At 37.1% G+C, this 72,089-nt stretch overlaps 3 protein-coding genes across 3 annotated transcripts in view; 1 reads left to right on the top strand and 2 right to left on the bottom strand.

The window, feature by feature from the left end:
* LOC135197826 (uncharacterized) overlaps positions 1 to 12,042 on the top strand; it is a 51,933-nt gene extending 39,891 nt beyond the window's left edge. The window contains exon 9 of the mRNA XM_064224971.1: positions 11,969 to 12,042. Coding sequence (XP_064081041.1) covers positions 11,969 to 12,020 — 52 coding nt within the window. The 3' untranslated portion in view covers positions 12,021 to 12,042. The remainder of the gene's footprint in view (positions 1 to 11,968) is intronic.
* A 27,563-nt stretch (positions 12,043 to 39,605) lies between these two features.
* On the bottom strand, positions 39,606 to 41,303 carry LOC135197426 (trichohyalin-like). The gene has a single exon (XM_064224496.1). It carries the CDS (start codon positions 41,301 to 41,303, stop codon positions 39,606 to 39,608), a length of 1,698 nt encoding a protein of 565 aa, XP_064080566.1.
* A 107-nt stretch (positions 41,304 to 41,410) lies between these two features.
* On the bottom strand, positions 41,411 to 52,028 carry LOC135197425 (variable charge X-linked protein 3B-like). Its single transcript, XM_064224495.1, has 2 exons — positions 51,890 to 52,028; positions 41,411 to 41,877 (listed from the first exon to the last, which is right to left on the bottom strand). Exons 1-2 carry the CDS (start codon positions 52,026 to 52,028, stop codon positions 41,411 to 41,413), a joined length of 606 nt encoding a protein of 201 aa, XP_064080565.1.
* Positions 52,029 to 72,089: the final 20,061 nt, after the last annotated feature.

The following is a 72,089-nucleotide window of genomic DNA, read 5'->3' as shown; positions in this document are numbered from 1 at the left end:
AACCAATACATAATGTAGCACTTTTTTCCTTCCATTTTGTATTTATGAAGTGCTGGTGTTTAAACCTTTCTATAGGAATCATGTAGTTTCACAATCAAGCTCTTTCTAAATACACATCCACAAGACTATTAAATTTTGAACAGTATAGGAACTCCATATGTGCCTACAATGCCGTCACTTTCTCTTTCATCTGCTTTTGCATTTCAGGGTCCTGTCACAACCACTTTATTGTGTTCCCCAAACCCAGACACTCTCTCCCCAGAAAACCCATATCAGGAAGTAAATGCAGAGAGAACGTTAATGAGGTAAAAGATGTAAAAGAGAAAAGTGAATGGGCGTTGACTCACTGCTATTAGTATTTGAAGAGTTGTTGAATGTGGGCAGTACAAGAGAGGTAGAGCTGAATGATGCAAAAGCAAAAATTTATCTTTCAGTGTGGTCGGGTATGTTTTGTGTCACTCGGTAAGTTCTGAAGGGCAATATCTACAGTAATATTTTAATGAGCAATCAGGAGATCTGACAAGTTGAGGTATGTTTAGGTTAGAAGTTTGGCCTTTAGTGGATAATAAGACAGTAAACCTTTGATATTACCGGATCTGGAAGTCTCTGGTTATCGTCACAGGATTGAAGAACACTTTTCAATACGAAGACATATTAGTCCCATGGCATCGTATTTCGTTTGCCTCATTAGAAAAATGCATCGCTCAGGGTTCCCTAAGCGTAAGAATAGCTTCCAAAGGGAAATAAAAAGAAAGGTGGCGCGTGAAGAATAAGCCCCCTTGTATATTTGGGTGACAAGGACCAGAGGATTTTGAGGAATGTCCTTCAAGAGAGGAGGGAAAATGTGGAAAGAACAGGTTCCTGGAAGATCACACCACATACAAGAGAGTGGATGACCGTCAATGAATACCAACGGGTAGTAACTTGGGGCTATGGCGAACACAGTTTATTAGCAAACATCCAAGGTCAAAAACTCAGTTTAGGTAAAGTATCAGAGAAGTGGGCAGTCAGTTACACTCATTAATCATACTATAATGGGCGTAATGTCTGTCTGTCATTCAATCACGGCCAAACGGCTGGTCAGATGGGCATGAAACTTGGCAGGGTTTGTAATGGAGTTTCATCCAACCTATCCCCCTCCTTTGTAGGGGGTGGAGGTGAGAAGGGATTCCCTGAAACGGAGCTGTTTCTGACCGTGAAACGAGGCTGGTTATTCCCGTAGACTTGGTTACTTTACGATTTTTCATACATAATTTCTGTACAACTTCCCCGAAGAAAGTCGCGAATATTTCAGCTCGGACACAATAGAAGATGAAAATTATCATCAATATCCGCAAGATTTTTTGAGTAACTTAAATCCATCGGGACTGCCAGTGCACAAAATAACGTTGAAGAAGTACTGCCCGGTAATGTTGCTTCGGAATTTCGATCCTGCCAATGGACATAATAAAAAGGAAACTGACAAGTTCCTACTTTCTACTCTTTTTTGGAAGACACAGGATCATAAGAGCATTTATCAGTAGCCATAACGCACTGACATACAAGTTGCGTCTTTGCAGTAACATAATGAAAAGAAAGAGACTTTATTATTCGTATCACCGTGCAAAGTAATTGACAAGAAACGAACCAATCAAGATCCCTGTTCCGTTAAATGAAAGTCACCACAAAGAGGAGAGAAGACAGAGAGAGAGAGAGAAGAGGAGAGAGAGAGAGAGAGAGAGAGAGAGAGAGAGAGAGAGAGAGCCATTTAACGACATTAATGCACTACAATTTTATAATTTTATCTTGCTATCGAAAAATGAGATAGAGAAAGAGAGAGGAGATAATTTGTGATTTGAGAGCTAAGTAATCCGATAATCCCATCACCGTCTTCGTTACTTGACTTACATTGAGAGAGAGAGAGAGAGAGAGAGAATCATTTAAAGAGGGTAAACAATAATGAATACGAACTTCTTTGCGTTCATTGATCGTCCTTTCACTTACTTTAAGAGAGAGAGAGAGAGAGAGAGAGAGAGAGAGAGAGAGAGAGAGAGAGAGAGAGAATATCATTAAGAGAGGGGAAACAACAATGAATAAGAATTTCTCTCTGTTCAGTGATCGTCCCTTGAATTACATTACGAGAGAGAGAGAGAGAGAGAGAGAGAGAGACTGACTATTCGTGTAAACGCCCTTATTTTAATATTGCTGAACAAATAGTACGTATAAATTTTTCACTTCTTCACCCGTATTTTATCACCCATCGTAGATGGGTAAGTTTGCTTGTATACGCAATGGTGATAATTTAATTTACAGTAATTTTTGGTCAGAAGCACATTTCTTTCTTAAAAGATCAGGGACAAAGGTTTAGCCGTCTGGGATCTTTTGCAGAAGTGACCAATTTATTAACAGATGTCAGACTTGATTTTGGGAAGTGTTAGAGCAGTCACCCTTCGTGCAAACATACGGTAAAAGAGCGAGCCTCCAAATGAAAGATAAATAACGTTGATGAAAATGAAGTGAAAAAATTGACACAATACGAGCGCGAGAAAATGCATTGGATTCCCTTCTCACAGGCTCCATTGAAATTTTGCGCACCGTTATTTTCAACCTCTTTTCCCGCTATTTAAGTCACATTAAGCTGATGCAGAGCGGTTACAAATTAAGACTAAGTGTGAAACGCCCGTGCAATTTATATAACAAGTTGGTTAAAATTACAACGCGTTAATTATGCCATTAACCTATAAATCCAAATCATATTTCTCTCTCTCTCTCTCTCTCTCTCTCTCTCTCTCTCTCTCTCTCTCTCTCTCTCTCTCTCTCTCTCTCTCTCTCTCTCTCTCTCTCTCTCTCTCTCTCTCTCAATACATTTTCGTCACTCGTTTAAATGCTCCAAGAAACCTTGTTACGAATATCATGCTAGGAATCTGACTAAGAAACATGAAATTGTCACTCACACCCTAGAAATATAACTGAGAATATTGATCGAAAAGTTTGTTAATCTTTATAAGTGATTTACAGCTAGATATCAAATATTTCAGAAATGTTTTTCGTCTCGAACTCATGAAACCAACCTGAAGCAAACGAACTTACGCAAGTAAGTGTTCTGTGACGCAAAATCTCTAAGGGTTTCAGTTGATTACCCCACCGGGGCATCAAAGGCGGTTGCATTAAGCAACCTCTCGAGACGACGGCTGGTCTAAATGAAGTAGAAGCGACCGCTGAGTCTCTGTAAGTTAGTCGTTAATTATGCATCTTAGATGCCGATCTTCCAAGTGAATATAGTGTTCAGAAATTTTTGGGAACTGCATTCTTTTTTAACATCACCATGAAATAGCTATGTATAATTGACATACAGATGCATTTATTGTGCACAAGTAAATTATGTAACATTCATGAGTATTTTAATCTGTATTTCTACGAAATCAATTCGGGCTGATCATCCCTCGGGGTTGAATTCCATTAGGGGCTGGGCTTCTTATGGGTGAATTAGCATATTTTGGTGTCTGTAACAGAAACAGTTTATTGATTTTTTGTACTTAAGTATTTATGTCAGATTCTTACTGACTGCAAATGCACAAGCGTGTCCAAACACGCATGTAAAAGCACATACAGATCCAGAGTATTCCCTCATGACGGGGACAGAATACGAATAATGAAGGATATGTACCGTAGTCGTAATTCGAAGACCCTTGTGAGAGTTTTAGACGGATCTTTTCCGAACGGGGCAAGAGAACCCATCTCTGGATAGGGTCGCTTTGTCAACAACGTAGGGTCGTACGTTATTGTTTTGTTTGCTCCATACTCAGTGCTGTTTGCCATTCCTCTACAGCCCGTTTCAATAGATTGCAACTCCATACATTTTAGCTGGAATTATTGGTATCACAAATTCCTAACGGAAATTCGTTGAACGAAGGGATGTATGATGTAATCTGTAACATCCGTCATGAAATGAGTCTAGTTTTTTACTTATTGGAGCAAGGGACCCTACGAAGATTTTGGAATAGAAATAATACTCTCTCTCTCTCTCTCTCTCTCTCTCTCTCTCTCTCTCTCTCTCTCTCTCCTCCCCCACCCCCCCCTTTTCTCCCCTCTACCGCTCTCATCCCTCCTCTCTCTCTCTCTCTCTCTCTCTCTCTCTCTCTCTCATATTTTACGTGTCTATGAAAATTGCAAAAATATCCAATTAGCTCTGAAAGTAACTGATTAGTAACTAATATATGACCACGTTTACCTCGTCCTTTGTTCAGGTCATGGTTTTTTAAAGATCTTATATAGCATTTTATTTTCCTATTGTCTACGCTGAGGTTATAAATATATCTGTATTTGTTAGGTTGATTTTATTTGACGAAGTATCATATAAATTTTCCCTTTTTTCTAGTACTGTGTTATGATTTGCCTCTGCTTGTAGTTCCCGTGTTATGAGGGTATATTGCATCTCTCTCTCTCTCTCTCTCTCTCTCTCTCTCTCTCTCTCTCTCTCTCTCTCTCTCTCTCAATGCTAGCTCTGACATTAAGGATCAGTTACAAATATGTATCTTCAAGTTCCTTTAAAAAGTCTGTCATCGTCAACAGCTGAAAAGGAAAATAATCCTTCTTCTCGTCCTGAGTTGAGTCTCTTGGGTTCAAAGTCTGAAAAACGTTCACTCGATATTTTTAGGCGGCTATTTTTTTTTCTATTTCCTCTATTTTATTATTCACTGTAATGAAAGAACTGAAGCAGATTTTATTTATAATCGATTTTTAAAAGTTACAGATGATCAAGTTTTGAGAGGTAAATTATCTTTCCTTCGAATATTTGATGAATATTATTTGCATATTCTTTTCCACGTGGCTGCTGTCTCTCTCTCTCTCTCTTTCCTTGGAGGGGATGTTTTCTTGACGTAAAAATCTGTTGTATTTAATTTGATGCCTCCTTTTCTCTCCATTTTCATGGACAGCATAAAATCCTCTTGCATCAAGATGAATGTTTATCTTGTACTTGGGTAATCAGAGGCCATCAACCATTTTTCCAGCACAGGGTTTATTCAGTATATATACATTATGCACAACCCTAAACACACACACACACACACACACACACACACACATATATATATATCAAGGTAGCAGGTGTGTGAAACTGGAGACTTTGAACAAGTACTGTCATAGTTTATTTGTGCATTTTCAAGTTCACACGTGCATAAAAAATTTACGCTGTAACTCTGTTTGTCAGGAAATGATAATTATATATAATTTATACAACCACAAAAGTAACAGTTACAATGTTGTACATTTTAGTAATAGTCAGTTCGTGGCAGTGATGCAGTTGGCGTAGACGAGGACGCTTTATCAGATAGAGGCCCTTTTGATGCAATTAGGGAATTTTTAGCAAATGAGAGGAATAGTTTATTAAAAAAAACTCGTAGTTGCATGAGTCTTGAAGTAGAAAGTAGAGAAACACATCCACAGTTAGGTATTTGTACATATCTTTAAGGGTAAATCTGTACAGAAAACTTCCGGGAAGCTTTCTGTTCATATTTGAATATATGTACTGTATATACAGAGCTGTGGATTTATTTCTCCAATAGTTTATTCATCAACGCAGTTTGAAACCGACGTAGACACATTACTCGGCCACGTTTGCTGCGTTGGTACAGGATTCCACACTCCGATATTTTTTAAAATTTCTTTTCTAATCCGAACGTATTGGTGAAAATATTTGTCGGGGATCATTTATCTATGTAGAGCCAGCTATCGCTATGAGCATTTTTCGCATATTTTCGTATCTAAAACTTTCATAGCATTTTAGATATTTTGCTACAGAAAACAGCATTTATTATTTTATTATTTTTTTTTTTTTTTTTGCCAACCAGTTCCTATTGTAAATTTGATGTTAGTTTACGTTTTGCTTACTAATCCTGATTGATGTTACAAGTGTCTTACAAGACTAGGTCAACACTTCACCATGCAATCCTTCATTCTTTACAAACTCATTATTTTGTTGATGATGAACTCAAACGTTATTCTTGTTAATAACCGAGACCCTTCTCTCATCGTTGCTCACGGAAGAAAAACGTAAAAAATAGCTTTTCATTATTTGGCTGCCATGGAGGGCGGGAGTAGAGAGAACGAGGAAACTCTTCGATATCTGCGGCAGTAAAATAGATTCCTGTAAATTGAGTTGTCAAAACTTTAATACTACATAAAAAGCGTTCGGCCATTTTTTCCCGTTTTTTCAGGCGTGGTGATTTATTTTCAACATGAATCTCTTTCCCCTGAGAGTTCGTGGCTCCTAAAAAGAAACGAAAGACGCTCATTGCAACACTCACAATTTAGGATGTGAATCATAGGTACGTCTGCACAGAAGGCTTAGCAGCAGTCCGTCAAACGCCCTGACCTACTTACATTGCCTCATTCACTTCTATACAGTGCTTGCTCTTTCGTTTTCTCGATAAAAGGGGCTTTCAGCTCTATCAGTCCAGTCAGGTATAAGCAGCAGTGTAAATTATATATATATATATATATATATATTATATATAATATATATATATATATATATATATATATATATATATATATATATATATATATATATATATATATATATATATATATATATATATATATATATATATATATATATATATATATCGAACTACAAATGTCCTTTAATATCTAATTCGCTCTACCTCGGAATTAATATATTTTCATATATGCTTAACCGAGGGGGAATTTATTAAGCGATAATAGAATTGGCGATCGACTGGCGCGAACCAGCGACCTCCCAATTCCAGGACTGGCAGTGGTTTAAGGCTTCACTGCCAGTCCTGGAATTGGGAGGTCGCTGGTTCGCGCCTGTCGATCGCCAATTCTATTATCGCTTAATAAATTCCCCCTCGGTCAAGCATATATGAATATATATTAATTCCGAGGTAGAGCGAATTAGATATTAAAGGACATTTGTAGTTCGATATATGTATATGAATCACGGTAATGTGATAGACTTATATATATATATATATATATATATATATATATATATATATATATATATATATATATATATTGTGTGTGTGTGTATGCGGCGCCTTTACTAAATTGATATATATTTATATTAAAGCATGTCTCTTAGGGTTGTATTAACATATATCCCTTATTTTATCTCGCATTAGTAACGTTTTTGGGTACAGATTTAATCTGCCGAAATATTGCATCTTGATGTGGCTGTAACTAGATCAAGTTACGTAATGTTTGCGAGTGTAATTATACTACAGATTACCCCTTGGATTCTCGGAATCTCCTTATTCGACTTGGAATGTCTTCATTTCCCTTGGAATCTCACAGAGGAGATAGGTCTACGGTGTCACTACATATCTAATATACGGGGTCTTTGGGGAAGGCAAAATGTCCAGGTACTCTGCCAGCTGACTGATAATTAAATATTATTTACAAGTTTTTTTAAAGACTTCGTGAAACTAGTTTACAACTCATTCGTATGATGACGTTTTGGAGTCATGTAGAACACAGAAGAAATGGAGGATGAAAGTTCAAACTCTGTGGCCTCAAGTCTCGGATGATTTTCTCCTGACTTTTGTGGAATCTTCCAACATTAACAAACATGAAGACATTCTTGAACGCAGTGGTAAATTACATAACGTGAATTCAATTTTTATTGTATTTTATAGACGTGAGATGGAGAAAAGTATGTGTACACACATATATATGTATATATATACATATATGTATATACTCGTTTATATATAAACATACTTTTCTCCATCTCCCGTTTATATAATACAAAACAATTTTAATTCAAGTAAATTTATCAGTGCTGTCAAAATTTTTATAAATTTACTTTTGTTGTTGTTGGACAATACGTTATGTATTATATATATGTATATATATATATATATATATATATATACTACATATTATATATGTTATATATAATATATATATATATATATATATATAGACTGGTTAAAAATGTTCTGTAACAACAGAATTCCATCTAATAAAAGGAGCCCATAAAAACACCAAAATATAGAGAAAAAGTACTATATTTCAGAGACTGCTGTCTCCCTCTTCAGGTAGATGAAGAGGGAGACAGCAGTCTCTGAATTATAGTACTTTTTTCTCTATATTTTGGTGTTTTTATGGGGTCCTTTTTATTAAGATATTGATATATATATATAATAATTATATATATATATATTATATGATGTTATAATGTACAATACCGATGTATATATCTTTACATATATGTAAAATAATATATATCTATATATATATCATATATAATATATATATTGATATATATATATATATATATATATATAGGAATTCATTAAAATTGCCCCACCTATTATCCCAAAATGTTAGGATATCATCCACATATCTCATCCACAGCATGTTTTTGGGTTTTATTGCATTTATTACTGTAGTTTCAAAGTATTCCATGTACAGATTGGCTAAAACAGGACTTAAAGGACTACCCATACTATCCCTAACATTTTGGGATAATAGGTGGGGCAATTTTAATGAATTCCTCTCAAAATTAAACGTATTAGTGCCCAGCATCAAATTTAAAGTTGAATGGGAAACAGACAACAAAATTCCTTTTCTTGATGTTTTAATAATCAGAGACACGACAGAATACAAATTTACCATATACAGAAAACCAACGTTCTCGCTTTCATACTTTCACTACTTTAGCTATCACGACATTACTATCAAGATAGGTGTAGCTAGCAACCTGTTCTTAAGAGCCTTACGAATTTGTTCCCCAGAATTCCTGGAAAAAGAATTTGAACTAATTCGCAAGCAACTTTTGTCTTTAAAGTATCCTGACCATATAATTGAGAAAGCAATTCACAAAGCAAACTTAATTTTCTACCGACCCCCTAAAGACAAGACCAGAGATACACCCAACAATAAAATAAAAATTCCTCACCTGGACACGATTAAGAGAGTAACCCACACCCTCGGAAAATCTAACACCTTAGCCAAATCTAACACCTTACCCAAACACCTTAGCCAAATCCCTGATTAACGTCCAACAAAAGACATCTCCCAAGGACACTGGGGCTTACGAAATCCCATGCCAGAACTATGACCAATCTTACATCGGATTTACAGGTAAATCACTTCCCCAGAGATTAATACAACACAAACGGTCAGTTAGGTATGGACAACAGAACTCGGCTATTTTCAACCATATAAATGAACATAACCATAGAATAAACTGGAATTTGTCACGTGTAATTTATAGCAGCAACTGCCGGTACAAGAGTCAAATGATGGAATCGGCCTTAATAAAAGAGAGGCAGGTAATCAACATCTCAAAAGGAGCATGGATTTCAGATACAATTGACAAGGTTTTCATTCAACCAACACTTAAGAAGATTAAAGGAAGATTATCAGCGGGGGTGACCTAAATTGGCTTGCCTGTGGATGGACCTCTTGGTATAAATACCACCTTTTCTGTAAACTTTTCTCATTCATCTACCTGAAAAGGGAGACAGTAATCTCTGAAATATAGTACTTTTCTCTCTATATTTTGGTGTTTTTATGGGCTCCTTTTATTAGATGGAATTCTGTTGTTACAGAACATTTTTACCAGTCACACACACACACACACACACACACACACACATATATATAATATTAGAATATATATATATATATATATATATCTATATTTATATATATATATGATATATATATCTATATATTATATATATATATATAATGCTATCGGACTGAAAACAACTCCACGCCCAGGCCATTCGGTGATTTAGTGTTGTTGCAACTGACTATGAGATGAGTTTTATCTGTCAATTAGGGGACATCTCCCACAATGGAATCCACAACCCTACACTAGGCACTCCCAAGCATTGAGGCACATATTATGTTCCTCAAACTACTAGTTTTTGGTAGGGTACCTTATAGCTCACCACCAGCGCATCAGCAATTCTTACAAAGTGGAATTATCTGACGTGTGTGTGGTTGGTGTTGGCATTAGGAGTTAGACCAATTTGACGTCCGCGGCGACTCCCCCTCCAAAGGTGTTCACATCCTTGCACTAGGTACTCCTTTACCATCGTCGGTTCTTCGGCAGCAGTGTGTAGGTCTTTCTGATTACTACCACTGATTTAGCACTGCGTTTTGACTGACACCTAACAAATTGAAGTATGAATGTGGTAGTGACCCTTGTCTTATTTTCCTCTAGAGCCACCCCATGCCGAGACCCAGTATGTTGGTTAAAATACTATATATTATAAGTTAAAACGTTTCACAGCTGCTTTTGTGTTAAATATGAACTGCTCTTGTATTAATACTTGGTTCAATATCAGAAACAAATGTAATATTTTTACCTATACGATTTATGAGAGCTTTTTAATTAAATACCAGCTACAAAAAGCTTGTTTAAGCTGGCAGAATGGGACTATTTTTCATTTTTTTTGCTATTTCAGTGGAAAAATTAATTGTGTTGTTTAAAATATTGCAGAATGAATAAAGTGATTATGAAGTAATTATAACTAATAAATTAAGGTTTTGCGACGGATTCTTTAATCTTATTTGCTATGTAGCAACGATACTACACATTAAAGTGTATAAAATCATTTTGAAAGGTAAGCAAAAAAAAAAGGTGTACAGTGTGTACGCATAACTGCTTGCAGCTAGTAAAGCCAGGTGTCATGTAACTCATGCATAGTAATCTTAAGACCAATTTATATGAGCCATATTTTCATGTTTTAATATATATATATATATATATATATATATATATATATATATATATATATATATATATATGTATGTATGTATGTATGTATTTAAAGTTAACTTAAAAATTTATGACAATAAGAACAATGTGAACATAACACACTATATGCAAACTTTAGTTCTATCCCGAATACTGTATTCTGTTTTTAGATTTATACTGACTACTTGAAACAACAATGACCTGAACACTGGCAAATTGATGTCAAATACTTTGAAGTGTCAAAGGGTTTCAAGATGAAAAGATAAAAGAGGCCATATTGAGAGTAGTCTGGCTACTGCTGGTGTTTCCACACTCATTAATTCTTGAAACTGTTACTTTTACACTCCTGTAATCATCATCTTTATCACCAACCAGAATGGTTTACTACCATTATTCTTGAATATACTGCCAAGAACTCATGTATGCGTCAGATATACTATATGTATGTCTGTATGTATGTATATGCAATTCAGGAATAATGGTAGCAAACCATTCTGGTTGGTGATAAAGATGATGATTACAGGAGTTTAAAGCAACACTTTCAAGAATTAATGAGTGTGGAAACACCAGCAGTAGCCAGACTACTCTCAATATGGCCTCGTTTATCTTTTCATCTTCAAACCCTTTGCCACTTTAAAGTATTTGACATCAATTTGCCAGTGTTCGGTCATTGTTGTTTCAAGTAGTCAGTATAAATCTAAAAACAGAATACAGTATTGGGATGGGACTGATGTCTATATTGTATTATATATATAAAAGGCAATTTCTGTCTGTCTGTTCGTTATGCACGTCCGAACTATGATAGCTAGGGCTACCAAATTTTTACCATAGACTCCCCCACCCCGGAGGTTTTAGGCAAAATCGGAAATTCGATGGCTGTTTCTAAGGGGGCCTTAACCCCTCTTTTTCATACCCCCTCATATTTTACAACTTCCGGGGTTGACAGCAAACTCATCGGATTGTTCACAACTTTTTCGGCTTGACAAGATCGTAAGTGATCACTTATTCTGAAAGTGATTGCGTAATCCGCCCTGTAGTGGTTTTCATCACGGACGGCACGCCCCTTTTTATCCCGAGCATCGCCGGGTGCAGCAGCGAGTTTGTATATAAAGCGTATTTTATTTATATTAGTCTTATTGTCGTCAATTTTTAAAGTCACCTCATTTTTGTAAGCCAATATGAACAATAATATTTTATGTATATATATCTATAACCAGACTACATCCTTTTTTTTTATTCCAGTGTCCGTGGGCTCCACAAACACATGGAAGGTGAGAAAAAACATCCCGTCTAGAAGAAATAAATGTGAATCACTCCTCCGTCTCTTATTCAACCACCATTTCTGTTTTTTTTTTTTTTTTTTTTTTTTTTTGGAGGGAGTAGTACAGTGGCAAAAAAATAACCCAGCGGAACTCATCAAACTTATCCGAATTCCAGTCGGTCTCTGGTACGGGGTCGTCTGAATTTTGATGAGCAACCAGCATTGATTCCTCAGATAAGCCATTGGGTGCCGAGCTGTCAAAAATTTATTTATTTCTTTTTACCTAAAGTAGAAGTCGTTCTGTCTCGGATTTATTTTGCACTTGGTATATTTTGAGTATGACTCGCGTACACATGTTTGTTCTTTATATATACGTATACATACATACCTACATACATACACACACATAATATATATATATATATAATATATATATATATATATATATATATAATATATATAGAGGAGAGAGAGAGAGAGAGAGAGAGAGAGAGAGAGAGAGAGAGAGAGAGAGAGAGAGAGAGAATCTTCTGGTTCCTTTTTTCACCAGATACGTATTTGTAGTAGCCACAATAACCTCTTAGCTTCTCGATTTGCTCAAACTTTTTGGATACGCTTGTCATTACAAACCCCGAGAAATGAAGAACCAATGAAGAGATTCTGACGCGCACGGCAAAATTCAAACCCACAGGTATAACGTTGGGTGGTTTGACATGTGCAGATTACCGTTGTGTGTACCAGCACTCCTCTTTAAACAAGTGATTTGCTTCTTTAAAGATAGCTGGTATTTTTAACTTAAGTCCTCTGGTAAGAGTAACTAATTTATTGAGTCAAGGAGTTGCAACGCTAGTTTACATGCATCAACCAATGAGTCGTCTCGAAGAACAGTTTCGACTAGAGTTTGCGATAATCAAGAATTGTTGTACCATTAAGTTGAATAACAAACAATCACACTTTTTTTTTTTTTTTTTTCTTTTTTTTTTTTTTTTTTTTTTTTTTTAAACAGCTTCGAAATCAAGTTCTGAAATGACGGTGCCCGTCTCTTTATTTTATCTTTTAGTCTCGTTTAGATTTTACCCTAAAAATGTTATTGGCCTCAATCTACAGGTAAGTTCTTGAGGTTACCCAGAACAGTTGCGCTAATCAGATTCTAATGGAAATAAACCTTAAAACTTAGTGGATGTCAGTTATTATCCGCGTGTCCAGAGTATTCCAAAACGTTGAGCATAAGAATGACTAGAGTACGAGTAAAAAGAGCGACAATACGAGGAACATTTACTGAATTTTTGTTGTTAAGTACCATGTAGTCTCCTGAAAGGCCTCTTGGACAGGTTTCGTTAGCGTTGTCAACTACACAATTATAGATTACTATTTTTTTTCTCTGCCAGCAGCGTCTTTTACTCGTTCGAGCAGCCAGTAAATCCTTTCAAACGTCAGAAATCCAAGGACAACTTTAGTATATACTACTGATGGGATTGCTCTGCACACGCTAAAACTGAACAGTGTTATTCAATAGCCAAATTATTCATGGAATCGCAAATTATTTAAATTTCCGTTATGAATAGTGGTGGCATTTGTTAACACCCTGCGGCAACACGTCCTGACATTTGCGCCATAAGAGGTTTGTGCAAGTGTTGATTGAAGATGTGGTAGGTGTAACATGGAAATTGGAGGCCTGTTGTTGACTCTGGACACAAACCTTCCCACCGAACCTCAATGCTCCTTCCCACAGTACTGAATCAGTTATGGGAAAGACATTTAACTAGCCAATGGTCCTATGACAAGTCAGTGTGGCAACAGCAACAGACTAGACAATTTGGATGTTCTCGGAGAATTGAAGTGATTCTGTTAAAAAAAAGAAAAAAAAAAAAAAGCGAAATTGGTATTGTGCGAAGTGGAAGATCCCATAAAAAGGAATGTAACAAGAACCCTGTAAAAGATCTTGGAGAGCTTCACACACATCAGCACTTTTGTAAAAGTCGTAGGTGAGTATTAGTGGTTAGCAACGTTCATTTTCCATTTCGTCGCAGGCTTACCTTCTGAAAAGACATGGCGTATTTTAGTGGTAATTGAGACGTGTTTGGGAAAACATTTAGTTCGGCTTTCCTAGATGGTGACGCCAAGGGTTTTACACTGGTATGTATCCAGTACAAGCCCCTTAGGGATTACCGTAAAACATGTACAAATGGCTGTACATATTATAAAGATAATGACCCCCAAGAAATGTTAGTCCTAGATAACGACCTGAAAACCCTTGGGGTTGCTATATAGGAAAGATCCCAGCGTCTGTAGTCTAGAATGAAAAATTAATTGTTTTGTTTTGTTTTACTAGAGTTTTTGTTGTAGTTTAATCATTCATATGACGTCAAGGAAGCTCATAAGAAGCAATATGAAAGGTAACGTAAACAAAGTAGCACAAATTGAATATTATAATGTCAACTGCAGTTACTCAAGCATTAGTTGAAACGAAAACTATTGATGGTGAAGTCCTGATCTCAATTCAGTAAGAAACAAGACCCCAAGGATAAAAGCATGGGGGTCCATGTCTGCCTTCTCTGAAGAACTTTGGTGATTTTATGCCGTTGTAATTTTTTAACGCAAGCGTTATGATTTTTTGCAATCCTGTACATCCTTCTAGCTGTAATTTCTTTGTTCAGATGTAAGGTCAAAATTGTTTTACTTTGATAAATTAGTAACTTTGAAGGTGCTATGAAGATCGTGGACTTCTTGCTTCCTCTTTTCTCTCGAATATATAATATGAATAGGTTTGGATAATACTGTGAGACTAATTTCTCTTCAAATACACGGATCGTATATTTTTTCTGGTTGTTTATACTGTGCTATGCATGCTGGCCATTATTGATGATGCTAACCACTAGTTTTTGTTTTCCACAGCTCCTGTGTATAACAACTATGATTGAACTTTGTAGGAAACCGGGCTTTTTAAAACGAGTACAATGCCTGAACCACAATAGTAACAATTGAAAAAATACACGGCTCTATAGTGTCTATTATCAACATCAGTCACATAAAACGTTATAAACGATAAATATGTCACAAGCCTCGTTGGGCATCACATCCTATTCTTACCTTTACCTTCCCTAAACTAGTCTAACCTAACCTAACCCAACCCAGGTTGTCTACGGTGCTGGGTCGTTACCTGATAATGAGCCTTTGCTATGGGGGCCCCTCCTAACCTAACCTAGATTGCCATAAATCTTGCAAGTCTAATACAGTTATTCGTCTCTACCCAACACTGTATACCAGACCTATCTCCTTTAGCATTGTATACTGCATCTCCCTTACTTTAATGTTTGAAGATACAGGTGTATGACACATTTGTTCCTCTTGTCTCTATTCCCCATAATGGGGAAGTGCCGTCAGTGTACCTCACGCAGTGCACTGTAGGCATTACTTAAGGTGTTATGTAGTGTCCCTTCGGCCCCCAGCTGCAACCTCTTATATTCCCTTTACTGTATTTCTGTTCATATTATCTTCCATCTTACTTTCCAGCCTCTTATAACAATTGTTTCAACATTATTCTCAGCGCTCAGTGATCTCTTAGTGGGTCTCGGCGCTTGGCCTTTCCCCAAAATTTTACGTTTCAGTTTCAATTCCTGGCGTCGATTCGAGTAGTTCAATTAAGTTATGAGAGGTAATTATTTCTGGAATTGGTTCGGCACTCCCAGGTGGACAAAGAGTTATTTTCCTGTTAAATACATATAAACTAATAAAGTTAGTGTCATTGCCACCGGCAATTCTTACAGATAAGGCAGCCGCTACCACATTGAATGCATCGTTGTCTGATTAGATTAAGCTGGTTTATGCCAGCACGGGCTCTTGCTCGGGCGTTAAGAAACTGAGATGAGTCAGAAAAACAACCATGAAGTTCATCTGAGTAGCTTTAAAGTCTTGAATTGGTTAAAAAGTTACCCAGCTATTACGGTGTCCTACAAGCGGCCAACACTTCCCAGATATTAACCATGAAATATTAGAACACTTTCAGTTAACTTGTAGGATAATAGCTTCATAATACGGTGCAAATCTTCATATTTTTATCTATAAATGCGGGACTCACTTTTCACTCGTCCCGCACATCCCAGTGGAAAAAAACAACAAAATAACAATCATTCGACCGTTTCTGATATTAATTGCCGTGTTGGGGAGGAATTTACTAACTAGCATTGCGGAAGGTGAATTAAGGAATCCGGCGGCTGTTCCAACTCCAAGCACTGGAATTCCATTTGTCGTTCAGTGATAGGCTATTGCCAGACTGTACTCTGTCTCGGTTTCATTCTTATGGAATGTAATGTTTGCTTTTTATGCCCTTCCTGTACTATATGTAATAAACTGTGCGGTTCATCAATCATGTAATGACAGTGAAGTATGTATGTCTACACCATACACATATTTCCCGTAAGGGGTTAAAAGTTTAGTATATCTTAGTTTTACCAGACCACTGAAGTGATTAACAGCTTTCCTAGAGCTGGCCCCCGAAGGATTAGATATTTTAACGTGACTAGGAACCAATTGGTCACCTAGCAATGGAACCTATAACTTATTGTGGGATCCGAGCCACATTATATCGAGAAAGGAATTTCCATCTCCAGAAATAAATTCCTCTAATTCGGCGTTGGCCGAGCCGAGATCGAACTAAGCACCACCGGATTGGTAGCCGAGCGCGAAAACCACTCGTTCGAGGAACTCGTAGGGGGTTAGTTACATCAGTGCGCCTCATGGGGTGCACTGTAGGCACTATGTAAGGTTCATTCCAAACGTCCCTTCGATCCCCATTGGCAACATCTTTTATTCCTTTTACTGTATTCCTATTCATATTACCTTTCTTCTGTCTCACTTTCCACCCTCTCCTGACAATTGTTCCATAGTACAACTACGAGGTTTTCCTCCTGTTACACCTACAAGTCCTCCTTTACTCTTAGTTTCCCTTTCAGCCCCGAATAACCTTATAGGTCCCACCACTTGGCCTTTGGTCTAAATTTTATGTTCCAATGTAGTCATACTTGTATGTTCTTTGTGACTAAATCACTTCATCCCTTAAGCTGAATACAGCTCTCTGTACTTAAAGATTTTAAGATAAACTTTTTCGAGTCTACCATGTAATCAACATTTCTCAGTGAGTGGCCAGTTACAAGCTACTGTTCAAGTATACATTAGTTTGCTTATGAATGGTGTTTGGAACTAAAAATACTTTGGTTTTTATGTAATATTTTTTATGAGCTTGATGGCGCGGGCTACACTGCGCTGGAACCTGGCTCTGCCTGTCATGTCTCCCTTACCCTCCCGATCCCCTACCTACCCTGCTCCCACAAGGGCGGACAAACAGACTTGCAGGAGGAGGGTGGATGTGTCATGTCTCCTCTACCCTCCCGTTCCCCTACCCAACCCGCCCTGGACAAACAAGATCCACTCGGATTTTATTATTATAGATGATGCATCCACCTCAGAATAGAAAATCTATCTGGATTACAAAGAAAATAATTTTCACTCTTGAAGTTTATGCGATTCAAGTTACTCGAAAGCTTGAAAAATTGGTTTAACGTGAAAAGCTACTCTGTGTGAAAAAATGCAAACTTAAACATTTATTTATTCTCTTGTAGCTTAATCGGCGTTTCATTTACTCTGGAAAGCAAACGAAAATGTTTTGGCTGCGTGCACTGAATGCCATTGAAACAGTCGCCCTTCGACCTTGTATTCAATTGGAAGCGCCTCGCTGGGTGTTGGAATTTGCAGGAAGAAGGGGTCGGCCTGAAAGTGAAGCACTTATTTGTAAGTGACTTTATTCCCCCCCCCCCCATTCAGTCCACATTGATATCAAATACACACACAAAAGGTAATTACGTTAGGAATTACAAAACCGAAGTTTGAATGAAATTATCGTGATAAGAAAGAAAAGATATTTCCTGTTAGTATGTCGTAAACATTTTTTTGGAGGATCGAGACTAGTCCAGAAACCTTTGAGTTTTGCGGTATCCGTACTATATTCATATTGTGTGACCCTCATTTTATTGTCGTCATGCATTGTGTGCAAGCATTTACACGGAAAGAACTTAAATTTCTCGTGTGTTTGCCTAGCAAATTTCTGTAGAACATAATGGTCTTTTGTGCAAAAAAGCACAAGCAGAACCAGGAGAAGAGAAACAAAATAAAGATATACTGAATAAACAGTCCCGGGGAATAGTTGAAAAATTGAAGGAAACTTTGCAAGGGGCTTCTGAATAACATCTAACCCCTCATAAGCAAGATGTCTACAGCCACAACAGAAACAGGATTGATTGAATATATTATCTGTCGAAACTGCGTGGTAAGTAGCTAGGAGGACTGCTTTTCATTTTTACAGTTAAGGGAGTGAGGGTCATTAGCACTTGGTAGTGTGATATTGTGGAACATTGATATGGTATGGACGCTTGCGCAGAGTAAAAAAGACTAGAAAGCACAAGTGTCATTTATTTTCATCAGCGCTGTGGACAAATATTGCCTCACTTGTTGCTGTGCTTTATCTTCCACGAAGTTCCTCTTACCATTTCATTGTTGTTATCTATGTGGGCCTGGGTCCTTCAACTCTACTGGTGCCCACTGGAACCAGCTCCCACTATGGCAAAATGTTCTTCCCAGGTTTCTCATTAATTCCACTCAAAAACTGTGAATGATCATGGCCACATTCAGGTCTTCGTCACCTTCTGGTAAATTATTCAAATGATTCCCCTTGTATCTCTTATTCGTGACTTCAAAAATTGTTCTGCTCAGCGTTGTCTTTCTTCTTTTTCTGATGTTATTTACCCATCTTTCCTTTTGACAGGTATTTCCCATGGGTATTTCATAGTTATTTCTGCGGATTACTTTAACATTAATGCCCCGCCCTGAATACGTGGCTTGGTCTGCATCATTCGTTTGTCTTTCTAGATATTCTCTCTTAACTCCTTGCGCTTCACCCCGTAGTTGGGTATGCCATCAGTGCACCTCACGCAGTGCGCTATAGGCAGTACTTGGAGTTCTCTGCGGTGTACCTCTTGCATTCCTTTTACTGTACCTCTGTTCATATTCTCTTTCTTCCATCTAACTTTCCACCCTCTTACAACAATTGATTCATGGTGCAACTGCGAGGTTTTCCTCCTGTTACACCTTTCAAACCTTCTACTCTTAACTTCCCTTTCAGCGCTGAATGACCTCATATGTCCCAGTACTTGGTCTTTTGGCTTGAATTTTACATCACAGTTCCAATTCCTTGCGCTTCGTATGATTTAAAGGATTTTGTTTTTGACAGATCACCTGAATTACTTTCATAATTTAAGGGCTTCAGGAAAAAAGAATGCTCTAATCCTCGAAGTTATACATTTGTCGTCATGAACATGTTGTTGCGGTTTAGAGCAGCTGATTTTTGTCAGCCACACGTGAAGCTCATTTGGAGTCAAAAAGAGAGAGTAGGTATTTGAGTGTGAAAATAAAACATCCCTCCAGGAAAAATGTTACCTTTTCTCTCTCTCTCTATCTCAAAAAAAAAAAAAAGGAAAAAGTGCAGTTGATAAACCCACTTCCCTCAAATATCTCTGCGAAGAGCAGAAAAGTGCACCTGAAAACGGTTTCCATTTTGTGGCTCCATTTATCCAACAAAAGATTGGAACGAACCTATTTGGAATTTCAGATTCTCAGTCGCCGCAGTAATGTGGTTTATTCATAAACCACGACGTTACGACGGTGTTTATATTATTAATGCTCTTATTTCCATCATGTGAAGGATTACTGGTTCTTGTATGATGCTGCGCAGAAATTATAAAAGAAGAAGCGAATGCAAAAAAATTCAAGGTGATAGTTTGTGCATAACTCAATTGCGTGATTATTCTGTCAACGGCCACTGTTAACGCACCAATTCGGAAACCGTTCCGCATGCACTGCACCATCAGGCAGCCATGTAGGCAACATTTTATTGACATTTTGGCCGCTGATCAATTTTGCTTCAAACAGAACTGCACAAATACACAGCTAATTTGGAAACAGCCGGAAGCCTCTTGGAAAGAATCCCTCGCTGTCTTTATTTTGTGTCATTTGCCTACATATTATAGTTGTCATATAAATATTTATTCTCCTGATGTGAAGAAACACGCTCTTCATAGTTCATCGCATCATTTTTATGTAATGATGATTTGTCACAACTTTCACAATACCTCAGCATATTCTCTGCTTCTGTCACATATTTGTGATCCTGTGTAAAATCTATTGTAACGTTTCAATTTACTTATTGCTCTGAACGTGGCTATTTATTTATTTTAGGGATTAAAAAAAGTATGGGAATACTTCAAAGCAATAAAAAATAAAAAATTTTCTCATAGCTGTACTCTGGTAATGACCGAAAACGACGTAAGGTGGAATTAACAATAAGCTTCAGTACCATTTTTATTAGAATAATTTACGAAAGTTTCCGCGTGTGAGAGTTTGTGTCCCTGTCATTTTACGCCTTCCATGACGCTCAAGGGACGCCTAAGTGGCGTGATCGGTATGGTCTTGACCTGCCACCTCGGTGGGCGCGAGTTCGATTCTCGGGCATCCCATTGAGGTGTTAGAGATGTGTATTTCTGGTGATAGAAGTTCATTCTCGACGTGGTTCGGAAGTCACGTAAAGCCGTTGGTCCCGTAGCTGAATAACCATACTGGTTCCATGCAACGTAAAAACACCATACAAACAAACCAAGGGTCGCATGCTTTCACGGACTGCATGTTTAAAGCATACAATACCTGTATATTGGTTTTCTTTTCACACTCCGTTCTACTTAGAGTACTGCAGTGTACAAGCAATAAATTAAGATAATTTTTCTTTAACAAAGAAACTAGTTTAACCCCTCATGAATATTACAGACATTTCTGTTAAACAATTTTTCTGTATATACATATTGTGAGGACATTTTCTGCTGATTTATCTCTGCCGAAGGGGCTAAGCTAACTGTACCATAATATGTCATTTACGTATACGTATGCGGAAACTTTAGTAGAATGGCTCGATTTTCTCAAATTAATTGCCAAATCCGCGGTACCATAACAGTACAAGCGCCTCAGTGGCGTGGTCGGTATGGTGTTGGCCTGCCACCTCGGTGGCCGCGAGTTCGATTTTCGGGCATTCCATTGAGGGGTTAGAGAGATGTGTATTTCTGGTGATAGAAGTTCAATCTCGACGTGGTTCGGAAGTCACATAAAGCCGTTGGTCCCGTTGCTGGATAACCAATGGTTCCATGAAACGTAAAAACACCACACAAACAAACATAATCAAATTTGATCTGGAAAGACTTGTTATTTTTTAATCTTCCTAATATCGATTAGAAGCCTGTTGTATAATCTAGCAGTACATATTCATATACAATGTCGGTTTTTTTAGCTGTGCCAAATTTGTAAAAGTTTAATAATGAAAAAACCACAACGTTAATTTCTTGATATTACTAACAAGCACGTCACCAGTTGTAACTTCTGGCCTAAGAGGAACGATATTACGCGTAATTGTTCGTATTGTTATATGTCCATATTAAATCTTACTGGGTTTGGTAATAATTTTAGATTGATATTGACCAAAAAGATTGTTAGGTCGATAAATGAATAAATATTATGATGAAAAACACACGTAGTAGTGTCAGGAAATGTCACATAATAACACCAATTTAGTGTATACCAGAAGCGACGATACCGTCCAGCATTCATGAACTCTATTGTCGATGGCAGCACCACCTACAAAAAAGTGTCATACATGATCTGACATCGAAATATTGTCTTCAATAAACGGGCTATTGCAACGCTATAGATGATATCAGCTGCTAATCGAATTATTCGAATGTTCTCAAATAAATTTTGAATTCCTACCAAAGCACTTCTGTATATGCAAAACACGGGATTATACGTAAGAAATACTAAAGAATAACTTTGATTATAAATGTTTTGTTTTACTGCAGATATAGCAGTGCTGTTAATTATATAAAAATTAAGTACCATAAAGAAACACTGGTGAATGTATACGAACAACCAGAGAAGGAGGCGGGTTGCGGGAAATTATCCAACTTGACGTCGGGATTCAGAGCGACAGCTGAAACTGAACTGCTATCGCTTTTGGGAGCCTGCATTCTTTTAATTCTAAAATGGCCTGTTTTTAATAGGCAATATATATTACACAAGCATCCTTTAGACTGTATGAAACTATTGTCAATAGGTCAAAAGGCTTGACAGCCTAATGTATTTTTTTAGTAGTGAATGTTATCGACCTGAGCATTTTATATTTTAAGAAACTGTACTACAGACTCGAGTCTTGTATTGGTTTGTCAAATTTATTATAAGTATAAAACATTTCATGCCACCCGTGTCTAACATATATACGTTTCAATTAGTCTTTACTTAATAAATTTTTCTTCATCTAATAAAATTCGGAAATATAATGAAAAAATAAAAGGTACGACGGTCGCGGTCATAATCACAAAATTCCTTTCTACTCTGAATGCTGCATACTTTTCATTGTCTTTTATACATGCTGGTCTCAGTAAAAACTTCCCTTATTTTGCCCTATATTGAATGAAGTTAGTTGCTTGTTTTGCGAAAGTAATAGAAATACATCAATGATCACGTTCTCCCACCGGTAGTCTTAAAAGAGATACAGTAGCTTCCCTCCTATGCTGCAGTAGCACTTAAAATTCCGGCGGGAAAACGTTAAAGCACGCGCTATTAAAAAAAAGAATAAGACAAATAAATAAAAGAAATAGAAAAAGATGTGGACATCGATTTATAAAATGTTGCAAAAAACTTTATTGAAAATAAAAAGAAAAATGATGTGTAATCAATCCACTTGTAAGTGGGCCTAATGAAGCTCAGCATTCGAAATGCAGTCTCATGATTCTAGTTGCCCTGGTGAGGCTAAAAGGAGCACCTCATTTCTTACTTTTTTTTTTTATACTTTGCATTTTATCCACATTCAGCAATTTATTGACTACAAATGGAAAACGTACATCCATCGTTCGGCTCAGACTTCAAGTATATCGGCCTGTTATTTTGTTAACATTGATAGACATTATGAATGAACAAGGCTGGTATAAGGTAAAATCGGCCTTGGCCTACGCACAAGAATTAATTATTCCTTCTCAGTTACTAAACAGAAAAAAACCTAAATGGAAATTAATTTGTTGGCACAAATAAAGAAAGTAATAAAATCTATTTATGTAAAGTAGCCTACAATTAGAGATGCGCTTTTCTACGTTGAGACGGTTTTACCTCAAACTAGGTAACAATAATGGCTGGAAGTTGATAAGCGATTAGGAGAGCTCAGCCTAACTGAAAAGTTTACGCGTTCGTTTTAGGAAAAGTGCTGAGTTTCGTCAAATAAAAAGGATAAAAAAGGCAAAGCCTAGTCTTAAAATACGATGCTTTGAGGCAATGAGATCACCATGAATGCTCTCTCTCTCTCGTTTTTCTGTCGTCTCTACTTTGACTCTGTCTCTACCATGAGCATTTGTTTGTTTTCTGTTCGTGTCCTTTCCCCAACATATTGATCTCATCTTATGTCTGCCGGAGAGTGCTTCCCATAGTGTTGTTATGACTATGTGTCAACGAATGTTTTTTCGGTGATATTTTTTGAAACAATACTGTATGAGAACTGAAGAAGAGGAGAATCAGGTGCTTCTTGGCTTGATGACGAGACGTCAGTCACATCACGTCAGTCTGTCAGACATTCCGTGATCATTGTTCCCGTCGGTTGACGTGACTACGTCAAGAGTAATTTTCTGTGATTATGTATAATTATTATTTGTGCAGTGAAAAATGGATGCTAACAGATATTTGTCCTTGCTCTATGATGCATAAAGATATTATAGCCATGCCATTTATGTGAGAATATTGATGCAAGATACTTTCTACGAAACCTGGGGTTTCCACTACCTACCAGGTGGCCATGAACGATTTTCTGCAGCTGTCGTGTTAAGGTAAGAGGTTGGATGAATCACTTTTAGCTTTGGATGAATAACCTTAGTCGTGAGATGAGGTAGAGATGTTTGATGATTAGGAAGTGAACATGTGGAACAGCATGAAGTATTTTATTAAACTTAGGGATATGCAAATCAAACTTGACTTCAACAACCGAATACCTAGGCCTTCACATTATCCTAGTAGGTACTCTCAAGCAGCAAAGTAGATGACTTACGTTTATACATAACCTTTTGCCTGTTCATACATAACATTTTGCCTGTTTCCACAGGAAGCTCTTGTCTTCCATACAAACAAAGGCGGAGTTACCTATAGCAGTGTGTTTGACCCAATTTCATTAGTAGGCTATGCCTACAATAGTAGATTCACATCAAACGTACATTTGATGTATAGGCCAGTCCCTTACGACGCTCTTGATTGGCTGTTGATAAGCCAATCACAGGGCTGGACACTGTCTCTCTCGAGAGTTCACATGGGTATGAACTATGTTCCACCTCTCCAGAGGGATAAGTCTCAAAAGTATCCTTCTGGAGAGGTGAAGCATACATCCTGCCAATGTGAACTCTCTCGAGAGACAGAGTTTCCAGCCCTGTGATTGGCTTATCAACAGCCAATCAGGAGCGTCGTAAGGGACTGGCCTAGACATCAAATGCACGGTTGATGTGATTCTACTATACCTGTGTCTTTCCCAGTAGGCATAGGTAATTTTTTTTTCTGTCGTTGCAGTGGTTTGATCGAATATCGTCGTCGTCTTCCTGGCTTATTTTAGGAGAATTATTTGGTCCTTTGCCTGACTGTTCAGTTGCTTATAATAGGTAGTTTACTATATAGCTTTCCAGAATAGTAATCATCTAGCCTAATAGTATAATTTATTTAAAATGCCCCTTAATTTCCAGTATAGATCTACCCATTGTTTAGTATAGTTTTCAATTTCTTTGATATTATAGTATATAGAATAGGCTAAACTTGTGCTCCATAGCCAGTTTTCAAATACAGGTGGCAGTTTGTCTTGATGTATAGCTATTAGTTGATGGTGTGTTTATGTAATTAACTTTTTGTTCGTAGACTTCCTCATACATACTTAGCCTAATGTTAAAATGTGAATTAATTTTGTCATTTTTTAACCAAGTTATAATTATTACAATTTTGACATTTTTGTTGGTAAATTTTTATTTTAAATCGTTATTATATTTTTGCTTTGAAACATTTTCTTATGTTTTAATGGTTCCTTGGCAGAGGAGTACTACTTATAAGGATAGTGGACACTGCCATCATATCTTACATTGTGTGGGGCCACAGTGAGAAAGCGTGATATTTTGGTGAAGGAAAGCAACCCTGGATCCCCCTTTTAACTGCGTTGTTCTTTCCAGGAATATTAGATTTCAGCTGAACAGTATATGGAACTATTGAAAAAAGTCAATATAACATTATCTTTTCTTTATCGTATCTTGCTTCACTTTAATTATTAGCATCGCAGTTCCACTGCATAATATATATATATATATACATATATATATCATATATATATATATATATATATATATATATAAAATTTGCCCCCTCTTGGAAAATATGCAGGGGCTTCACTACTGTGGGACCTTCCACCTAACCTAACCTAACCAAGGATGGCAGGTCCTTTTTTAGGCCTAGATCCTACTTAACCTAGCCTACCTAGGGCGCTTTCAAATAGATAATAAGGTTGCAACTAAACCAACCACACCTTAAGTAACTTAGGACAACAGTTTGAAAAATTTGTATAAACTTACCTAATTTGAATGAGAACCATTAACGGAATTATCATCCTTGTATTTCACCCTATTTGGGTCGTCTTCCCTCTCTCCATTCAAAAAAAAAAGAAAAATAAAAAAATTAAAAAAAAACTTGCTGTCACACTGTAGTCCCCCAGATTGTAGGATATAAGAATGGGGTCCATTACCTTCTAAATGTACTCATAAGCTAACAAAATGAGTCAGAAGGATTTTAAACATGCATTAAAGCATGGACAAATTATATTTGCAAGTTCAAAATGTTATAACAGTTTAAAAGTAAAATAATTCCTTTTAATAACCACAATAGGATATTGGTTTTGATAATATAGTTTTCTATTTTGCAGCGTGTGGTTTAAATGTTTCTGCCTTTTGTTTTGGTAGCAAAGTATTAGTTTTGGAGATACTTGATCCCCACCTCCAATTCTATGCTACCACTATGGAGGACCACAGTGGGAAAGCACAATTTTTGCATAGGGAAAAAGAAAATGTGTAAAGTATAAGGATGTATTTTAACCTGGGGCACCAAGGCCTTTACCTGTCCCTGAGGCCTTCACTCATTCTGGAATGACTCTGGAATGCCTGCCTAATCCAACCAGAACACTGTAAATTAAACATTAGGGTTGTGACCTTACTTAACCTAAGGCACTAGGTTCTTACCATTACGGGGAAGTTTTTGACCCCCGCCCCTCCTAACCTAGGGTTCAGTAAATTGAAATCAATAGAGTTTGGACCTAGCGCAACCACATCTACCTTGCTGGTGGGGGATTTGGCCAGAGAAAACACCCTCCCCACCTCCCACTAACAATCTAGGTCACCAGGTCCTTATCTAGTGCATGGTGTCACTTTAATAATGCTCTGCAAACCTTACCTTAATCAAAATCGGAACTTATAGAAGGAATCATGGGAGCCTTAGAATATGGCCATGTATTCCACTCTTGTTTGTTCCCTTACCCAAAAACCTTTGTTCCCACAATTGTAGGATATAAGAAGTTCCAGTATTTCCAAACTAATAGTTTGTTACCAAAATAAATGTCAGAAGTACACTAAGATCTGTACATAGTATTATTTAATTAATAATACCAACAAAGTTAACAGAAAATAAATCCAACCATAGTTTTCTCTCTCTCTTATCATATCTAATTACTGAATTTATCAGTGTTCAACCATATCTACCACAGATATAAAGACCATCAGTGTGGTTAGGTGTATTGTTACTCGGATGACTCTAGTTCAATTAATGTTTAGAGAAATTTCTATCTAGGCAACTCTGGTGAGACGTGGCTCAATTAAAAAAAAATTGAAAAAATTATATATTGGTTCGTTTATACATCAGGTGGTTTATTAATTTTTCCCCAAGCCTTCCATATCATAACCTGTCAATGGCTTTCATAATTGCCTTTATGAAATTACATTTATAGGTCCTGAAATTTGCGGTTTGATGGATTATGTCGGAAGTGTATTTCCATTAAAATAATTATGTTTGGGAATTGACGCCAAATATCTAATACGAAGTAAAGTTGGATTTCAGCAGACGTTTGCCACACCTGAATGTAATGAAGGTTGATGATGTATGATTAATCAGGACTTAATATAATTTATACCATTGCTATTTTTATTACTCTGTTACTAGACTATTTTTCTATTCAACAACAAATCATTTCACTCTTAATTTGGACTATTATTCGTATATCATTAACATATGGTCTACAATATTAAAAAAAATATGAGCATCAGCATACCAATAGATCATTCACGTCCATCATTACAAGTTAAATAGGGTTTCATGCACAGAATTGCAGTGTTACCATACCATTTTCAGAAAACGTAAGGGTAGGGGGTAAAGGAATATTTGAGGCAACGGTACCTTCATCCCTTCCATTATTTTGTAGGTAGAGTTCCCTTGTGTAATACTTATCTTCCTTTCACTTTTAGCAGAGTAGCTGATGTAAAGGAGGTTTTATTGTTTGGAGGGCTTGATCCTCAGATCATATGTGGTTGGATGGTTCATGATACATTCATTTGGGACAGACCAGTTCCAGGATTGCATGACAATGCATATTCATACACCTATTCACCTAATGTTCATTGTGTTACACCTAGGTCTGCTGGTGGTTGGTTAAAGACCTGGAGAGTTTGTGATACAACTTTTCCCCACACTCTTCAACAGCTATTATCAGCCAGCACTCTCTTCAAAGCTTGTGTAGCTGTTACTACCCTTTCGTGTGTTGTGTACACAGGGTTTATTGATCATATACCAACAGGATTTATATATGTACACAATAAGCCCTACAGTTCTAAGTGTTATTACATGCACGAGAGATGCTCTATAGAGTTCATTTACTAGGGTTCATGTGCAGATATGTGCACAGGTTTGCAGTAGTAACTTCAGTTTTAGTGAATCATACAAGTCTACAAATTATCTAACAAGGTTTCAGGAGGTTATGGGTTAGCCTAAAATCATTGTTGTGAGATAATCTGGTTGGTGGACCACAATTTTGAGAGGAAAAGGAGACCTCCCACAGGAACAGGTAATGTGGAGTTAGAGCGCTGTAACTCCCCCAGTGTGGGTGAGGACTCCTCTTACCAAACCTTAAGGATGTAGCTAGGCTTCCAGTTGAGAGATCTGCTCCTCTATCCTTCAGTAAAGAGAGGGAAGCCTTCCTCCTACTCCGGCTAATGCTAGGGACAAAGGGAAGGGGAAGAAGAAAGGAGGGATAGCTTAGTTGCTGGGATCAGGTTTTAGGGATTGAATGGTCCATACTTCCTTGAACAGTGGAGAGGCAGTTTGAGTTTGGGATTTCTCCTGTGCTCGATTTGTTTGCTCCAAGACTGAACAGAAAGTTTTCAGTATTTTGTCCTCACATTCTATTCCCTTGTGGATGGAACCAGTATCCCTGGCACAATCTGGAAGCTTAGGCTTTTGCTATGCAATCTTATTTTTGAGTGATCAGCAGAGTTTTTGATCACTGGGTTTCAAGATAACCCTGGCCACTTCTTGTTGGCCTTGAGTTGAGTGGCATCCAGATCTGCGACTCTCCCATCAGTGTCTGTTCAGCCTATTGCAGAATTCTTCACTTACCTTTGTTGAGTCAAGCTTCTATAAGCTGGGTTTCAAACTGAAGAGCTTGGAGTTTTGAACAATTTTGTCCTGCCCCTTCATTGGTGGCTGTCTGGACAAGATGCTTTTTATGCCAGATGTGAGCCAAGAGAAGCTACCTGAAAGGGCTGGTGCTTTAGTCCAAGGTGTTGAAAGTGACCCACTACATTTATGACTCCTTTGAGAACGATGTCGCTCACCTTACTTGTGTAAGAGGCCATGAAGTCAAAGTTTAGGACTATCCAGTTTGCAGACAATTTGTAAACAGTTTACAAGCTGTTTGCAAACACTTTTTACCATATGTTTGTTTCCCATCCAGAATGTTATACATTTAGTGTTTGTGTATACATATATTACACACGTGTATAATGTATCTGTTTATATACACATGTACAGTGTACACACACACACACATATATATATATATATATATATATATTATATATACTATATATTTAAAATATGAATATATATATATATATATATATATACATATATATATATATATATACATATATATATATATATATGTATATATATATGAAATGTGTATGTATGTATGCATGTATACATGTCTATATGTATCTATTTCCAATTCCGCCAGAAGCAAATCAGCATGACACGCTCCTTTTTCTATAAAGGAAACATTGTTTGCTAACAGTTTCCAAACTGTTTGCAAACAATGTTCCTTGGTATTTACAGGCCCAAAGTGCAAACAATGTTCTTAGTATTTACAGGCCCTAAGTGTATATATGTATGCATATGTATTTATATATACGCATTTACGTATAAATGTATTTGTGTGTGTGTGTGTATATATATATATATATATATATATATATATATATATATATATATATATATATTGTATAAACATATACATAAAAAAAACACTAAATATTTTCCATCGTGGATGGGAAACAAATATGTGGTAAAAAGTGTTTGCAGACATTTTGTAAACTTTGTTTGCAAACATTTTGTTAACTTTGTTTCGAAACTGTTTGCAAACTTTGTTTCCAAACAATGTTTCCTAATATGAACAGGCTTAAGATGCATGCCGTCCAATCTCCTTTTAGAAAGGATGAGGGCCCATGGGTTGAGCTACATTCTGGACACATCACTTGATATTAACCAGAATTGGCTGCTGGCCACCTTTAATATCCCTTATGGGGATTTGTTGTTCTCCAAGGTTTGCTATACTTGAGTGCCTTCTCTGAGGCAGAGTCTCGCTCTACAAGGACTCGACACACTGTCATCCCATATGTCAGACAAGTAGTAGGTTACAGGAGTTAAAGCATCCCTTGTTTGCATATGTGACCAGGGGCATGGCATATCTGGGTTAGGATCCACCTCTAGTCAGAGACAACCTCCTATCCAAGGAGTAGGTATCCTGTGGAAAAGGCTATAGTTTGTATTTCCATAGGTACAAATAAACTTTTGAGACAATTTGTATTTTTTCATAGGTTTACAAACCAGTCTTTTAAGAACGCTATCCCACCTCAACCATCTTGCTTTGCCTCTATGACTGAAGGAAAAAATGACTAATGATGGAAGGTGAGTAAGGAACATTCCCCTACTCATCACCATACCCACCTGTTAATGACTTTGTGACCACATCCAACAACTGTTTTGCTTGCAATGAGGATACTCCTTTAAAAAAGGCTCTAGTTTGCTTACCCAGGTGTAATACAAATTACTTTTAAAAATTTGATGTATTTGGAGGTGTTCAATTCCTGAAAACATTGATTAGCAAGGCTATTTGGGAAGTCATTTACTCGATGGCAGAGCACAACTATCTGGATTCTCATTATATTATGCTTCCTTCTAAGCTGATTTTCTCTACTCGAGAGCCTTTTTTCCCCCTGGAGTGGGGTTAAACATGCCACACTGGCACAGGGCCTGGTCAACACATGCCAGAATGGACAAGGCATTACAGGAGTTATCCTTCCCCTGCTGACATTTCTGGGTGGTAGATTAACACTCGTTATGATCTTGAGAAAATTGCTCCTGCCTAAGGAGTAAGGCTATGAAAAGACGAATGCCTATCCTCTGTCAGATGTTACATCATTAGGAACACCTGAAAGGTGTGCCATCACTCTGACACTGATACTGCTTCCAGGCTTCCTGGAGAACATTCTGTCACCTTGAAGATGTAACTGAATTCATTGGGTGGGGTGAGTAGAGGTAAATCGTCAATGATGGACTGTGTGAGTCTGGTTATTTCACTTGTTTGGCACTTAAGGCAGTGTTTGGTCGGCGATTTAGTTTTTTTGCTCGGTGCCAGATAAATTTGTCAACAACCTTGCTGGGTTTCTCTTAGAGGGGTGAGCGAGGCCATGGATGATACAGAATACAAGGTTTGCAGGTGGCCTGTGCTGGTGTTGAGGAGGATTGTTCATCCCTTGATGCTGTATGAGATGTCCTATCATAATTTCGTTATGGCCATGCATGAGTAATTGGTTGATGTGTGTTAGAGTAGAGCTGGCAAGTTCGTCTTAATTGATGCCCAGTTGAACTGTGTAGTCTTTTGTACCATTGTATGTAGTTTGCTTGAAAATACCTTAAAGGCGAAAGATCCTGCCCTGCGTTGTTTTACTTTCCTAATGGAAATATACCCTGTTGATATTTTCTATCTCGTTGATATTCCATTCATAGAAGTTACACTAATATATATATATATATATATATATATATATATATATATATATATATATATATATATACATATGTGTGTGTGTGTGTATGTATGTATCTATGTATATGCTTAAAAAAAATCACAGTAGATGCACGTGACTTCATGATATAAGCGATAACTACGGGAAAATAATAGGCAGAAATTCGTAGCCGAGCGCATTCGTCTTTTAATAAGACATTGTCGTGGTATGTGTGCTTCTTATTATTTTTCCTGTGGTATTTGTATATATATATTATATATATATATGTATATATATATTAATATATATATATATACACATAGATATGTTATATACATACTTATACAAAATGCATATACATTATATACGTAATACTATATATATATATATACATATATATATATATGAATATATATGTGTGTGTATATATATATATATATATATATATATATATATATATATCTATATTACGTATATATAATGTATATGCATTTGTGTATAAGTATGTATATAACAATTATGATATATATATATATATATATAATATCTATATATATATATATATATATCATATTTATAATATATATAAATATAATAATATATATATACAAATACCACGGAGGAAAAATAATAAGAAGCACACATACCACGACAATGTTTTATAAAAAGACGAATGCGCTCGGCTACGATTTTCTGCCTATTATTTTCCCGTGGTTATCGCTTATATCATGAAGTCACGTGCATCTACTGTGATTTTTTTAAGCATATACATAGATACATACATACATACACACACACATATGTATATATATATATATATATATATATATATATATATATATATATATATTAGTGTAACTTCTATGAATGGAATATCAACGAGATAGAAAATATCAACAGGGTATATTTCCATTAGGAAAGTAAAACAACGCAGGGCAGGATCTTTCGCCTTTAAGGTATTTTCAAGCAAACTACATACAATGGTACAAAAGACTACACAGTTCAACTGGGCATCAATTAAGACGAACTTGTATGTATATATATATATATATATATATATATATATATATATATATTATATATTATATATACATACATACATACTCTTGTAAGGCATCCTATGTCCACATTTTTCCAGTGATCAGGAACACAGAAGGAAGTGCTCGAAATATATGATTAAGACGTTCAAAGAGTGTTTTATGGGCCTTTTATCTTCATATTATACTGTTGTATTGAAGTAAAAGACATTTATTTTTTCCCCTTATGGAAAATCAAAGTTTACGTCAGAATTTTGGCTTCAACCCAGCCATCAAGCACACCTCGAGACGGTATATATATATATATATATATATATATATATATATATATATATATATATATATATATATATATATATATATATATATACCGTCTCGAGGTGTGCTTGATGGCTGGGTTGAAGCCAAAATTCTGACGTAAACTTTGATTTTCCATAAGGGGAAAAAATAAATGTCTTTTACTTCAATACAACAGTATAATATGAAGATAAAAGGCCCATAAAACACTCTTTGAACGTCTTAATCATATATTTCGAGCACTTCCTTCTGTGTTCCTGATCACTGGAAAAATGTGGACATAGGATGCCTTACAAGAGTATGTATATATATATATATATATATATATATATATATATATATATATATATACATATGCATACATACATATATATATATATATATATATATAGATATATATATATATATATATATATATATACATATACACGAAGCATATGTAGGTGTGGCAGTAAGCCTCTATTGGTAACACAGGAAGGATGGGAATTATACTATTCCCTGGTGTCTTCTGGCCTCACTAACCCGTCTGCGACTCGTCCGGTGGTGGGATGTTCTCGTGCACCTGCTCGAGAAGAGGCCTAAGGATTAACTCGTCGATGTCATCTGATTTCCAGTGTCCTCCTGACAGGTTCATATTGTTGGCTTGATTGATAACAGCAGATTCCAGCATCTCCCTTTTGTACGAACAGCTACTTTTGAAAACTGCTCTGCCCCCCTCCAGTTCAAAGTATGGCCTTTGTTCCTGATATGTAGGAAAATCCCCGAGTTCTCTGATACATATCGCACTGATCTTTTGTGCTCTGCTAATCTTTGCGAGATGGATCTACCAGGATCTACCATTTTCCCCAACGTAAATCTCATTACAAATGGTACAAGGCATCCTGTAAACTCCGGCTTTTTCTCCTCTTTTGTTTATGTAATACGTTAATGAGCGAACTCCCGATGGATTTGGGAAAATTAAAAATGAAAGGAATGTTTGACCTGAGGTGTTCTATATCTTTTTGATTGTTTTCATCGTACGGAAGTTTTATTTTATTGTTGAAATCTATTTGTTGTAAGTGGGGTTTTTATGGTATATTGTATTCGCCTTATTAATAGCCTTCTCGATAATGTACGGTAGCTAAAGCAGTTGCATTAGGTGTTGGCAGGTCCTGTTGAATTCTTTATCTACGCGTTCACAGTATACAGGAAACCCACTTTCGCTGTTTCATATATTAATTTCTTAAGCTACCACGTGGTAGCTTAAGAAATTAATATATGAAACCGCGAAAGTGGGTTTCCTGTATACTGTGAACGCGTATCTGTTCTATTCTCTTATGATTAGTACGTCTATAAGAACGACAATTTTCCGTCCTTTTTCCATTCTAAATTTTATGGTCGGAACTAGGGAATTCAGTTGATTGAAAAATTCATTGAAATCTCCCCAGCTATCATCCTAGTAAGTAGAAATATCATCTACGTATCTACGTAAGCCAGATCATATTGCAGGGTTTGATAGACGACAAAATTTCTGTTTAGAAAAATTCCACGTAGCCTATAAGGGCTGCTCATACTACAGCCAAATTTTTGTTTGTAAAAATTGCCATTGAAAGAAAACACGTAAGTTACACAGAGGTTGATTAGTTTTGTTGTTTTGTCAGTGCCAAGAGGAAAATGTTCTTCATATGGTTGTAACTTTATTTTTAGAAAGGGCAACACGTCGGCGATCAGGCCTTTGGTAAATAATGATTCGACGTCAACGCAGAGCAATTTGATGTTATGAGGGGATATTTAAACTTAAATTTTTGTATAAAATCCTCTGCATGTTCAGCGTGGGAGGATGAGAATGTTCCTAGAAAGGATGATAACAGGTCTGCAAGTCATTGGGATATTTTATACATGAAAGAGCCCATGCTATATATTATGGGGTGCAGAGGAACCCCATCTTTGTGTTTTTGGGAGGCCATAAAAACAGTGGATAGAAGGTTGATTATCTTGACTAGTAATTCTAATTCTATGTCCTTATTACCCCCTATGGTTCTGACTGATTTGTTGAATTTGGCAGCAATATTTGTAGTGGGATATTTCGTTAATTTATCGTAGGTCTCCGTATCATTTAGAAGTTCATGAACTTTATTGACGTAAGTCTCCTTATCCAAGAGAACTATTTTCCCGTCTTTGCCCGATTTTATGATTATGACATCTTCCCCCTTTTTTTTTAGATATAACTAACGAATTTTGGAATCTCTTTGGGAGAGATTTTTCTTTTTGCTCCAAGTCATTTAGCAAAATACCTTTGAGACATGCGTCTTTTTTGTCATAATTGTTTTTTTGCAAAGTGTTTATCAAATGCAACCAAGAAATTAAGGTTACTCTCGGGAACTGGTTTTAGAGCGAATGAAATGTCAACATTTATGGCTATCTGGTCTTCTGCTGATTAATTTTGGCTTACCCAATAATGTGCTGAACCTCTCTAACCATCCACTCACCGTCATAATTCTTGGCATTTCATTCGCTCTAAAACCAGATCCCGAGAGTAACCTTTATTTTATGGTTGCATTTGATAAACGTGTGTGTGTGTGTGATTTAATACTAAACTTTATTACAGGAATAACAATGATGTATAAACAGAGTACACTATAGCCACGAGGCAAGTGAAACAATTGAGTACATTTGTCCTTAAGTTATTTCGCAAATTATGATGGTTCACAATAATTTTGGTCTCAAACAGCACTTCAGGATCCCTCTTCTGAAGTCCAGCTGAATGTCATTGTTAGATTCGGTTCGAAACGCCAATATTCATTGCTACAATTGTCAAGACTGTAATGAGCTGTATCAAGCCATCCTGTAATACAAAGTAAGCATCATAGAACTATTGACCATTTCAAGCCCTGCGATGCATAGGTTTTCTTAAATATCTTTTTAAATATCAACTGTATCTTCCTGAAAATTTGGCACAGCATGCTTTACACCTTCCGCTAATATATGGCAATATAATTAAGTACCCTGAATTAATAATTAAGGCACTTTACTTAGAAAATTGTCAATTTCCTCAGTATTAGTTGTAAATATACGAACACCTGTCGTTGGCTTAGCCAAAGAGTTATGAAAGAAGCCCCTCCCACTCCTCTCTTTCTTACTCTGTCTGATACTTATGAATGGAATAGTGTACTACCATATGTTTTTTTACGTCATAAAATGTACACGAACTACCATTTATTACTAATTACTTTTCATAAAGCCATTTGTATGTTTTTATTTATCATGCACCTTTCTTATCTATTTCCATGAGAATGGTGTGGTATTGGCAACTTTAGATTATTATTGGAGATATAAATATGGAAGGAAAAAAACTGATCATAGTTGATTTAAAAGTAAGATCACTATATACATTATTTTATTATATAGATCCAATAAAGTATGTACAATATATACAGAAATTTTACAGATTTTGAAGTAAATTTTTGCAGTAACCATGAAAACAGCATAGACATACAAAATGAAAAACTGGTGGATAAATATATCAAAACTTATTAATTACAGGACTATATATACACACGTATAAGGATATTTCAGCTCACTCCCCATCACTGTCTAAAAACAGATCGTTCTCGTCATCACTGGCGACGTTGACAACGATTGGATCTATGCAATCCCGGACGTTGTCAGTAAGCCAGTATTCGTTCTCGAAAGCTTGACTTCGTTGGACAGCTCCTTCCCACACCTGTTTAGTGACAGCAAGCCTTGCTTCCTCTAGTCTGGCCTTTAGGTCTGCCCTTGTGAAATGCCGTAACGATGAACGTACATTTAGCTTCATATGCGCCCATACCTGCTCGATGGCATCGAGTTCAGGATGGGCGGGTGGAACCCGGACGACAATATAAACACAACTGAACAGCTTGTAACTACTGCCCCTGTAATTTTCAGCGAGTATATTTTCCAGTATATATATACTCTAAATAAACCAAGAGGTCATAATAATCTCCCAAAATAATGAAACAAATAAACTTTATTGCATAAACTAATTTGGATATATAAAACAATAATCCATAAAGTAATTTAAAAATGTAAAATGCTATACGTCATAATCGTAGTACAGAACACTTTCATTCATATTTTGTTAACAGGGAGAGAAAGAAGTGGGCGGGCCATCTTTCCTAATGGTGTCCGAAAGTCTCAGTCAAAGGCAAAGAAAATTGGAAATGTTCAAGAGTAAAGTGCCATTATTAATAATTTTAGATACTTAGTTATATTGCCATACATTAGCGGAAGGTCTAAAACATGTTGGGCCAAAATTTCAAGAAGATACAGTTGATATTTAAAAAGATATTTAAGAAAACCTATGCATCGCAGGCCTTGAAATGGTCAGTAGAGTGCACTGGTATTGGCAGCTAAACATAGTTGCTAAAGCAAGTTGAGGCTGTGAAAAGCAGGTGGCACAAGGGATGGGACCCTGTGAGGCATGTACTCTGCAGCAACACCTTAGCTCAGCCTGAAGGGTTGGCAGCCACACATGGTACAAGTGGAACTAGTGAGGCACAAGCACCCGGTAGTGAGGGGTCCCTGGTATTGGCAGTTGACCTTACTTGCTAAAACAAGGTGAGGCTGTGAGGCGCAGGCCACACAAGGCGTGGGACCCTGTGAGGCATGCACTCTGCAGCTACACCTTAACTCAACCGTAAAGGTTGGCAGCCACACAAGGTACAGGTGGAACTACTGTGGCCAACAAGCACCTGAGGTGAGGTTGTGAAGTGCAGGCCACACAAGGGGTGGGACCCTGTGAGGCAAGCACTCTGCAGCTCCACCTTAGCTCAGCCTGAAAGGTTGGCAGCCAGCATATGGTACAGGTGGCACTGGTGAGGCACAAGCACCTGATAGTGAGGTGCCCTGGTATTGGCAGCTGACCTTACATGCTAAACCAAGGTGAGGCTGTGAAGCACAGGCCACATAAGGCTTGGGACCCTGTGAGGCATGCACTCCACAGTTACATACACCTTAACTCAGCCTGAAAGTGGTACAGGTGGCACTAGTGAGGCACAAGCACCTGATAAGTGAAAGGTGCCCACCTTATTTGGTCAGTTGAATTTTACTTTGCTAAACCAAGGTGAGGCTGCAAAGCACAGGCCACATAAGGGGTGGGACCCTGTGAGGCATGCACTCTGTAGCTGCCAACTTAGCTCAGCCTGCACGGTTGGCAGTCATCAATTTGTACTTGTGGCATCAATGAGGCTCAGGCACCTGATAATGAGGGTGCTGGATGGACAAGCAATCTTGATCAGGAGGAGACCTTGTCTGTATTCCAGGTGACATGATTCCTTCCAGCTCCTGAGGCATGACTTAGATAGAAGAGTGCTCCTGATATGGAGGCAAGCAGGTGCAAGGTCAGCAGCCAATAGCAGGGTACCCTCATTATCAGGTGCTTGTGCCTTACCAGTGCCACCTGTACCATTTGGTAGCTGCTGATCTTGGACAGGTACTCCTGATCTGGAAGAGACCAGGACTTTGTGGTACAAGTGATGAGGTTCCTGCTTTTGAGGCCCCATGTGGATGGACAGGCAATCTTGATCAGGAGGAAACCTTGACTGTGGTCCAGGTGACATGATTCCTTCCAGCTCCTGAGGCAGTACCTAGATAGAGGAGTGCTCCTGATATGGAGGCAAGCAGAATATTACAGTACATGTGACACCATTGATGCACATGCAGTAGGCCGTATGAGTGTTCCATGATTGGCTGCTGATATTGCAGGCCAAACCAGGGTGCAGCAGCGGAGCTCACTTTGTACAGGGTTTGCAGAGGATCACCACAGGGTCCCCCCACCCTGTGTCCTGTGTTTCCCCCCACTCTGTGCAAAGTGAGCTCCGCTGCTGCACCCTGGTTTGGCCTGCAAGGTCAGCAACCAATTATGGAACACCCATACAGCCTACTGCATGTGCATCAATGGTGTCACATGTACTGCATATTCTGCTTGCCTCCATATCAGGAGCACTCCTCTATCTAGGTACTGCCTCAGGAGCTGGAAGGAATCATGTCACCTGGACCACAGTCAAGGTTTCCTCCTGATCAAGATTGCCTGTCCATCCACATGGGGCCTCAAAAGCAGGAACCTCATCACTTGTACCACAAAGTCCTGGTCTCTTTCAGATCAGGAGTACCTGTCCAAGATCAGCAGCTACCAAATGGTTCAGGTGGCACTGGTAAGGCACAAGCACCTGATAATGAGGTACCCTGCTTTTGGCTGCTGACCTTGCTAAACCAAGCTGCACCTTGGCTCAGCCTGAAGGGTCGGCAGGCATTAGGTGGTACAGGTGGTACCAATGAGGCCCATGCACCTGATAGTGAGGGTGCTCAGTAGTTGGCTGCTGACTTTGCAGGTCAGACCAAGGTAAGGCAAAGAAGTGCATGTTGCACAGGGTTGGGGGAAAGCACAGGACACCGGGTGGGGGGACCCGGCCACAGGGTGGGGGGACCCTGTGGGGACCGTGTGCAAACCCTGTACAACATGCACTCCTCTGCTGCACCTAGGTTTGGCTTGCAAGGTCAGCAGTCAATCACAGAACACCCATACTGCCAAGTGCATGTGCATCACTGGTGTCAAGTGAACCACATAATTCTGCTCGCCTCCAGATCAGGAGCACTTTTCTATCCACGGCTGCCTCAGAAGCAGGAACCTCTTTTGGTCTCCTCCAGATCAGAAGCACTCCATCCACATGGTGCCTCAAAAGCACGAACCTCGTCACCTGCATCACAAAGTCCTGATCTCCTCTAAATCCTGATTACCCATCCATTAAATGTGGCCATAGTTCCACTTTGGTGTGTTACATTTTCTTCTAATGGTTCGGCTCTACATCTCTTTCTTCCTCTGGAGGCCTTTGATCCCTATACAGAATGTCTTCTACGATGCTGGTTACATCCAACCATTGCCTCCTTAAGTATCCTCTATTCTCATCCTGGGCATTGCTAAACTCCTGATTATTTTCATGCACAAGATCTTCACTTTCAGTTTCTGGCTTCTCTCCTTCAGCCTCTGTAATCTCATGCTCCTCCCCTGCAATGCGTTCTAACTCAAAATCCCTTTGAGCAATCCTGTGGAGAAGGCCCATCAACATGTATTTATCTTGCATTCTTAATGCTTCTTCCTGCATTCTTTGTTGTTCTCTGGCACATTTTTCTGCCTTTGCCTTACTTCCCTCTAGTGTCCTACATTTCTCCTTCAATAGTTCACATTCTTTTGTAAGCTTTTCAATTGTATGCAGGTTCTGTTTCTCAGCCATCAGGAAATTTAGGACTTTTTCCTCTGCGAATTTCAACTCACCCTTCAATTTCTCCTCGTTGCTCATAGCAACTACCTGGCCAACTTGCAAGCTTGCTACCTCTTTTTGCAAGCAGTCATTCTCTTCTAGCAAGCTTTTTTCTTGTTGCTCCTTCTCTAGTAATATCTGCTGATATCTCATTTTCAAGTCAGTTATTTCCCTTTCCCTTTCTCTCAACAGCTCTTTCTCTGTATTTAAGAGAGTTTCCAGCTCATTTCTTTGAACTGATAAACTTTCATAATCTACCTCCTTCTTCTGAAGTTTTCCTTGTAGATGTATACCCTGTTGTCGAAGCCTCTCAAGCCCCGTGTCCTGTTCCTCACACCGACTTCTTACTTTAACAAGAGCTTCTTCTTTCTCCTTCACCAACCAACATGTCTCCGTAAGTGAGTCTTCTGCTTTTTTCAGTGAGAGCCCTAATTTCTGCATTTCGTTTAAATCTTCTCCCAATTTTTCCTCTAGATTTCTCTGTCTCTCATCATATTCCTCACATAATTTCCTCAACATATCGAGCTCTCTATTTTTTTCCCTCATCTCCAGTAGCCATCGCCTTTCAATTTCTATTTTGAAATCTTGCCTCCTTTTGAGACAAGAGAGGGCTTTGCCTAATTTTTCTTGTAATGTCTCTTGTTCCTCCTTCAGTTTATCTTCTTTAGCTAACAAATCTTTGATCTGCTGCTCTCTGGTTGCAATAATTTTGTCATAGAGACTTGTCATCTCTGTTTTTTCCTCCTCTTTTTCCTTTAAGAGGCTTTCCAAATCCTGCATACGATTAGCCAACTCTTCTAGTTTTTCTTGCGAGAGTTCTTTGGCTGCCTTCAGTTTATCTTCTTTAGCCAATATATCTCTAATCTGATGGTCCTTGTTCTCGACCATTTTGTTATAAAGATTTGTCAGCTCTCTTTTTTCCTTTCCTTCTTCCTTCAAGAGCCTTTCCATATCTTGTATGCTATTATGTGCCTCTTCTAATTCCTTCTCCCTCTTACTAAGAGCGTCTTCTAATTTCTCTTCCAAAATCCGGTGATCGTTTTTGAGTTTTTCCTGCTCAGCCATCAAATCGTGGATCTGAAAATCCTTTTCCTTCTTCAGATTGTCATAGAGGATCATCATATTTCTTACCATATCGTCTTTTTCTTTCACAATTGCGATCATCCTCTCAGTTATGTTGGTGGCCTCTCTTAATTGCTCTTCTTTTTCTTTCACAATTGTGAACATCCAGTTCATTCATGTTGATGGCCTCCCTTATTTGCGTTTGCAAAAGTGTGTTCTCCTTCAAGACTTCTGCAACCAATAAATCTTGTTCCTGACACATCTCCTCAAATTCAACGTCTGATTCCACAAAATCTGGTTCCTCGAAAGTCTGATTCCTCAAAATTTGATTCTTCAGACTCAGGTTCGTCAAATTCTGATTCCTCGAAGTCTGATTCCTCAAAATTTGATTCTTCAGACTCTGGTTCGTCAAACTCTGATTCATCGAAGTCTGATTCCTCAACGTATGATTCCTCATAGTCCGATTCCTCAACGTCTGATTCTTCAGACTCTGATTCCTGGAAGTCTGATTCCTCAACGTCTGATTCATCAGACTGTGCTTCATCGATGTCTGATTCTTCAGACTCTGATTCCTCGAAGTCTGATTCCTCGAAGTCTGATTCCTCGAAGTCTGATTCATCAGACTCTGCTTCATCGACGTCTGATTCTTCAGACTCTGATTCCTCGAAGTTTGATTCCTCAAAGTCAGATTCTTCAAGTTCTCTTAATGGTGGTTCCTCCTCCTCAGATCTCTGGTCCTCTTATGATGTACATCCTCCAGGCAGCAAAGACTGCAAGAGACGTCAGAACAACAACACCAACGGCGACCAAAGCAAAAGGACATAATGTCCTCCAGCCACCAACAATGGTGGGGACGACGACTCTCCCGCAATCGGATTCCTGTGCAGACGCACCGATTTCCATCATCGGACCAGCAGTTGCAATATTTGCACTTGAAACATTCATATTAAATCGCATCGCTACCAGAGCGGTCAGTACACTGTCCACTAGTAGCACCACTGCGAAAGCGAATAGAAATTCAAAACAGCATATAAGATCAAAGTAAGTCACTGACATGATTACTGTATGCAGTTCGAGGCACTCGACACAAGCTTAGTTCTAGGATATGACACACGAAGGTCTTGGAGAACCAGGCAGGCTTCAGGATCCAAGAGGAGCTGCAGAACCCTCGAGTCTTCTCTCTCTCTCTCTCTCTCTATCTTCGTTCCAAATTACGAGGAGACTTCTCCCGGAGGAGAGGAAGGAAAAGGCTCCGTAGATCCTGAGGACTTAATGAAGACAGATCCTAAGGACTTCGTTCCGCTCTCTTTCTTCGTTCCAAAATTGCGAGGAGACTTCTCTCGGAGGAGAGGAAGGAAAGAGCTCCGTAGATCCTGAGAACTTAATGAAGACAGATCCTTCAACTGTAGTACATACTGCAGTACACAGTAACCATGATTTTTGTTTGAAAAATATCGAATTTTTTATTTCCACCACAGATTTTTTTCTTGTAACTCTCAAGATTTTTCTTTTACTTATTATACTAAAATTAACTCCAGATATGAAAGAAAAATTTTATGAAAATGAACGCTATTTACTCTAGAGCTTTGAAATGACAATCGTGACTTATATAAATGAAGAATTTGAAAGTTTTTGAAATGACTCTCTCTCTCTCTCTCTCTCTCTCTCTCTCTCTCTCTCTCTCTCTCTCTCTCTCTCTCTCTCTCAATAAATAAATAAATAATAAATAAATAAATATATATATATATATATATATATATATATATATATATATATATAATATGTGTGTGTGCTCGTGTGTACAAAAGAATCCACAGTAATATACTTGATCAAGACAAAATACATTTGTAAAAATAAATACAAAGCGTTTATATATATGTTTCGTCTTCCTAATCAAGTATATTACTGTGGATTATTCTATAAACACATACTCGCCTAAGAAGCCACTACGTTTTATATATATATATATATAATTACATAATTTATACTATATATATATATAATACTTATATATACATGATTATATATAAATAAGAGATAGTATGTGAAACTGATCGACAATCTTATCATTATGAAACATTTCACGTAAGACAATCTCCAAGCAGATGTTTATCTTTACAGTTTATTTACCAAAAAACTAATGTTATGTCCTTCGACAGCGCATGCATAATTATATATATATATATATATATATATATATATATCATATATATCATATATAGTATATATATATATATATATATATATATATATATGTGTGTGTGTGTGTGTAATACATATTCAGTTCCTTGATCCTTCCATTTACTCGACAGCTGTTCCTCTGGTAGGTACTATACTACACTCATGTGAATGGCATTTGATTCCTTTGCTCCGCCTACAAGTATACTACTAGATCCAAAATGCAATGACGACATAATTCTTACGAACGTGAATTTGGTACAACGGCGGAAATTGTGTGGCATGGAATTCTTTTGTTTTTAAGTATCATTGTTACTCTTGTATATATACACACACCCATATGTATATATATATATATATATATATATTTATATATATATATATATATATATATAATATATATATATATCGCGCGCGCGCGCCGCCATTACCCACCCAAAACCAAAGCCATTGTGATTGCCAGACCACAACCAACATTAAATATATACAGGGGCACAAATACGACATTCCCATCTACAAAACAAGAGCGAGAGATACGATCAAGGCAGATTAGAACCACTGCACTTAACTCCAAATACAGATGTGACTTACTCTATAACAATTACAACTTGCTATAGAGTTAGTATCCAAAGCCAACGTCAAAAAAAGGCACCAAAGTTTCTTTGGCGCAATCGAGTTTTCTGTACATCGTATAATCAAGGCCACCGTAAAGAGATCTATCTTTCAGCAGTCTCGGTATAATGCTGATGAGCCGCGGCCCGTGAAACTTTAACCTCGATCCGGTGGTGGCCTGTCCTGTGTCGTTGCCAGACTCACGATTATGGCTAACTTTAACCTTGAAATAGAATCAAAACTACGGAGGCTAGAGGGCTGCAATTTGGTATGCTTGATGGATTGGAGGGCGGATGAGCAACATACCAATATGCAGCCCTCTATTAGACCATTTCAAGCCCTGCGATGCATAGGTTTTCTTAAATATCTTTTTAAATATCAACTGTATCTTCCTGAAAATTTGGCACAACATGTGTTACACCTTCCGCTAACATAGGGCAATATAATTATTAAGTACACTGAATTAATAATTAAGGCACTTTACTTAGAAAATGTCAATTTCCTCAGTATTATTGTAAATATACGAACAACGCCTGTCGTTGGCTTAGCCAAAGTTATGAAAGAATCCCCTCCCACTCCTCTCTTTCTTACTCTGTCTGATACTTAAGAATGGAATAGTGTACTACCATATGTTTTTTTACGTCATAAAATGTACACGAACTACCATTTATTACTGATGACTTTTCATAAAGCCATTTGTATGTTTTTATTTATCATGTACCTTTCTTATCTATTTCCATGAGAATGGTGTGGTATTGGCAACTTTAGATTATTATTGGAGATATAAATATGGAAGGAAAAAAACTGATCATAGTTTATTTAAAAGTAAGATCACTATATACATTATTTTATTATATAGATCCAATAAAGTATGTACAATATATACAGAAATTTTACAGATTTTGAAGTAAATTTTTGCAGTAACCATGAAAACAGCATAGACATACAAAATGAAAAACTGGTGGATAAATATATCAAAACTTATTAATTACAGGACTATATATACACACGTATAAGGATACTTCAGCTCACTCCCCATCACTGTCTAAAAACAGATCGTTCTCGTCATCACTGGCGACGTTGACAACGATTGGATCTATGCAATCCCGGACGTTGTCAGTAAGCCAGTATTCGTTCTCGAAAGCTTGACTTCGTTGGACAGCTCCTTCCCACACCTGTTTAGTGACAGCAAGCCTTGCTTCCTCTAGTCTGGTCTTTAGGTCTGCCCTGGTGAAATGCCGTAACGATGAACGTACATTTAACTTCATATGCGCCCATACCTGCTCGATGGCATCGAGTTCAGGATGGGTGGGTGGAACCCGGACGACAATATAAACACACCTGAACAGCTTGTAACTACTGCCCCTCTAATTTTCAGCGAGTATATTTTCCAGTATCTATATACTCTAAATAAACCAAGAGGTCATAATAATCTCCCAAAATAATGAAACACAAATAAACTTTATTGCATAAACTAATTTGGATATATAAAACAATAATCCATAAAGTAATTTAAAAATGTAAAACGCTATACGTCATAATCGTAGTACGGTACACTTTCATTCATATTTTGTTAACAGGGAGAGAAAGAAGTGGGCGGGCCATCTTTCCTAACGGTGTCCGAAAGTCTCAGTCAAAGGCAAAGAAAATTGGAAATGTTCAAGAGTAAAGTGCCATTATTAATAATTTTAGATACTTAGTTATATTGCCATACATTAGCGGAAGGTCTAAAACATGTTGGGCCAAAATTTCAAGAAGATACAGTTGATATTTAAAAAGATATTTAAGAAAACCTATGCATCGCAGGCCTTGAAATGGTCAGTAGGACTCGTACATGTTTGTAAAGTGAAATTTTATTTTTATCAACTGTTTCCTTGGATAAATTTTCATTTTTCAAAAGTAATTTAACTTCCTTTTCGTCTGTATCAGATTTAACTTTTCCTGCTCATTCCATTGGTTGAATGTTGATACTTTTAAGTAGAGATACGTGACTGAGGGCCTGTCAACTTTCCAACATCTTAAGTATCACTTCAATCTTTCTAGTAGTACTCTTAAATCCATGCCTGCCTTTTTTCTTCTGAGGCCTATATGTCGTTCAAATTTTTCTTTTCTTTTTTTATTCTCCCTCGTGCGTTAGGTATATATGTGTACGTGTATACACATGGGTATGCATGCTTTGCCATACTTGTGGCATCCATATTTGCTGTTTATTGTAGTTGGCAGTAGAACCGTCAGATTTATGATTGTTATCGAGCCAATTGTAGATGTGCTTTGTAAAGTTTAATCTCATTAGGACTGCCTTCGCTCCAAGCCTCGTGTATTAACCAATAACGGAGTGTTCGTGGTGTGGCAAAGGGATATAAGACAAAGGCTGAAGACGTTACCTAAAAGCAAATGTTGTAAGACGTAAACTGCCATAAATGGTCATTGCTGTATGCTTACGTTTTCTGTAAAATCAGTTCGATTTATTTCTCAGTGTTTTGATTAAATTCTTTACGTTCGTTTTTATCACTGATAACAAATAAAGTGTCTAAATGTCCCATTGTTTCCTTTTTCATTAACAAGTAAATGTCGCAAGAAGACTGCATTACAACTGTGGTCTTTTAGGGGGAATTTGCGGTCGTAGACGTTTGAATTTTTTTTCGTAAACGTAAAGAAGTCGGTTTATAATTAAGATTTATAGATTGGTAGTAACCGACAGTAAAATCAGCAAAACTGCAGTTATTTACGAGACCTTGATTATGGGGAAATTCTTATTTTTTGTGACGCGCTCTAAAGATGAGTAAGCAGTTTTTCTTTAATGCACAGAAGTAAGAAGCTCAATTCACTCTAAATGTGGAAACTGCAAAGGAAATATTTAAAAACGTGATGTGAGTAATTACCTCTGTAAACAAGCGACTGCTACCTTGCAGAGTCCGCCAGCAGATTTGAGAAGAAAGATGAATCTTGTGCAAATATGGATTTTATAAGTTTTTATCTGTTATTCACTTTTAAGTCGTTTGCGCAAATAATGACAGCCAATAGTCTTCTGCATACAGGGTACCAGAGAGATAGATGATGGTTTTAAGCTTTATTGTTGTGGATCACATATAGGAAGAAACAGAATAATAGATATAGCCGGCAGTGAGGAGAAAAGTAAGTAGAGGAAATGGACAGAAGGGGAAAGGGTTAGTGATCCGATTTTGATACTACTATGAGATTCACAGACGGTGTCCCAATGTTTTTCCGGAATAAAATTTTATCAATGTACCTGACAAAGATGCCACTTAGTGACAGGGTATCTTACATCCTTACCTAATTTTTGAATATATTCTGTATTACGAAAGATGCATAATTCTGGTAATTATGAGAGTAACACCACTTCTTGTAGACATCGCCAGCAAACTCGGAGGAATGGCTTACGAAGATATAATGACGTAACTAATGACGTCATTAACTTGCCTCCTTCTCGATGGATAATTGGCTATTCGTGAAAAAGTCTCCACCTCTGTCAACAACGAAATACAACCAATACTCCTTGTTTACACTTTGTAGGAGTGGTAGTAGTATTAGTAGTTTATAGGGTTTATGCCATGAAGTCGAGTGCTACAGTCTTTGAAGAAAAGGGTTTCCACAAGTAATCCGAGAAATTACTTTCTATCCATATTTCTCCATTGAAAAATTATGTAATTAAAAATCAATTAACAAAGTGAAGAAAACTTTGGCATTCGTCGTAACACCTTTGATATTTTTCCTAATGTGACAGTGACGATCATTGTTATAAATAGGCAATTGCATAGGATTAGATTGGATTATAGAATTTAGACTTCAAGCTAAGCACTGGGACCTATAGAGGTCATTCAGTGATGTATTATAAGCCATGACATTTTTTTGGCAAAGCAAGTTTAAATGTTGTTCCGCAAGTCATTTTACTAAGAAATCAACAACTAATGCTTTATAGAGCATATATAATTATCTTTCTGCACCTCATGGAAGTCAACAAATGACGAAAACTTGGTAGCATTGGATGTCCGGGTACTCCTTTACTTAAAAAAAGGGCCCTATTATTCATTTGCCTGTTCAAGCTACGTAGGGTTTGCCACGGGCCTCCTTCTTCTAAACAATTGTGCAAGTCGAATCACAAAAGCTGCCTGCAACCACGATGACAATGACTTATCATAGCCGCCATTCTTGAAGCCTTGACAAGGTGCGAATCTTCATTCAGAATTCCAGAGACAGCTGTTTATCATTATCACCTTGTGGGAGGAATCGGGACTTCATATGTTTACGTCACGTATAACTTTGAACCCATACATTAGAGTGTTCCGCCACTGGCTTCGGCTGCTTTATTTTACTCTTATGAATATACTTTTTTTTCTAATATGAGAATAAAGAATCCTGCAGAAAATAGGTAGGGATGTAAAGTATATTATGGCTAAGTAATATCTTTGTTAAATGCACGGAAAAAAAGTTATTCCGGAAAAACACAGGGACAAAGGCTCTGAATCTCATAGTAGTGTTACAGTATTATATGTATTGTCTACATACCTCAAATGGGCTGCCAGGAGCAGGAGAACATAGTATTTAGGGAAGGACTGGGAACAGCAGGTAGAATGATAAAGAATAGAGAGAAAAGAATCATAGGTCCAGATATGGATGGTACAGATGGAGAGTGTAAATGGATATGAGGAGGTTTATGGGGTCATGGATTTGGATCAAGGAATGAAGATGTTATGTATGTACTGGAAAAGGCCCCGTGTTTGGAATTAAGTCTGTATAAACACCTGGTCTGTGGAGGCAGATCGTCATGTTGCAATGTGCGAGTGTGGTAGAGAAACAGACCAATTAATTGCCTAACGGTTAGGAGAGAAAACAAAAGCAGTTTAGTAAATTTTAGGGTAATTTGGAGATGCATTTGTTTGAAACGTGGCTAGCTAGTGATGGATATTAAGATGAGAGGTAGAAAACCCAAGAGGTGGTTGAAGATGGAGAGTGGAAATGGACGTGAGTCGGTTCGTGGGGCCCATGGTGGGGCCCACGGGTTTGGATTACGGATTGAAGATGGAGAGCATGTACAGGACATGGCCCTCTGTTTCGAATTAGTCTATGTGAACTTCTGGTCTTTGAAGGTAGATCGTCATGTAATGTATGGGAGTGGTAGAGTACAGACTCAAACTGCTTTATAGTTACGAGAGAAGACACAAACAGTGTTAAATTGTAGGTAATTCCTGGTGAGGCATTTGGGTGAAACGACATCATTTGCTAGTGATGGATATGAAGGTGAGACGTAGAAACCCTGGGAGAGGTTGAAGAAATCAAGAATCAAAGTATGGGATTCCAAACAACAGTGTGAGCCATATAAGAAGCATGTGAGAGGAAGACATCGAGTAGGAGTGAATTTAAGAGGAGGGAGTTGGTAAAGTAGAATGTCTACCCTGTGGTAGGGGTTTAAGAATACTACCACCGTAGGTCCTGCGTGTCGTAAAAGGCGACTAAAAGGACAGCTGCTGCCTTGCAGTCTTACATTATTAGTAAAAGCATAGGCCCGCCGCCAATAACTGTGGAAACTGCTGCCTTGCAGGTGGACTTTTTAGTAAAAGGCGAGGTCCACCGCCAATAACTGTGGTTGATGACAACAAGGGTATGCGGTTGTAAAAAACCCTTTGCCAAATAAAAAACCGTGCATGATATTGTAAGAAAAGGCGTATCAGTGCAGGGATAACGGTGGGAAAGAAGTTGGTAGAGTAGAATGTTTTTGGAACGATAAGAAAACGACGTGGGAAATGTGCAGAGAAAACACTTGGACAAAAAATTGCCAATGGAGTGTCAAAAGGTCTTGGATTAAAGATTTTGTATATTTTTGTGAACATTTTACCAAATTTGCCGTTGTGGCTGGTAACGAGTTTTTATAATTTGAGAGAGACAGAAACGTACTTATGGGCAGGGAGGACGTTATAAGGGTGGGGCGTTCATCCTTGATGAAAGTTTGCAGTCTCCATATGCCCAAATGTTCTTCTTTCGTCAAATGCTATCGTATTTTTAGCTTTGTTCGCCATTGATCGATCGTTCGAAATGAAGTAGTTCAATGAACATAGGATCTATTGCTCTAGTTTATTCTTTCTGCTTTCTACTTCTCCACTGATTTGTGATCTTTCATGTCTGGCTTTTACGAAGTATAGAGCTTATTTAATGTGCATTAAAGCCCTTCAATCTTCGGTCTTTCCCACACTAAGGCAGTAAAATTTCTCGTACACTGAATAAGGGATTCAGTTGCATATTGGTATCCGTATGTGACAGACTTCACTTAAAATTTTAAGCAGTAGCCTGTATGTTACGTATAGATCGAATCAGGCCTTTCATAAATGATAGTGTATGTTCAAATCGTTTGTAAAATTTAAAAATCAGTTTTTTGCCTCAAGTAATATATATATTAAATGAGGATTATGTTTTGGGCTTCCTCGAACTCAGGTTCCAACATATCTTTGAACTTTTATATCTCTGACCCAACCAAGGGAATTCTGAATTCAGAACTGGCCCTCCTGACAAGACTTATCCGCAGGGAATTTGTTTTTCCCTAACTTAAGTTTTCTTGATTTCTCCCACGGAATTGTTTGAGCGGTGCCAGATTTGCAAACCCAGTTAATTCCCCCCGACCAGCTGTCGTGGGCAGATTACTGCAATCACTTGAGGTGATCAATTACCCAAGATCATCTTTGTACCGTTTTAATCTTCGTTTAGCATAGTAATTATTTTAGTATTAAAATGATACTAAGTAAATATGAATCTTGTATAAACAGCGGATTGATCGTTGTAATTTACTTCCACATGACGCTAAAAACAAGTTAACATATAAGAATTGGTGATTGCTAAGTAGTTAATAAAAAACAGGACCCACCAATACTGATAAAAACCAATACTAAAGACAACAGATGCGTTCATATGTGAAAACGTGTGCTCACTGGAAACACTTTCTCATTTCAATTTTTATAGAGACCGGGTTACATTTTAGAAGGCCAGTTAAAAAATTTGTGAAAATTAAGTAATTTATTGCATTTGCGAAATGTCCTGTCTTAAGTTATCCTTGTGTTGATACGGCCCCTAAACATAAAGTTGTTCATCGTGAAGTAACTTGCAAAACCTTTAAATGTTACGGAACACTAATTAAATGCTACATAATAAATATCATTAGTAAAAATTTAAATTTAATATAATTGATTGCAAGTTAAATACCTTAGAATTTTAGGTACATAAACTGTTAAAATGGATATCTTTTTATATATCAGATGTATCTTCTTGATATTTTGGCGCAGCATGTTTTAGACCCTCCGGTAATTGTGGGTAATATAGTGAAGTACCAGAATTTATTAAGGCAATATACTCTTGAACTTTTTTAATTTCCTCAACATTCGTTGTAGATATTCGAACACCTGTCCTTGGTTCAGGTAACGAGTTAGGAAGAAGCCCCGCCCACTCGTTTCTCTGTCTCAAACTTATGAATGGAAAAGTGTACTACGATATGGCTATTTACGTTTTGAAGTACCGACACTAACTATTTCCTATTCAGTATCTTTTATATAGGCATTTGTATGTTTTATAAATCACTTATAAATAATTTTTATTTATTACCTTGAGAACGAGGTGGTAGTGGGCCAGTTTTGATTATAAGATATTGCAGATGTGGGGCAGTGACCATCCTCTGTTAGCATGGTATGGTACGCCGCATTGTCTATTATCAGGAAGCGATGGTAGAAATAGCGATGTCAGCCATCGGAGGAACAATTGGTCGCCGCGGAACAAAGAAAAGAATTCACGCCAAGTCTTTCCGTTGAGGCAGAAGGAACCAACTACGAAGTGTTTCGCCTTCCCTTTCTCCCGGCGGCGCTTGACGGCTGCGCGTATCACTGGTGGTTGGCAGAGTACTGTCTAACCACTCCATGCTGTGATTCGTCCTTGTGGTAAGCTACGTATCATTCACCGTCTACCATCTTCCCGGTGTCGTTTGAGTGCCGTAGAGCGATGATCCAGCAGCACACTTATGTCCAAGGGCTCCTTCTTCACATACATCTTCCTCTGTGAGGTCTTGTATCGGATTCCCTTGTCGTAGATGAGTCGACTCACCATCTTGGTCACACCTACGTCTGCGAGGATTATTCCGGGACGATGTTTGCCATCCTCAGTTTCTTCGTAAGGGTGCCGACTTTGAAGAACTCACCACCAAATTTGTCGTAGACCATGTGACTAATGGGGTGATGAAGGCGATGGGGAATTGGTGGCTGGGGTGGGGAGGGGGGGTGGGGGTTGTTGAGAACTCCGATGAGCTGCACCAATAGACGCACCGCTTGCACCGTCGTGTCCATGAATTGCGACTCGTTCTTGAGGCCTGTGATGTAAAAGTACAAATTTTAACTCCTTTTACTGTTATTAGGACAGAATGGCTTTATAAGTGAGCTGCTTGCGAATATTTTGATATACTACTAATATCACTTGTTGCATTGAATGTGAACCTTAAAATACTGTAATATTTCTGCAAATTGTAAACGTTACGTTAATGTAACTTGCAATTCCATCAAGACATTGAACATAATTGTTTATTTTGGAAATCCCCATCAACAAGCTTATGGAAATATAAAGGAGTGCAGCTAAAAATGAAGGCAATTATATTTGTTTTCTTATCACTGATATATAAACCTATACGGTGAACTGTAAGCGCATAAATAGGCCTTCCAGTTTTAACATTTAAAATCCGTCCACAGAATGCTATAAATGTCAATTTGATGAAAGAATTTTAAAATAATTCAGTCGTGTTCCGGTGCATGTATGTTAAAGGGAGCCCTTACAGAGATTATCACTTTAACTTTTCAGAGAAATTCTTAGCCCAGAGAAATTCTTAGCCCATTGGCAACCTTCTCTTTATTATATGCAGCGAATAGCCACAATGCAAATGCATTGCGGCATCCACATTGACAATACCGCAACATGTTTGCCATAGCTGATGCAATTGGATGAACGTTACTTGCAGCTATAGATAACTTCAGACGTTTGCGCATATCGGATCACAAAATAAATATACCTGAAAACCAGTAAACTATTGCCCCTCTAATTTTTTGTCGGTCCACTCATCTATAAATGAAGGTTATAATCATCTTTCAAAACAATGAAATACAGATAAAATTTAATGTATACACTAATTTTGGATATACGTAAAAAGCCATATCGTAGTACACTCATCCATTCATAATTTTGAGAGAGAGAAACGAGTGGGTGGGGCTTCTTTCTTAACTCCTTAGCAAAGCCAAGGACAGGTGTTCGGATATCTGCGACGAACGTTGAGGAAATTGAAAAATTCTTGGTACTTCATTATATTGCCCCAAACTACCGGAGGGTCTAAAACATACTGTGCTAAAATATCAAGAAGATACAGCTGATCTATGAAAAGTTATTAAGAAAAAACCTATGCGACAGAAGGCTTGAGATGGTTAGTAGACTCTCTGCAATTAAATGTTCCTCCGTAACTAACAAGTTTCCGCTAACCTCAGGAAAAATTAAAGCATTAGTGGCTGGGTCAGTCAAAACCAGAACGGCCGCTGGAAACGATGAGCTGTTAACAACCAAGGGAGGCAGTTAAATATGACGGCCTTACAATAGCCCTGCTAATTAAGCAAAATCTACATAATAACAAGAATATTCACAAGGAATTTCTGTATAATCTTGCATCAGTTTTGAAGATACTTGATTAGACAATAATATTCTAGTTCTAGAAACTAACATATCATGCATAACTTTTTTGGGAAATCACGAGTTGTCGAGGCATCAAAATTTAGTTATATTAGGTTATTTGCTTTCAGCAAACGAATCGTGGTTATGACTTGTACAAGCTGGCGTAATATTTTTAGTTTTTTATCTCTGTCAAAATTTGTATTACATATTTGGGAAGCTTTTTGGCCAGTGAGATTTGAGTCTTAAATAAGGAAACAAAAGAATATAGTTTCTGTTGGTTAGCTAGCGAAAGTGTGATGCTTTATTATTTTAATAAACATGTGAAGTTACGAAGGACAACTTCTGGTTGTTGGAAGGCTAAAAGTCCAAAGCAGTACAAAGACTGCAACGCGAACTTGCTGTGATCCCCAGTAATTCATATTATTTTACCTTCATTGAGGACCTCACTTTAATGCCAAGGAATAAGCCCATATATAAGTAAAATAAATAAATTCTCAACTCCTGCCATTTAACGTTCAGAAACTTTCCCATTATCGTCGACAGTAGACAGGTAACATTTACCAGGATGCTATACTAGCCTCATTTTAAGGGCACCTAAAGTTTAACCATTACTTAAATTAGCGTCCCAAATGAGACCGACTTAGTCTCTTCCTCCGGTTTTGATGCTCTGTTAGTGTAAGACAACACTTTTCCTGCTGTGAGAGGTTATATATGAAAATAGTAAATGAGACATCAACTTATTTACTGTGGCCTCACTTCTTTCGTTTTTAGAAATATCTTGGTAGTGGCACACTCCCAGTTTGGTTAAGGTTATGTATTTCAGAGCTTGAAGGAGTTATATGACACTGCTCTATTCATGGAATTTCTGTAATGTGAGTTCGGCTCAAGCAGTTTTATCAGTGCATTTTATGTTGAATTACTTCATGAGTAAGATGGCTTTAATCATCTTGGTCTAAGAGTATTTCCAGTTTCTTTCATTCGAGATAGCTCCTATAACTATAAAGGTGCGTCCACACTACAGTAAAACATGTCAACACATTGACAACTTATGTATGACACTGGTTGAAAAACAAGATAACTGTAAGTGGATCACTAACCTTTGGCAAATGCTGGATAATCTTAGGAAGCACTGGTTAGAACTACCAATAGGTTTGTCATGTGTGCGCGGTGAGTTAGCAATGTGTGTTCATATGTTATTGTAGTGTGGACGCAGCTTGAAGTCATATATAACCATTGAGATTTAAGGAATTTTTTTGTGTTAAGATGGTGATAGTTGTTTTCTGTAAGTTTGTGTTGAAATGGGTCCCATGTACGCACGAAGTGGGTACGAAATATTTGATAGTTTTGTGACATTGTTTCTTTTTAAATTATATCAGAGGCAAGAGCCTGTGGTTGTCAGTGGGGTTTCTCATTTTTGGGGGATGTCTTTGTCTCGAGATTCCGGGATAAAATTTCATCTAATCCCGGGATCCCTGGATTTCCCGGGATGTCTATTTTTGTATGAATTGCCTTAATGACTCATTTTTGTTAAAGCTCCTCTGGCTTTTAACCATATAACCATTATTTTCAAGCATAGGGTATTGCCATAGCCACTGTACTATGGTATTCCATTACCCTTTGACTCGAGTTATCTGCATGAGAGTCCACTCATGTGCACTTTACTGTCTTTCTCTCGTTAATTTTTTATTAACTAGCTGTTCACTCCGCTAAGCCTTAGGGTTTGTTGTCTGTTGACTTTCCAGTTGGAGTGACAGTTTGTCATTTAATTTTAATATGGAATCGTAAATACATAATATTAATGTAAGTAGCTCACAATGTACATTATAACATAAAGAGTTCTTCATAAATGCTAATGTTTATAGTCAGAGTGCTTTGCTTAAGGCGGCTCATTCATGAATCAGTCCTTAATTGTCCGTAAAATATATGAACAACTTTAGTATAACACCGTATAATATTATGTTTATGCTTATTGGTATTTTCTCTTATTACTTCTTACTGAAATGTTAATGGAAATGAAAACAAATTTTGAGTACATTCAGTTATATATTTTTCTGATTTTACAAAACTAAAATGAATGTCTTTTTTGCAGTTGATAATATAACAAAATGAAAAACATAATTTTATATCAGTAAAAGCTGTAGATATTTAGTACGAAATTTGTAATGATTTTCAACTTGGTAATTAACCATTATTTTTTTGCAGCTGGTAATATAACAAAATGAAAAAACAATTTTATATCAGTGAAAATAAAATTAAGGGCATGGTTTTTAGGTAATAATTATTACGAAATTTGTAGTTATTTTCAACTTAGTAATTAACCATTAGACAACTCCTTATGAAATTTGTAATTAGTAAATTAGTAATTTTGCTATTGAGAGAGAGAGAGAGAGAGAGAGAGAGAGAGAGAGAGAGAGAGAGAGAGAGAGAGAGAATCAATTGATCAATTTTGAGTTTTTAAAGAAAGATATAAAAAAAACACAGACAATCAACACTTGTCGCTTAGACGGGTTCTTATTTTTTTTATGGACAGTCCAGCAGTGGAGAAAGCTCGCTCGGATTCCACCGAAGTTGGAGGGATCGACTTTGAGTGAGTTGAGTAAATTAGTGATATTGGTGTTCTTTCACCAGTCGCTTCAAGGTGTTTGCTGATGTTTTCCCTGGCTACTGCAGATGTCGACTGTGTTTGAATTGCAGCCTCCAACTTTTCAGCCAATGTCATGGGGTGATGCACCCGACTTTGGGTTTCTTCTTCGCCTTCCGAATCTTCCGATGGACTACAATCTGAGTCTTCTGGCAAATCAAAAAGCCTCATCAACATGTTCTTCGCAGGTGCTAACAGAGATGATTTTGGTTGTCATGATTGTAATCCCAGTCCACTTCCGCAGTTACTGTAATTTCTTCCAGAATTTAGATATTGGATGAGTCCCACCAAAAGAGCATTTCGTCTCTCATTGATCCTCTTGATTAAAGATTTGTGATTTTCCTTGCAAATACTGAATTTTGCCCACGAAGTTCAGTGATGAAGAATTTAGAAACTCCTTCAGCCCTCAGCAAAGTAGCATTACGAATACTACTACTAAAAGGAAGACCTTTCAATTTCGATTTCCAATAGTTTGTCACGGAAAATCCCGGGACAATGAGAAAAATCCCGGGATTGTTTAACCCTCGGAAAATGGCCGGGATCCCGGGGGTGATTTTTTTATTATTAATTTATCTCTCAGAAATTAAGTAATTTAATTATGCAATCTGAGCTTTCAATTTTATGTATTATTTAAACTCAAAGATTAGTCTTAAGGATTATTTTAGCAGTAGCTGGCATGATGCCATGACGAACTTGGAAGAGGCTTACATTTTCTTTCGACGGTTACACTTTCATAAATTATGAACAGATTTATTTGTTCATGAGAGAAGATTGATCATATATGCTCTTAAGTAAGCTGAATGTGTAATGTTCAGAATCTTTCAAGGTTCACAATAAAGAATAACCATTAAACAAGTTAATAGCTACTTGGCGGTGCAAGGTATGGACGAAGGCTATTTTACTTTAGGATACACATGATGATAACATGGGTCTTGACAAGTGGTAATCATATTTGCTTGTTTAGTCGTGCAACCAAATTATTTTCTATGTTAATAGACTTAAGAGTACGATTTTTGAGCAGGAGAGTATCGAGGCAAACTTGCTGCTGCATTCCTTTATTTAGTGGAGAACAGAGAGGCCATCAGTCATGTTTTGCACCCTTGCCGTAAGTTCTAGTGATTTTTTTCCTCATCAGGTTTATTGGGCACATGTATTAATGTATGTGGTGCAAACTTTTAAAATTTTTGAATTCTCCAAAGCGACTGGGACAGCTTCAACCAAACGTTCCAGAGCATTTTTGGAAAAGGGGTTACCTTTCGAAGGGAAGGTTTTTTTTTGGAGTGAAAATGGGGGAATATCATTTTAAAATCTGTTCTCGAACTACTGGACAAAATGATGAAAATCACTTCAGAGCTTCATTGCCTTGTGGAGGTTAAGGTTTGTTCAGAACAGTGCTCTGAAATGTTTTGCAAAATCCTCCCAAAATCTTTTTCCAAAGGCCAAATTGGCTGCAGGTTATCAAATCGAAAAGCATTCATTCTCATGCGGCGTTGATTCAGGTTTGTTTAAACCATAGCCCGTGGGGAAAAGTTTCACAAGAAAAATGTTAATCGCATTCCGACGTGAGGTTTTGCAGCGTATCTGACAAAAGCTTCGTGTATTTGGGGAATTTGTATCTCGGTAGTTATCCTACTAGGTTATTGAAGAGTTTTGTTAATTGCCGTTATTTTTTATTGAAATTCTTCTGTCTTTTAAACCGAAGCGTCGATATGTATAAAGACCAAATAGTTTAAGAAAAACCTTTTATTTTTAGATGAAAGAAAGAAACCCGAGCTTTCTAGGAGACGGAATTTGACGTAAATAAAGGACAATAATAAATAAAACATGAGAAAAAGAAGACGTCAATATTCAGTATTCCACCTCAACCGAAAAAATAAATAGATAAAAGTAAAGTATAAAAAACAAGGACTTGAATGCACAGAGGAAAAGTGCCGCAGTGGAAAAGCTTTCAAAAGGTGTCTCTTCCTCCCAACGCTTGTTTGGAGAAGTAATATGAATTAGTGTCACTGACTTTTATTTCCTGCTTTTTCCCTTCCATCTTGCTGGAAGCTGCAGCCAGCGGAAATTATACTTTTGAGGAAGGAAGAGAGAGAGAGAGAGAGAGAGAGAGAGAGAGAGAGAGAGAGAGAGAGAGAGAGAGAGAGAGAGAGATTTTTATTGTAAGCATTGCATATCTTAAAATGGTAGATACCATACAACAACAACAACAACAACAACAACAACAACAACAACAACCAATAACAATAACAATAATAAACATAAACATAAACATAGAAAAAAGCAAAGTGACAAGGACTGAAGGGATAAAGCTACCAGATGGGAATAGTATCAAACACACAGATGAGAAAGGATACAAATAACTGTGAATAATAGAAGAGGATATAAATCACCAAGAGATGAAGGACACGATGACGAAAGAATCTATGCAGAGACTTGAGGCGATACTCAAATCAAAATTCAACGCCGGAAATATGATGAAAGCCATAAACACATGAGTAGCACCAGTAATCAGCTACAGCGCAGTAGTAGAGTGGACGAGGGCTGAACTCCGCGGCAAAGACTAGGAAACTATATAACGCATGACAATACACAAAGCATTACACCCAAGAGCAAATACTGACAGACTATACATAAAAGGAAGAGGAAGATAGCTATTAAGTAAGCATAGAAGACTGCGTTAACATCGAAAGCAGAGCACTGAGGCAATTCCTGAAATCAGCGAGTGAATGGGGAGGAAAGATCCAGAAATATAGAGACAGGAGAATGACAAACAACGGAGGAATGGCACAACACAACAGACCAATGCACGGACAGTACATGAGACAGACTGGAGAACTGGCCAGCGATAAACGTGACAATGGTTACAGAGGGGAGAACTCAAGAAAAAAAAAAAAAGAAATACAAGATCAGGCCCTAAGAACCAGATATGTCCAAAGAACAATAGATGGAAATAACTTCTCACGTACATATATGCAGGATGTGCAATATGAAAAACGATACCATAAACTATAAGCGAATGTCCGGCACTTGCACAGAACCTGTACAAAAAGAGGCACGATTCATTAGCAAAAGCCCCCCACTAGAGCCTGTGCAAGAAACACCAACTAGCTTGCAGTAAGTGTTACGAACACCAACCAGAGGGAGTGATAGAAAACGATCAGGCAAAGATCATCTGGGACTATGGTATCAGAACAGATAGGCAGGTACGTGCCAATAGACCAGAGGTGACGTTGATTGACAGAATCTAGAAGAAAGTAGCACTCATTTATGTCGCAATACTATGCAGCCCCAGAGTAGATGAGAAAGAATGAGAAAAAATTGATAAGTATCAAGACCTGAAATAGAAATAAGAAGGTATTGGAATATGCCAGTGGAAACTGTGCCCATAATCATAGGAACACTCGGCACGATCCCAAGATCCCTGAAAAGAATCTTGGAAAAACTAGCAGCTGAAGTAGCTCCTGGACTCGTGCAGAAGAGTTTGCTACTAGAAACAACGCGCATAGCGAGAAAGGTGATTGAATCCTAAGGGGGCAGGATGCAACCCGGAACCCCATACTATGAAAACCACCCAGTCGAATTGGATGACTGTGATAAACACCCCCGCCCCCCAAAAAGAAAAATAATAATAATGTAATGGGACATGTAGGTCGATTCAGCACTCAAGGAGAAGAGTCTGTATTTTTAATGTTTCTTTCATATTAATGCAGAAAAACAAAAAATTTAGTGAATAATTTTCTGATTAGTAGCGTACACATACTACGTGCAATTTTGTAACGATCCCCTACCCATTACGCTATAGCCCCGTTGCTGAATAACCACTGGTTCCATGCAACGTAAAAACCACCATGCAAACAAAACTACGCTATAGCCACAAAGCATATCAACCTTTGTTTTTATGATTAACATATTGACGGGTGATATTTTAAATTAAAGTTTTATAATTTTCAGGAATTAGCAGATATCTCCCAACCAAAAATATGGCCGGCTTGCTCATACTTATTACAATTGCTATTGGTTGCCTCTGTCAATGAGTACTTTTGTACCGTAGGTATGGGGTGGTAGTGCCATCAGTACAACTCACGTGGTGTACTGTAAGCAATACTTAATGTTCTTTGCCGCGTCCCTTCGGCCCCTAGCTGCAACCACTTTCACCCTGTCATAACAATTTGTTCACAGTGCAACTGGAAGGTTTTCTTTGTTACACCTTGTAAGACTTTTATTCGCAATTTCCCTTTCAGCGCTGAATGACCTCATAGGTAGCAGCGCTTGATCTGTGACCTAAATTTCACATTCGAATCCATTCCAATAATTAATGAAGGTACTTACACAGGTGAGGCAACAAGAGTGGTTCAGTCAGCAGTGGGGGCTTTTTAGGCAGCTGGGCTAGAAGTTACCTTTGCTTTGTACTGGATGTGAGCACAAAAGTTTCAGGAGGGACTAGGTTGTATTTAATGGTTATTTTTCTAATCTAATAATAAGTCAATATTATTTATATAAAATTTTATTAAATACAGGGTAGAAGAAGGGGAAGTTGCATTTTACAAGGCAAGCAAGATGTCAAGCAATAATTTTTTGTTGAGGTATACAGTAAGGTTTAGCATTATATATCCTTGTTTCATATGATTTTTTTTTTCAAAGAGAAATGACATATCTTGGTCATTTAAACGTACACTTTCAATAGAACAATCCTCTGCTTTTATTAATAAAGTACTTGCAATAATTGGTGAGTTATTCTTTGAAAACATAAAGCACGACTACCTCATTTCATGTTCCGGATGGAATAATCATACGGACATAAAATATACGTTTAATTAATATAGTTATAACTTGGAAGAGTTGTGCCCTACGCATTCAATTTGCCATTGTAAAGAAAAACCTCATCTCAACACACTACGTATAGACAAGCAAGCGCTTGTAAGGCTCCGATGAAGAGGCAAGCTCATTTGAATAGCTGGACGGGCTTACGTTTTAGTTTTCTGTAAAAGAAAACTACTGGGATGGGATGGCCTTGTCTGTCCGTCCGCACTTTTTCTGTCCACCCTCAGATCTTAAAAACTGAAGCCAGGGGCTGCAAAATGGTATGTTGATCATCCACTCTCCAGTCATCAAACATACCAAATTGCAGCCCTCTATCCTCGGTAGTTTTTGAAAATTTTTATTTAATGTTGAAGTTGGCCATAATCATACCTCGGGCACCGCTATAGGTGCCAACAACACCGGGCGCCACCAGGCCGTGGCTAAAAACTTCATAGGCCGTGGCTGAAAGTTTCATACAGCGTTATGCTTTGTACAGAAAACTCGATTGCGCCGAAGATGATACTTCGCATTTTTTACTTCTTTTTGTGGTCAACCATTTCTTGTCCCTGATCTTTCAAGACCCCAGTTTTGTTCCAGAGGGACGGAATTCATGATTTGTGGTACTTTCGTTGTAGTTTTCTCTCTCTCTCTCTCTCTCTCTCTCTCTCTCTCTCTCTCTCTCTCTCTCTCTCTCTCTCCCCTTGTAGGAAGAAAAACCTGGGTAAGTAAGCTGACAGGGGAATTTCTTCTTAACATCACAGTGAAAACGACAAGCATGTTGCATGTGATCAGCGTTTGAGCCAGTCTATGAAAGCTCTTCATCACTTTGTCAGTTTTAGAATGGTTCCGGCCCGATTTATGTGTGTTAACATTTACAGATTCCAAATCATGCTTTAATTCACGCTTTGTAGCGACTGACGAGCGATAATATTGAACAGCGTATTTGGATTTGACAGTTGAACAATAAATGCCTGGAATCATCACGTACACTCGGCAAGGAAAGTTAAGATACAGTTTTTTTAAATCTTCGGACATATATTGTTCAATAATGCCACACCTGGCAACTCTTGAAAGGGGGAGGAGCTTCAAAATCACAGCGTTTGTTGCTTTCTAGATTTCCATCAACTTTACACCATAAAGATTCTGTTGAGGTCCTATAATCATTTATACTTGAATGTAGTAACAGGCTCTATATTATTCGTTAATGTTGGTTTGATAAAGTCAGTTCAGGGTAGAATATCGATCATCCTTTTTTAAAACACGTAAAATTCATACGTAATTAAATACGGATCTTAAACAATGAGAGAAAGGGTTTTAAAATTTGGGCAGTACTTGTGGAAATCGTGAGGAACAATACAGTAAAGAATTAAATATGACGATAGAGAGAGAGCGCGCAAGCATAGGCCTATCGATAGAGACACTTAATTCATTATATTTACTTTGAGAGATTAAGTGATAATATTTTTTCAAATGTTTCAAAAGTGGGGAGAGAGAGAGAGAGAGAGAGAGCGCGCGCAAGCATAGGCCTATCTCTAGAGATAATTCATTATATTTACTTTGAGAGATTGAGTGATAATATTTTTTCAAATGTGTTTTAAAAATGGGGAGAGAGAGAGAGAGAGAGAGAGAGAGAGAGAGAGAGAGAGCAAAATCTGCTCATGTGAAAGCTTAGGCCTATTTATATCTACTTAATTTCATTATTATTTCTTTGGGAGACTGAGTGGTAATATATATACTTTTAAAATACGTTTTAGAAGTGGAGAGAGAGAGAGAGAGAGAGAGAGAGAGAGAGAGAGAGAGAGAGAGAGAGAGAGAGAGAGAGAGAGAATTATAGTACTGGTGACGGACTTGTAACGGGGGAAAGGCAGAAGAAAATATAATGAATTAAGTATCTCTATCGATAGGCCTATGCTTGCGCGATATGATATGACTGCCAAGATCATGCTGCACTATGCTAGATAAAACTTGAAGGATCATAATATTCAAGTTAATTCTCTAAGAAATTCATACCCTAATTTTGATTATATTCGACATTTGCCGTAGCATTCAGAGATTGTAAAAAGACGGAAAATTTTAGACACGGTGCGGTCATTCTTGCTCTCTCACTTTTGAAAATCGGGTTTCATCCACAAATCATTCACGAAAAAATCTGTTAAGTAAAAATATTTATTACCACAAATAACTCAATATGTATTGCACAGACAATTAAAGTTTTATATCAAGGGCGATCTTTCAGCCTCGCGGCAAAGAAATGCAGTCGTGTAGGGCTGTAGGTTACTACGAACAGCTTTGTAATGGAAGCATATAGCCAGAAAATCTTTGAGCTGACATGCTACTTTAACCTTGATTAAGATTTATGTTTAAAGACAGTAGCTTTGTAAACAACAACTAGCATTCGATCCATGTCAACGTCAAAGTAGTCAAAGTGTGAAATCCGTTACGTTAGCCAGTATCCAGTGACTTGCGCTTTCCCGCTCGGAGTTCTAGGGCTCCTTCTCACATCATAGAAAACGCTCTTGCGGATGCAACTAGATTTGTTCAACCTACCTTAGCCGTCGCAACATTGAGTGCCATTGACATCAGCTAACTTTAATCGCTTAGGAATACAAACATAAGTTTGTAGAAACTAAAATAATTGCATTCACCACTTACGATGATGCATTATATCCCCGTTCATGAAGCAAAACGAGTAAATATTGTCGTCGTGATACATAGTACTAAAATCAGAAATTCGCATTCTATCTAGCAGATCTCTATGAACGAATCCATCTGAGAAATTCCAATTACTTCGGACATATATCGTGTTTTTAAGTATCTGAACGGTTTTGTTTTGCAGTTTTTACTTATATGATATAATCTGCTGTATATTTTCATATTCTAGAGTAAATTTAGCGACATTATGTCTTTTCAGTAAAAACAAATGGGAAATTGGATGAACGAAAGCTAATGAAAACTGTATCGTCAGTTTTCTTGTCGAGTGTACGTACGAATAAATTTGATAGAAGATACTCCGATTCATGTCCTTCATGAACTTCATAAAAATCTTCCTGAACGTCATGAAAATCATTAAACTTCATTGTGAAACATGAGTATTTACAAACGAAATTCTATTTTTTATTTGAGCACATGCCTCAAGTTGAAAGATATATATACACCAGTTTTCTGAAAGGGGAAAAATTGGTTTGTATACACCAGAAATGACTGAGCAGAGCCTTTTTAGGCAGAGTTGTGATACTCTTTTAAGTATTGTCTGTCTCTAGGTGTTCATACATCAGTTAAAAAATGAGCTTCTTTTATAAATACTCATGTTTCACAATGATGTTGAATGATTTTCGTGAATCGAACGTATGTGTTTTCTGAATTTTGAAATAATGTGAACTGCCTCTTGTCTCCAGCCTCTTCAGTCAAATTTATTCGTACGTGCGTGGTGATTAATTCCTTGCATTTATTGTTCAACTGTCAAATTGAAATCTTCACGAAACAGCACAACACACACCAGCAAACATGTCTGGTTGGAGACTGAATATCGTTGAAAGCTTTAGTGCATTTGTTCTGAGAAGCGTTTGAAGAAAATTGAAGGCCTTCGACTATAAAACATTTAATTTTAAACATACATGACTGTAAGAAGACTAAAATTTCCCCCTAGTACTTTGCTTAGTGCATCATATAACGCTGAAAGCGCCTCAGTGGCGTGATCGGTATGGTCTTGACCTGCCACCTCGGTGGCCGCGAGTTCGATTCTTGGGAATTCCATTCAGGTGTTAGAGATGTGTGTTTCTGGTGATAGTTCACTGTTGACGTGGTTCGGAAATCACGTAAAGCCGTTGGTCCCGTTGCTGAATAACCACTGGGTCCATGCAACGTAAAAAAAACCATACGAACAAACAATATAACGATGAAGCATTGCTTGATTCCCGATGATTAAATTCCAAATGATTTGGACAGTATCCAGAAAAAGCATGATATCCTCTGGCAAAATTATTCAGAGGATTTCGTCAGACTTTGAAGAAAGTTTTTATTTTGGAGATGTTTCTTGGGGGAGAGAAGAGAACAACTGGAATTATTGGATTTCGCAGGGGGAGAATTTTTGCACAGAAACCAGAATGCGCTGTCGAAGGAAGCGGTAGTCAAGCTTTTATGGTTCGTCTTACTGGTCGAATTCCTGAAACAATGCATTTGAATTATTGCTCTCATCCTTTGTGGTCTTTGTGCTGTCACGTTGAGAGCGCGAAGTTGTAAGGTGTGGTATTCTGTTTTTCACCGTCACATTTATGGGGCAGGTAATTTAAATCACATTTAGGAAGGCTTATTAAACATATTAAACCTTCACTGTAGTTTAAAATTCAGATATTACCTAATAGAGGAAATTTTTAGTTATATTTGGTCAGGAAAAAGATGTATGAGAAAAGAACAAAATGTCTTACTAAACTGTTTTACAAGTTTCATATAGACTTTGGACTGTCGTTAGTATAGTATTGATAGAATGACTAATTTAAAGAATAAGAATATTTCCGACTTGATGTCATACTGTACAACAGTATTTAAAACCATTTTTATCATATTTAAGATTGCATTCAGTAGAAATTCACGTTTCGTTTAGGTATTTGAGTTCGTATGGATAAGTTGGGTTCTGTACGGTTACTGAAAAGTTGGTAATTAAATTAAGGATATTCTGTAAAAAAAAAAAAATAATAATAATACCTGATGTGAAATAATTGTATGATTTTTGTTTACTCTGGAAAAATACAGTTTTGTTTCTTATTGAATAGCGATAAAGGAGATATCACGGGATATCAGCTATGATTAGCTTTGAATCATATGACGTCACTGGCAGCTTCCCCTCGCGTGGCTTGGATATGCAAACAAAGGAAAACCTAATGTATATATAAATATATATAGTATATATATATATAAAGATATATATATATATATATATATATATATATCTATATATATATATATATATATTGTACCACATATGCTACCACGGTACATTTTATTGTGCTTTAAAATATATTTAATGTGCTTGAAACTAAAGTATCTGTAAATGCGCTGTGTGTGCGTGTGTGTGTTTTGAGAGATTGTAGGCAAACAAAGGTTCTGTAGATTGCTTTAGTTGCAGTAACGTATGATGTGCTTGTAACGGCTTTTAATGTTAAGTTAAATCTTCATTTACCATAAGACATAAATAAAAATACTGCCATATCTTTAATAGGCTGAAAATGACGGTTCCAGAAATGAATCCTTGCATAGAGGGACCCTAGGCGTATTCTGTCAGCTTCATTTATTGTGTTTGTGTTATTTTGAGATATCAAGTTGTAATACATTATTATTTGAATTTAAGCTGATTATTCATGCAGTTTTCGAAGCATACCTGTCAAATGCAGTTGAAAATACTGAGGGGGAAGACCATTAGACTTTTGAGAAAATTGAAATTAGCTCTCTACACGAGCCAAGAACTGTATTTTGCATTAATGGCGGTAAATTGTAACATGAGTTTGTATACCACCGATATACCTGTTTGCTCTCACTTGTACTACACTGTCTTAATATAAATTCCAAGTAGTGTTGTGCATGGCTGCTTACGTCAATATCTGGACACCGACGAAACTGGAAAGAAATCGTTGTTACTCTTGCTGCTACCTAAGGTTCCAGGTTCCATCATTGATGTTATCCGGTCAAGATCATAGCATATGTCACGCGGAGTATTTTCCTTGTCGGTGATGGATGACTTCAGGTTAAAAGTGTTTGCATTATATCTGAACTCTACTCTTGTATATAGAATCTAGACTGATAGCCAGTATGCTCAGAGAAAATAATTGGGGACTTATGATGTCTCTTCGGATGTAACCCTTTTCCTTTCTCAGCTTAATTTCAGCGCTGTTGTGTGAACATGTTAACAGGATGGTCATATGTTTTAAATAATCTCAGGCGCTGAAATATCATTATAGACTATATATTTTCACAGTATTCTAAGTCACTGGATGCAGAATTTTTGTTGAGATGGCACCACCTGAAGTGACGGGAAACAATAGTTTGGGGAAACCTGCAGAGAGACGACAGATTTGTCAGTTATGTTAATATTGCTTACAAAAGTCATCCTTTAATGGCGTTGGCCAAATGATCAAATTTAACAGCAAAGTGAAGTTTGTACTGAATTTGTTCTGCTTAAAATATTGTTTCCATAGTCTTTTCACTCTTCTGGAGATCCAGCTTTGCTCTTGCATCTTGTATCGGGAGAACGCAAAGGTATAATTCATTCAGTCAAGTTTTCTTTTACTATTGTCAGGGCTGTATACATTTGTGCCATTTTAGAAGACAAATGTCTGCTTGCAGGAACTTCAAATGGCTAGGATATTTTTTATTTAAGGGTGACCCAAATGGACCATCGACCATAGTTCTTGTAGTATCAAGGTCTGACTGATTATTGTGAGTGATCCGATTCATTAGATTCGGATCGTTTTATTTTTATTTATTTTTTTGCTTTGTTACGTTGCTCCCTCTTTCTCCCAACAGTGGTAATATCCCGTTGGGATGTAGACATCACCAAAGTTTCTTTGCAACGTCCCTTCGGCCCAATAGCTGCAACACCTTTCATTCCTTTTACTGTATTTCCATTCATATCTTCCGTCTGGTTATCCACCCACTCCTAACAATTATATCATAGTGCAACTGCGAGGTTCTCCTCCTGTGTTACACCTTTCAAACCTACCTAATCTTAATTTCCTTTCCAGGGCTGAATGATCTCTTAGGTCCCAGTGGTTGGCCTTTAGCCTTAACTGTGTATTCCATTCCATTCCAGCAGTGGTAATTAGGATTAAATTCGCTGTTGTAAAGTTGTCTGATTTGTCATCTTCCATGAACTTTTGTATTATTAATATACAAAGCTCCTACTAACATCTCTGTTGCCGAAGCTTTAGAGTTCATGTGTGTTACTCCTTATGCCTGGTAGCAGCATCCTTATTCAATTTGGGCATCACACTCTTCACGCTGCCCAGTTGGAGGACCTCAGTCTACCTACTGTTGTACAAAAATGTTGTAAAGCCTTTCTAACACCCATAAAAAAATACTAATTATCTTTACTTGAAGAGAAACTGCATGAGATACTTACAGTCCTGTATTCCTGCCCCAGGTTTTAGCACATGCAAACGCGCGCGTGCGCGCACACGTGTGTGTGAAGACGAAACATCTTAACTCCGATGTTTCAGTTTCCTCTCTTCATGTTTTATATGACGTCATTTCTGTAATAGAAGTAATATATGTATGTTGCCATATATATACGTGAGTAATGTGTGTGTAGTATACATACATATATATATATATATATATATATATATATATATATATATATATATATGGATATATATATATATATATATATATATATATATATATATATATATATATATATATATATATATATATATATATATATATATATATATATATATATACTACACACACATTACTCACGTATATATATGGCAACATACATATATTACTTCTATTACAGAAATGAAGTCATATAAAACATGAAGAGAGGAAACTGAAACATCAGAGTTAAGAAGTTTCGTGTTCACACACACGTGTGCGCGCACGCGCGCGTTTGCATATGCTAAAACCTGGGGCAGGAATACAGGAATACTTTTGTCATTTTCTAAGAATATTGATTTTCTGGGTCTGAATTACAGACACTTTTCACCAAACTATCATTGCCCATTCTTTCTAATTAACCAAACCATATCAAATTATTTTCATCTATCTTATTCTAAACCTTCATCACCAATTATGAGTATCACCCCATCTTTCACTCTTCCAGTTCCTTTCACACCATCTGAATTTCATTTCCATACAATCTCATCATGGATTCCACAGACTGGAAATTTACTTCCAAACTTTTGAACATAACCAGGTACCCGTTTTGTTTCACCTATTACTGACACCCCTAGCCTCTTCTCATACTAACTCTACTTCATTTATTCCAAATTGATACAAATATATCGCACATGCGCACGCCCATACACCGAAATATATATATATATATATATATATATATATATATATATATATATATATATATATATATATATATAATATATATATATATGATATATATATATATATATATATATTGTTACGATTATGTTTATATTTTGTAGAATATGATTTGTATTAATCATATGTCCGGGGAATAATTGTTTCTGTACTCTATAATCATTAAGTATGATACCACCTGTCCCTTCAGTCTCGAGACTCCTTGCTTAGTCTCGTTTTCTGTTAACCTCCTTGGCTTTATACGAGCATATGTCATTGGCTTTCAGACTACGGGACCTTTAACCTCTCTCCAGCTGAACTGTGGTGGTAACTACATTTAGTTTGTTTTACATACTTGAAGAGTGTTTGTGAAGTGATTATTTACAATTATTAAGTGTTCGTAAGTTTTTCTTATTTCATTTGTATGATTTGTACTGCTGTTATTTATTAGTAACTTGTGTTATTTGTGTAATTATATATATATCTAGCATTTCTTTCATATTTAATTTACGTTCCTTAATATTCTGGTTTGATATAAAGTGACTGTGGGTGTTTGAGTAATGACTCCTCTCCTACTCCTAGACTAACTCATAGGAGATCGTTACATATTGGGGGCCTGTCCGGGATAACGAGTTGCTGTTTTCAATGACTATTAGTTATATTCGGAAAGTGTTTATCATGTTAACTTCACACACACGTCTGTATGTAGAATAAACTGCTTTTTCGGTATCAAATATCAGGATAATGTTTTTCGTAATCTGTTTATTTTTCAAATAAGTTTTTTAAACTAAATGTATTGTCAATTGTTTACTACTGCCATAGTTTTCGGTTGAAGTTTAATTGAGTGTAGCTTCCCTAAAGTGTTCGTCTGACTGCTAATCCCTTCGGTAGATTAAGTTCTCAGTCCTTTATGCCGTGTTGGTGTCTTAGCAATACCTTGCTCCCGATAGTATTGACTAGTTTAGAGTTAAAAGGGCACTTCGTGTAGTTCCTTGCTCCTTGTTTGACTGTTATTAGGGAAACTGTCAAGCTATCTTTTGTTGTAGCGACCTAAGCCACGTCACTATCGTTAAAGTAGTTGTTTAGTCTGGACTAGCGGTTTGCTCCCGTACAAACAATTGGTCTTCACATGACAACGCTTTCGAAGCGTCTGAAATTTGTTCTTACGAGCTGTTTCGTCTTTAATGCTTCATTCATACTCATACTCGCATATGCAAATCTTATTAAACGTACGTATCTAAATGTAATTTTTGTCAGAATAATATTCGATATGCCTATTAGTCTTAGTGATTTTCAGTGTCATTGATAAATTTTTCACTGATTAGACTTCGACCAACTTTGATATGTTCAATTTCCTAGTTCGTGCTTTTGCATTTTAATGACTTGACTCCTGATATTTTGTATCGTTAGAGTAATAATCTCCGAAATGCCTTTTGATGTATCAGAATTTGTAGCAAACCCTGCTGGTGAACTTTTTCAGCTTTCTCAAGCTAAGAAGGTGGACTTACTGTCCCTTGCTAGTCAGCTTAGTATTGAAGTGAGCCACACAGCGCTTAAAGGTCAAATTCTAGACTCTATTTTGGATTACTATATTGATGAGGATGTTTTTACTGAAGAACAGGTAATTACCTTGAGGTCAAAGCATAGTAAAGTAGATAAAGAATTAGAGCTAGCTAGAATACAGTTAAGATTAAGGGAAGTTAGCAAAGAACAAGAGGATTATCTTTCTCGGAAGAGGTTAGAGGAAAAGCAGAAGCTTTTAGACTTGGAATTAGAATATAAAAATAAAGTAGCAGATGCATTGTCTCGCGTTTAGGCATCTTCAAGCATCCCTCCCATCCATCATAAATGGATGATCATCGTGAAACTTCTCAGCCGCCTTTTAGCACGGGGGAGCTGTTACGATTATGTTTATATTTTGTAGAATATGATTTGTATTAATCATATGTCCGGGGAATAATTGTTTCTGTACTCTATAATCATTAAGTATGATACACCTGTCCCTTCAGTCTCGAGACTCCTTGCTTAGTCTCTTTTGTTTTTCTGTTAACCTCCTTGGCTTTATACGAGCATATGTCATTGGCTTTCAGACTACGGGACCTTTAACCTCTCTCCAGCTGAACTGTGGTGGTAACTACATTTAGTTTGTTTTACATACTTGAAGTGTGTTTGTGAAGTGATTATTTACAATTATTAAGTGTTCGTAAGTTTTTCTTATTTCATTTGTATGATTTGTACTGCTGTTATTTATTAGTAACTTGTGTTATTTGTGTAATTATATATATATCTAGCATTTCTTTCATATTTAATTTACGTTCCTTAATATTCTGGTTTGATATAAAGTGACTGTGGGTGTTTGTGTAATGACTCCTCTCCTACTCCTAGACTAACTCATAGGAGATCGTTACACACACACACACATATATATATATATATATATATATATATATATATATATATATATGTATATATATATATATATATATATATATATATATATATATATATTATATATATATATATATATATATATATATATATATATATATATATATATATATATATATATATATATATATATATATATGTCGGTGTTTGGGCGTGCGCATGTGCGATATATTTGTATCAATTTGGAATAAATGAAGTAGAGTTAGTATGAGAAGAGGCTAGGGGTGTCAGTAATAGGTGAAACAAAACGGGTACCTGGATATGTTCAAAAGTTTGGAAGTACATTTCCAGTCTGTGGAATCCTTGATGAGAATGTATGAAGGGGATTGTATGGAAATGAAATTCAGATGGTGTGAAAGGAACTGGAAGAGTGAAAGATGGGGTGATACTCATAATTGGTGATGAAGGTTTAGAATAAGATAGATGAAAATAATTTGATATGATTCGGTTAATTGGAAAGAATGGGCAATGATAGTTTGGTGAAAAGGGTCTGTAATTCAGACCCAGAAAATCAATATTCTTAGAAAATGACAAGTACTGGG

Source organism: Macrobrachium nipponense, chromosome 21, assembly GCF_015104395.2.
Source record: "Macrobrachium nipponense isolate FS-2020 chromosome 21, ASM1510439v2, whole genome shotgun sequence".
Taxonomy (NCBI): Eukaryota; Metazoa; Arthropoda; class Malacostraca; order Decapoda; family Palaemonidae; genus Macrobrachium; species Macrobrachium nipponense.
This window is presented reverse-complemented; position numbering and strand designations above follow the sequence as displayed.

Excerpts from the sequence above, each read along its gene's own strand:
- LOC135197426 (XM_064224496.1), bottom strand. The coding sequence starts at position 41,303 with ATGTTCACAATTGTGAAAGAAAAAGAAGAGCAATTAAGAGAGGCCACC.
- LOC135197425 (XM_064224495.1), bottom strand. The coding sequence starts at position 52,028 with ATGGTGAGTCGACTCATCTACGACAAGGGAATCCGATACAAGACCTCA. Across the intron at positions 41,878-51,889 it reads CAAACGACACCGGGAAGATG|AGGACCAGAGATCTGAGGAG; the intron begins GTAGACGGTGAA and ends GTACATCATAAG.